The sequence below is a fragment of the Amblyomma mixtum genome, chromosome 1 (genome assembly GCF_055824585.1).
Source record: "Amblyomma mixtum isolate Tamu chromosome 1, ASM5582458v1, whole genome shotgun sequence".
Lineage (NCBI taxonomy): Eukaryota > Metazoa > Arthropoda > Arachnida > Ixodida > Ixodidae > Amblyomma > Amblyomma mixtum.
In genome coordinates, this window is record NC_143012.1 from 88308168 (window position 1) to 88378183 (window position 70016).

General features: G+C 47.3%; 1 protein-coding gene across 1 annotated transcript; it reads left to right on the forward strand.

Moving 5' to 3' along the window:
* Positions 1-2360: 2360 nt before the first annotated feature.
* On the forward strand, positions 2361-24325 carry LOC149367138 (uncharacterized). The gene is made up of 3 exons (XM_089566650.1): positions 2361-2750; positions 18566-23046; positions 23113-24325. Exons 1-3 carry the CDS (start codon positions 2361-2363, stop codon positions 24323-24325), a joined length of 6084 nt encoding a protein of 2027 aa, XP_089422776.1.
* The last annotated feature ends 45691 nt before the right edge of the window (positions 24326-70016 follow it).

A 70016-nucleotide genomic window follows, 5' to 3' on the forward strand; every position in this document is an offset into this window, starting at 1 on the left:
GACGCTGAGGGCGCGATCACAGCTGACGAGTATGTGGCGCCATCTGTCGCCGTCAAGGTAATTTGCGCATGCGCACTGGCTGCGCGCAGGCTTCCGGTACTCCGGTACCGGTAACGCTAACACGGTAAACGGTATGTTAAAGGTCCCTATTGGGGGCGTGGGGGGGGGGGGGGGTTGACGCGACTGCGTCAGTGGTCTCCTTAAGTGAACTGGAGTTTTCTTTGCATATCACTTCGAAGACACGGACACAGTCGGACAAAACACACAAGGCCTCCCTTTAACAAGTTTAATAAACGTGCTTGGGTGGTCTTGGCGTAGCGTGTCTAATTCCGGATCCAAGGGCACGGATTTGACTCCAATCCCACATTCAATTTTCTCTTTAGTGCAATTAGTTTACTTTACATTCATGCATGCCAACATGACGTTAGAGTAACGTTGCGACCTTACATTCACCAGTCATGTCATGTTTTTATCACTTTTGGAATCCGCCGCTCCACGTGTGACGTCACTACCTTTTCGACCAATCCGCATTTTCTTGCTCACCATCGGGTTCTAACGGGAGCCTTAACTTTATCTCGTTAAAACGGTTGCTGCAGCGTCAATTATCTGGCCAAGTATGTACCTAGCTGGCTGTTTCGTCTCGTTTTGCTGAGGCTGCGTTCGATTTTAAACTATTTTCAGCCAATAACTTCAAAAGCTTTATTTTTTAAAGCTTTAAAGGTCGGACCCATCCCGGAAGTAAAAAAGTTTGGGCCGAGTACAGACGGCAGAACGCTTGTCTAGAACACGTTCTGGGTGTGTTTCGGGCTGAACACGTGATATCTATTGATAACATTTGGCTAAAAATGGCATCGATGTAAGCATGTGCGGTCAAACTTATAGGATTTTGTTGTCATATTTGGACTTCATGGTCGCAGCGCCTTTGGGAGGTGCGGAACAGACAGTTCGCTCGTTCTAGACATGCATTTTGCCCTCTGTACATAAGCGTTTCCGGGGTTCGAACAACCTTTCTGGTCTGGGGACACAGTAGAGAAAGAGAGAGAGACAGAGAGAGACTGGTTGAGTGGGCCCTCATTACAGGAGCCCATTGGCATTTGCCGCCGCTCTTGCCCGGCTCTTCAGCAAAATCTGGCCTTCCGAATGTGAGCTGGACAGCGCCGCCCCCCAGTCCTCAGTTTTTGGGTTATTGACTCTTGCTATAGCCGAGTTCTTCTGGCGTGCCCATACCATATGGTACAAGTTAGTCACCTCACCGCAGAAGGCGCTATGCCGATCGTACGAATTTGGAAACACAAAGCTATATCTGACGGGATTTATATAAAGTATTCGCATAAACCTTCCTTAGAATGACCCCTTACTCCCTGTTTAGATTTCTAAGGCGAAAGCCTTTAATGGCTCATAATGTCGTCCGTTAACAAAGCGTGTCACACGCGTTTAACTCGGGAACTAGAAAAGATAGAAGAAAAACAATGGTTACTTCAGATAGATGAGGAAAAATGAACCTAGAAGGCAAGTTTCATGACTGTAGGTTAATTAGTTAATTAACTATAGGCGAAAACATCGAAATTGCGTCTAAATGGCGTGGACGCCGATACAGCCACGGGAACGGTGTGACGTCACATCCACCGGAAGTCGTTACGGCATAGTGAAAATTGTCACAGAATAGTCAGAAAAACGACGGATTTGTGTCAAATTAGATGGAAAATCTGTAATTAAGCGTAATAAAAACTTAAGATTCCCTAAAAATGTATCATTTAGATATCGATATAGTCACTGGAAAGTGCCCTCGCAATTTTTTGTGCGGTTCGGCGTATACGTTCGTTGCTAATCTCAAATGTTGGAGTAAATCCCTATAGCTTAACAGCGGTTCTGAATAGTTATGTTGCTGCGAATGTTGGGGGACCCGGAGTAATAGCGCACGGCCAGCGGCGTTCGTTTCCCACATCCACAGAGTGTTCTGGGGTCCATATGACTATGGATTTAAATTCTGTACCTCCTTTTGTTCTGAGTAAAGGAGAGAAATCCTTCCTCTGCTATAGCTACGACATGCACTCCGGGAGTGCGTAATTACACACACCCCCGCAGGTCTCGCTTGCAGCGGCGGTCACATCGAGGACAAAGAAGAAGAGGACGGCGACAGCAGCAGAGCGGCGTTCCTGCCGCAGCCGCCGTGCGATGTAAGGAACCAGGAGGCGACAAGGCACCAGGAGTCCGGGAGGCCGCGCCCCGTACCCGCGAGCCCGCCTCGCCCGGGCCCAAAACCAGCCACCAACAAGACCGAGAGTGCGAGGAAGTACAAGAACCCGTAAGAGCACTACCGCCACCGCCCCCGCCACCAACAGCAACGACCGTCATCCACCATGAAGGCCTCCAGCAAAGTGGCCAACTTCGAGAACATCAACCTCAAGGACCTGCGCATTACGCCGGCGTCGCTGCGCCTTCGCCGGGTCGTCATCGGCCTGTCGGTGGGCTACATATTCATCTTCACGCCCGTCCTGGGATACTTCATCTGGAACTACATGATGGCTGAGCCAAGCTTGGGGAACCGAGGCGTCGACGCCAGCGCCGCGGCCAAGCCGTGTGCTAACCGCCGCCTGCCGTCGCTGCATTTCTCCCTGCACAAAGGGGGTCATCGGGGAGCCGCCAACTCGTCTGCGCCGCTGCACGGAGACGCCTCGCACGAGGAAGGGCCTGCGGAGAAGCACCAGGACCACCTCGGGGACGATCTGTCCGGAGGACACGCTTCCGGGGTGAGATGGGCTCGCGTGTCGGAGCGGGGACACTTTGACCGGAGCGGTTACGATAGAGTTTTAAGGCGAAAGGCAATAATTTATTGGCTTATACTGTCGTCCGTTAGCAAAGCGTGTCACACGCGTTTAACTCGGCAACTAAAAATTATAGAAGAAAAACAACGGCTTCTTCAGATAGAGGAGGAAGAAAGTTTTAAAGCGAAAGCCTTTAATGCCTATACTGTCGTCTGCCCGTTAACAAATTGTGTCACACGGGTTTAACTCGGGAACTAAAAAAGATAGAAGAAAACCAATAGTTGCTTCAGATAGAGGAGGGAAAAATGAACCTAGGTGCCGAGTTTGATGACTGTAGAGTAATTAGTTAATTAATTTAGGCAAAAATGTGGAAATTGCGTCGAAATAGCGCTAATGTCGATATAACCTCGGGAACGGTGTGACGTCACATCCACCGGAAGTCGTCACGGCATAGTGAAAATTTTCACAGAATAGTCGGAAAGGCGTCGGATTTGTGTGAGATTAGAAGAAAAAATGTGTAATTAAGTCTTATAAAACATTTAAGATCCCCGAAAGATGTATAATTTGGGTATCGATATAGCCACGGGAACGGTATGGCGTCACATCCACCGGAAGTCGTGACGGCATAGTGTCGTCGGCTTTCTCCTTCCTCTCAACACTTTAGTTGCCAAAGTGTCCTCGCAATTTTTTGACGCCTTTAGAACTTATCAAAGAGAGCGGAAAATTGCCATTGCTCATCCGCAAGTAATGAGACTAGGACGCATTCAGTTAATGCCTAAAAACCAACACGCGCCGGATGCGAGTCGCGAGGATCTACTGGCTGCTGCACAAGCTATAGGCGGGACCAAGCTGAATGTGCCGCTGAAACATTGGGTAGCGCGAGTTGTAGCTAGACGCGGAACAGCATGCTTTCATAACGGGCGAACAGCGAAATAATAAAGGGTCAAAGACAAGACAAGCGCTGACTATAACAAATGAGTTTGAGTTCATTCTTCAATACATGCATTTGTTAGTCAGTTGATGTCTTGTATTGGTACCGTCTTTATTGCGCTGCTCACCCATCATGAATGCTTACCAACTCGCCAAAATCTCAACTTTACTCAGCATACTTGCGCCATATACCGCGTACATTATGATGCACATCTGTCTTTTATGGCGTTTAAGAAAAATGTTGATGATTGTGTGGATGATGCCGTTGTGATGGTGCAAGGGCATCTGGGGCCAAACAGCGCCATGACACACGGTATTCTTCTTCTCACGCTGGGGCCAAAGTCCCATTTCCCAAGCATTTCACCCTAAATAAGCCTAGCTCCAGGCCAGGGGAAGTTTGTACCCATCGTATCACCGGTGGGTACCAGGCGGCACTGGGGATCGAACTCCCGCACTTCCCGCGTGCGAAGCGGGGGTAAAAGCGCTAGGCAGCTTAAGTACCGGAATTCAGAGAGAATTCTCCTTTTCGATAATTGTGTAGCAACAGAGACGATCTGAGTAGCCTTGCAAGTTGATCGCTTTGTCTTAATCAGCTTGCTTTGCATAGCGGCCACATAAGTACCGAGTTTCTTACACTTCATCGCGAGATTATGTGGAACTATTATGGGGCGTTTAACTTAATATGCGTCGTAAGAATTTGGTGCTTGTTTTTAATGGCACAAAGACCCGATGCACACAGCATGAAGAGAGCTAGGTCAATGCTGGATTTACTGCTGCAATTTTTTTTGTTTGTGCATTGAAAAATATGCTTTTAACGATAAAACACTGAGCCTTTGCTCAGGTCTGGCAAATTTGATATGCGTACTTTTTGGGTAACCGGCGCAGTGAAGACAGGTGGGAGGATCAGGGTAGAGGAAAAGGAGGATAAGGAGCAGTAGTAAGAGGGGTGTTGGTCTGTGTCTAGTGGAGCAGGACGGAGCATGGAGGTTGATATTAATGAGACCCAGTCGGCTCATGACCACTGAGCTGAGACACTGCCGAAGCATTAGCACATTTCAGGTGCTGTTATGTATGACGGCTGGCTATACCCGCTTCTAATTTTTCCACGAGAAATTGTAATCATGACCAGACCACAGCAGAAATACACGCATACTGTACAACCTTTCATTGCGGGAGCTCCGCCGACTATGACATGCTATTTCAATGGCGAAGCCTGGATCAGAGGTGACAGTGAAAGTAAGAGAGCGGTACAAGTGGCTCGCGAAGACGATGACGACGACAGAATATGGATGCGTCTGTTAGCAATAGGTGGGAATATATTTCTGCCGTAGTTTCAGGCTTTTTTCGCTGGTGTGTGTAATTTTTAATTTTAAATATTTTAGGCTTTCACTCTCTTAACTCTATTATGCTCCACCACTGATAACTGCATTATGCACCACTCATGGCAATACATCATCATCAGCAGCCAGACTACGCGGACCACTCCAGAGCAAAGGCCTCTCCGATGTCTCGCGAATTAACCCTTTCCTTTGCCAACTGCGGCCACCGTATACCCTCAAATTTCTTAATCTCATCCGCCCACCTAACCTTATTCCACCCCCTGCTACGTTTGCCTTCTCTTGGAATGCACGTTAAAGAACCCCAGGCGGTCGAAAATTCCGGAGCCCTTCACTACGGCGTCCCTTATAGCCTGAGTCGCTTTGGGACATTAAACCCCAGTAAACCAAACCAAACCAAACCAATACACTCTGCTACCGTTGGACATTCATTACTCAGTTCGGGGAAGGGGCTTTGTTCCGCCCTCGGCCCCCTCCGACAAGGTGGCTGGTTGGCGCTCCTTGTGAAGCCAACAGAAGGGATGATCCCTTCGCTGGTGTCGGTGTGTCCCATGGTGGGATAAAGGCATGAACATGGGTGGCTCTCTTACTACTTCCAGCACCTCGCTACCAATTGCGAACTGCTGTTCCCTTGCTAGGCTGTTGAACATTACTTTGGTTTACTGCATGTAAATTTTTAGACCCATCGTTCTGCTCTGCCTGTCTACCTCACTAATCATGCTTTGCAGTTCATGTCCTCAGTGATTTAGCAAGGCACTGCCATCAGCGAATCGCAAATTACTCAGGTATTCTCCATTAACTCTTATCCTCAACTGTTCCCATTTCAGGCCCCGAAATACCTCCTGTAAACAGGCAGTGAATAGCATTATATTTCGCTCTTGTCGCAGCTTCTCTTGCAACTTTTGTGCGTGTTTTGCGTTGGTTACTCTGCAGTTGTCCCTCCATCAATCGCCTCATTCTGACTGCTAGCTGCGGTGGCAGACATCCGTTATGCTGTGATGGGGACCACATTTGCATACATGACATTCTGTTTTATTTTTGATTCTGATTACCTATCCAGGTTGCGTCTAGAAAATAGGTTGCTGGTGGTCAAGTTGTGACACTTCTCAAGGTCACGTCACCTCTCTCCACCAATGAATAATTTACCACCTGCCATAGTGTTCAAGTCGCTCACAATCCGATAGCCAGCCTGCCACCTGCCACATTGGGCATGTTGTGATGAGATTACATCGTCACGTGACCTCTCTTGACCTATGAGGGGAGCTCACCAGGGCACGTTGTGACAATCACATGGTGAGGTGGCCTCTCTTTACCAATCACGGTGGTCCGTCAGGACACTCTGTGATGACGTCACAAGGTCCCGTGACCTTTATCGACCAATCAGCGAATTTCGTGACACTGAATATCGGCGAGGTTTTGGCGTCAGGACAGTTCTAATGCCGTCGCAGTAAAAGAAAAAGGCCCTGAATTTTTTTTTTCTACACATTCAGACGAAAAAGAGAACCATATGTAGTTCTTCCGCTTCCCTCTGCCCTCCCCCTCTGTTCTCTCTCTCTCTCTTTGGAAGGAGGCAAATGGTGCTTGTAATTTTTTTTCGTTTTTTTTTGTTAAATAAGTGGCATCACTTCTTAAAATAACTATGCATTACTCCTGGGGCCCAATATGTGTTTAAAATAGTCATCATCACCATCGGCAGCCTAACTACCACGCACTGCAGGGCAAAGATCTCTCCTGTATCTCTCCAATTAACCCTGTCCTGTGCCAGCTGTGGCCACCTTATCCTTGCAAACTTCTTAATCTTCTGAAATCCAGGGTTTTGACAGAAACCCGTCTGATCGGCTATGTTCATGGCAGAATTTCCGCCTTCTTAATCTTCTCTACCCACCTATTTTTGTATTTATTTTTAATTTACAGATACTGCAATCCACAAGGGATTTTAGCAGGATGGGAATACAACGCAACAGTAATCAAAGGCAACACAACAAAGGGAAGGCAAAGTACACTGCCAGGTACAACAACAAACGCCATAACAATCACCATTTTTTAACACAATGCACTAACCAGCAAAATATGAACAATTAAGTTTTTTGGGCCGTCAGCAGAGACTGGCGGCAAACAAAGAAAGGGAGGGTTGAGTTACTGCAGTATTATTCAAGTTATTCAAGTCAGTTACAGTCCTGGGAAAAAAAGAATAATTAGAACAATTATTTCTTACACGGAATGGTGTCATAGTTAGCTGATGCCTCTGCCTGGTGGCATATCCGGAAGAAAATGTAATTATATCAGAGATGTTAACGTTGCAATGTCTATTTACAATTTGATACATAAACTTTAATCGGGAAACTCGATTACACTGGGTTAGTTGAGGCAAGTTGGCTGCAGAACTGACGTACAGGAGAAATTATTATAGATGAAGCGAACGCCTTTTTCGGACTTGCTGTGTTCCCCCGCTGCGCTGCCTTCGCATTACGTGCTCTGCCCTTGCAGGTTCGCTCCTCTTGATGTCAGCTTGGATACCGTTAACTTGCTTTGGTTACCTAACTCGCTTCACTCTCTTCCTGTCGGCCAACACTACACCCATTTCTCCCTATCCGTGACCCGCTGCGCTTTACCCGATTTTAATCTCGTCTTTTTCCGTTAGCCTATAAGTTTACATCCAATTGGTTCCTGCTGTAAAGATAGAACTATTACGTCATCTTCACTTCAGATGCTCATAGCCGCAGCGGCGACTCAGTGGTTACGGTGCTCGGCTGCTAACCCGGAAGACGCCGGTGCGATTTGGGCCGCGGCGGCTGAATTTCGATAGAGGCGAAATGCTAGAGGCCGGTGTGCTGTGCGATGTCAGTGCCCGTTGAAGAGACCCACAAACGGCACAAACGGCACAAACGCAGAAGATACGGAAGGTCACGGATACAAATGACGTCACGATGATGGCAGTGCCGAGAGATTTCGTGTTTTGAGACTGTTTTAGTTTACGGAATTCGGCTCCGTCATTTGCCATTTTTGCCTTTCGCAGGCTGCAACCGTTGTCTTTTTACTTCTGTTTCTTTGGTCTGGACTTCTTGTTTTGCTTCGCGAAAGCGATAGCTGAAAGCCCGCAACGAGCGTCCTACAACAGCAAAAAGTGATGCAAGTTTTCCCAACATCATCATCATCATCAGCCTGACTACGCCCACTGCAGGGCAAAGGCCTCTCCCATGTCTCTCCAGTCAACCCTGTCATTCGCCAGTTGCGGCCACTGTACCCCCGAGAACTTCTTAATCTCATCCGCCCACCTAACTTTCTCCCGCCCCCTGCTACGCTTGCCTTCTTTTGTCGTAGATCATAAATAGTGTCGATAAAAGCCATCCCATCTCTCCTCAAGTCCGCTTTTAACCCTACTCTCGTTGAACCTTCCATTTCTTGATATCACTGCTGCGTTGATCTCCTTGTAATTTTTTTCAACAAGCCTATCGTTTCATTACCCAAGCATTCTTTTTCCATAATCTGCCATAACAAGGCGTGGTGTACATTATGATAAGACTTTTTAATTAATATCTAAAACACAAAAACACTATACACAGTGGTCGTTCCCCACCTGTAAGACATAGAGGCAGTGGGTGACTGCCAGTAAGTTATATGTGAAACCGGCTGGCGGTTCTTCTAATCCCTCTGCTTCTCCAGGCCAACCTTATTAGCTGATCCTTGATGGCTCGCATTCCTGATCTATACAACACGAAAGACACCGTTAAATGCCTCTGAGCCTTCACGTGGTCTTTCCCATATTTGCTTTTCTCTATCATACTTATTATGTTCTCTCTCCAGCTTGCTGGGAGCTGTTAAGTTTTCAACACGTCACTTTAAGCAGCGCAGAAGGCATTCCTTGGTTCTTTATCAAGGAATCCTTATTGAAAAATTTGTATAAGTGTGAAGAGGCCAGCAAGTAGGATTATGGCACATTTGGTTTGGCTATATAGGATTAATGCACCGAAGTGACTCAGGCTATGAGCTTACTTCGTAGTGGAGGGCTCCGGATAATTTCGACCGCCTGTAATTTTTTAACGTGCACTGACATCGCACAGCACACTAAAATCGCGGGTTCGACCCCGGCCGTGGCGGTCCCATTTCCATGGACGCGAAATTCTAGAGGCCCGTGTACTGTGCGATGTCAGTGCACGTTAAAGAACCCCAGGTGGCCGAAATTCCCGGAGCCCTCCACTACGGCGTCTCTCATAGCCTGAGTCACTGTGGGACGTTAAACCCCCATAAACCAAACCAACCAAATTATCCGGAGCCTTCCACTACTACGTCCCTCATAGCCCAAGTCGCTATCGGATGTGAATCCTATGAAGGCAAATTATATACGCCATAATCTTATTTGCTGACCCGTCCAAACCTATGCACATTTTTCAATCGGAGTGTCTAGCGTTCCGTCCAGACGGAACATTTGCTGCTGCTGCAGTTCCGTCCAGACGGAATATTTACTGCAGCTAGAGTTCCGTCCATACAATAGAAAGCTTTAGTTTCACGTAGGTAGAAGCTTCACGTAAGTAGAGCGCTTACGTGTCACCAGTGCGCATGCGCAGAACGTGAAGTGTCTGCGTGGGTCTCACGGACGTACGTGATATTCGGATCTTTGCTTGCGGTCTTCACGTTGCTTGCGTACGAGGCGTTGGCAAGATGGCGGCGCTCTGCCCGCCCGCTTCACAACGATAACAGCTTCGTCGCTAGTCCCTCGACGTGGTATCGTGCTGTAAACTGCTGTATTTGCCTTCAGTTGGTCCATTCTTGCTCTCGCAAGAAGTTTTAGGTGAGAACTAGCTTTTGTTTTCCAGATAGAAATCCGTTTCAGCAGCTCCTAAGCCTGACGGAGAAGAGTTTGTGGTCGTCATAGCAACGAGTGTGCCGACGGTCTCGCCAGCGAGGAGGCGCTGGTCTCGCGAGACCACGCGAAGCTCAAAACCTCGCGGGATATCGCGAGACCCTCGGCACGGTCAGCGGGAAAAGCAAAACGGTGCACGTTTTGGCTCCATACGCACACGTCGTCGATATGAGTGGGACACCAGCGCGCCTTCGCTTCTCGAAAAGCGATGATGATTTAAATATGCTGCGGGACGTGAAGGAATGCAATCCGTTTGAAGGTAGCATGCAACATACAGTTCGGTGGAATGAAATCGCTCAACGTTTGTCAGAAGAAAGGGGGAATGTATTTACCGCCCGCACTGTAGCTTGGCCTGGCTCCGCTCCAAGCAGCTCGACTAAACAAAATTAATTTTCTTTATCTGTACCAGATGGAGCGGCACAACATGCTAGCGCATTTTTTAGGTTCTATGGCAGATCTACACAGTTTGCGTCCCGTACGTGTAGCTAAAACTGTACGAAGCGACACGAGCGTACGCTACGCAGACAGCTCACGTTTACGTACGTGAAGGGTCTATGTACGTAGAACTAAAACCGCCTAATGTCCGTACTTTCCATACTGTACAGAATGGGTGATTAGTACCCACATAAAGCACTTTTTGCCTCTGGAATAACCGGCTGACAAAGCTGTATCCACATGTTCTCTCTACGCATGTACACGGCACCAAAATGTCTGTCCGCATACTGCGTTTATTGCATCCTCGAAGGCATAAGTTCCGTGCATGCATGCCGGATCGGGAAAATGACACTGTTAGAAGCAGAGTGCAGAAACTCTTCGCGAAGTGATGTGAAGCCTTGTCGCTGTTTGTTCTGCAAGATGACGTAGCGAGAAAAAGACTAAGACGTACACAAACGGTCAACAAGCATTAAGCAAACGCCTCAACAAACCCAAGCCAAAACTCGTTCAATTGCCATTTCTCACTGACTGCTTGGAAAATAAAATGATGCAGCAGAATATCCTGTCACACATTAGGTGGAATAGGATTGCCACTTTTTGAAATTAACATGCAAAACTCTGCAAACAAGCTGGTTTCCCAATCTCTAACGGCAACTTTAATTCCGTCTTGACGTAACTCTTGTGGCAGATAATGCTGGACGGAACAGTATGGCGTCAGATACAGTTCCGTCTGGACGGAACCCCATCGCTACATGCAGTTCCGTCTGGACGGAACTCTAGCGCAAATTGTAGTTCCGTCTGGACGGAACTCTAGCCACAGCCTTTTTCAATATGAATGGAATTTGTCTCATTAGTATTTTCACCTTAGTTCATTGCTGTATGCAGAGGGTCCTTAATCTAACTGTGGTCTATGTTAACATAGAAAACCTCCTCGCGGCGGCGGCCTGCTTCAGTCACATACCTCTGGCGTCTTCACACTGTTTAAAAGTTTCTTCTAACCATTCGACAATAAATGGCACGGCCGCTTAATTTCCATTAAGTTACCCTCGTCATCCAGTGTATGCGCAGTGTTTCTTCCGAATCTGTGCCAAGTGCTTTCAGATGGTTCCGGAGCTTTCTGGGTACCTGCTGTTGAAACCAACTAGCTTGTCCTCCACTGCTTTCTGCCCCTCTTCTACGGTTGTTCTGCCGTCTCTTACATCCTGAAGATGTCTGTCTAATAGGGTAACATCTTCACATAGCTTGGTACGCTGCTTTGTCATTGCTTCCATTTTTTACTACGTGCCAAACTTATTACAAATGTACCTGGACTCATCCTCTTGGCTTCTAACTTTGTCCACACTCTTCGCACTTCATCCTAGTAATTTCGTGTGATATTAGACACTTTTAGCATACCGTGTTCCCGTTACCGGTACCGGAGTACCGGGAGCCCGCGCTCAGCCAAAGGGCATGCGCAAATCTCGTTGGCGTCGCCAGATGGCGCCACGTACCCGGCACATTCGCGCGTGCCTGCAGCATCGGGACCAATCAGCGCCTGCTCACCGGCGGTAGGCGGGCTCCTGGTACTCCGGTAACGGTAAAGCGGTACACGGTATGCTAAAGGTGTCTATTAATGCGAAGGCATTTCTTGCCTCATGAGTGGCGTGGACAGGATGTATCATCACGGGGTGTAGGCAGGAAGTGTGGACACAGTGTCCTCATGAACTGTCCGTCACCCAGTAAGCGCGTAACTGTGATTTCTAATGATTAGCAATTATCGAATGGAAAGCGTATGTAAAGGATTTACTAAATGAATAACCAAAATGACATGATAAATAATTTCGCTAATTATTTCTAGTAATTGACGAAATTGTCGAATCACTAGTAATTCCACCAAAATTGAGAATCGACAAATAATCGACAAAACTAATTGAATAATGTAATGGATTAATTAATCACATAATTACTCAACGTTTAATCAGTTAATAATCAATTGTTAATTACATTGATTGGCTGCTAATTATTGAAGTAATTATCACCGATTTTAATTGCATTTCTAAGTAACGTAGGAGGCAACGGAACTCGAAATGCTTTCGCATTTCCGGACGTTAGGCGACTTAAGTGCGCCTTTAATTTCATCTACCCTACACGTTTGAGGCTTGGATTGCAATTCTAAGTTGAGACCGCAATGTCACACACATAAAAAAAACACATAACCTAAACCGAGCACGTGTTGACCGCTGTGAACACCCGTTCAACCCTACCGCCGCTGGCGTGACCAAATCTTAAAGCCGCAAAATCCAAGCCCATACGCAAAGCGGAAAAACTAACTAACAAGAGAGATAACTTGTTCCTTGCACTGAAATTCTTAGCTGAGGGTCTAAAAAATACGTCTAGGAAAAACTTCTCAAATTGCTGACAATCCTGTACCCAACTACACATAACTAGGAAAAGATATTAAACGACTCAATCATTAGGTGGGTGCTACGATGTCGCATCCGATGCACTCCGTCCTGGTGGGAAGAGGAAAAATCCCCCTCGCCGAAAAACGCGAGACAACCAGGGCACGAAGAAACCACCCTCCCTGCAAGAGCGCAAACTGCAAAGTTAGCAGATTGTTATGCTGCCTGCGGAATTCAGATGAACTATTCAATGCTGGCTAAAACACGAACATAGTGGACAAAGAGCAGTGTCAGACCGCCACCGATAGGTGTCTCCATTTCATAGAAGGCATACCCTCTTTTAACATCTTCGAGGCGACCTGGAGAAATAACCGGGCTTCGAAGCGAAGCTTTCCAACTGGCATGATTAAAAAATTCAGAGTCAGCTTGTATGACATTCTCACTGGTCATCCCGTGAGGTCGACAAGCTTCGGTAAAAATACCTCACACACTGCAGCTTATTTTTGCACGGACAAATTCATTTAAGTACAGCTTCTTGCCCCGAACCATCTCCGATTTGAACTTGCTCCCAGAATCCCTTTTTCAAAACAGTAATTTTAGCATTGCATTGGAAGAACATTTCCTTGGTTGACTCATTTTGTATTTTTAATGCTGTCTTTTTTCTTCCCTTTGTTATCACCGAATGATGATGTGTATTGCATTTTCGTTTCTTGGTGTGTGATATGTTGTATGCCCCTCCTGCTTGGGCCACTTAGGCCTGCAGTATTTTGAAATAAAATAAATAAATAAATAGAGGCAGCGCAGCTTAGACTGGAGGAAGTCCACCATATACGTATAAGTATTGTTGTGAAAGTTGACCATGTCACTATCATCGCTATCATCAGCCTCATCACCTGCCCAACTACGCCCACTGCGAATCGAAAGCCTCTTCTACTTAACTCTAGTAAGCCATGCATGCTCTGCGCCAACTGCGGCCATCTAAAATTTTGTATTCTCAACAGGCCGCCTGACGCTCTTCACACTCTGCTAAGTTTTCCTCCCTTGAAATCCACTCTGGTGTCCCAACGGACCGTCAGACGCGTATCCTTTTCTTCTCGTCACGTGCTTTACACCCGGCATGTCCAAATGTTCTTGAATTCGACTGGGGTACCACTACAATAAAACTTGGGTTGGGCCTAGTTGGTACATGTTGTTATGAAGGTGTAGGTTGCGCAACCACGGGACGAACCACGAAGAAAAGACACAGAGGCAGACACAGGCGCACTAACTAACAACTGTTTACTTCTTCTTGGGAACGCATATTTATACACCTGGAAACGCATGCTCAAATGCATTCTTTAACAACAATAGTCATGCCAACACTAGGTGCGTTTGTACCCAAAGCCGCGCTGCTATCTCCTCTTGATGTTAGCCCTATCAGTTTCCTCTCCAGAGCTTGCTGGCCTGGCATCAGTTTAAGTTGAAGCCTTTTCGCATACGTCATAAGCTTTGTTGCGAAAGCAACACTACTGGAGCCCAGATCGGCTCGTCGCGTATGCTCGTGGCGGTGCGGCTACCAAACGACCTTGAGCCGCCATTGCCTAGCAACCCGAGTTGCTACCCGAGCTTACACGAGTTACTCGGGTAAGCTCGGCTAGTAACTCGAGTAAGCTCGGACGAGCGTCGTGCCATCTGCGCGAGAGGTTGCTCGGGAAGAGCAACATGGGTCGCAAAATCCCCACGGGTGGCTGGGATAGAAACAGCCACCTCCCAGTGCAGTGGCACACATCTGTTAACCGCTGCGCCACTGCGCTGGTAGTGGTGTGTCAGGACTCGCCGCCATCTATGAATCTTAAGTGATAATTACCAATTCAGCATACAATGGGCATTAACCAAATAAAGATATCATGCCACACCCCCAAGGCGGAGTTTAAGTGCCTCCTCCAATTGAAGAATGAACACCTGCTTTCGCAGGTCTACTCGGTTTAACTGTTTAACTGCGTTAAGCCCCTATCAATTTTTTCAAAGTTGCACAGACCAATTATTGCCTTCAATTGGTTACAGGGGTTGATCTGGGAACACCACGATAAGCGTCGTGTTTCTAAACGGAAAGAAATTCGAGAAATTTGACGGGATGACCCTTTTGAGACGAACCCGCGGTGAGCAACTCAGGGCCCGCTACCGAATGGCGCCGACTGCGGATGTGCACTCGCAATCGGGATTAGTGCACTGCACGGGCTCGGGCCAGCCCGAAAGCCCGGGCCCGGCCCGGCCCGCGGGCCGGGTCGGGCCGGGACATGATTTGTTTTGCCGGGCCTGGGCCGGGCCCGGGCTTGAAGTTGCGGGCCAGGGCCGGGCTCGGGCTTAAAGCTGCGGGCCCGAGCCAGGCTTGGGTCCGTGCAGAAATGGCTGGTGTCCGACTTTTCATTCACTATTGCAGGGTGAAGTTCACAACTACGGCATTGAAGCAGCGACACGGATGAGCTATGAGTTATAGCACCCGCCGAGAAAAAAACTAAGCTTTATTCATTGACTTATTTATTTCCTTATTTCCATGCCGCGGTGCAGTAAGAGTAAAATTCAACCGGCCTTAATTGGCCATTGATCGTTCGTAATCCCAAAACATACATATACGCTGTTAGAAATGCATTTGGGAAGAACATACATGTATTAGTTTATGACGCTTATAGTCTTCAAACTCATACCGTGAAATACTCAAGCCTTTTAGCTTGTCGTTTCTGCTGAAAGGTGACCAGTTCGGCTATGAGCTCAACCTGTGAGATCGTGTTCACTAAAAAAATGTCACCGTACTGATTGCTAGGCAGCTTTAATATTTATACTTCGCGGGCGGCAGAATATAACTGACTAAAATCATGGGGGGACGCAAAGTAGACTGCTACGCGTGTATGCAGCCCTTTTTATTTAGCTCTCGGAACTTCCGAGTTTATCCTTGCACACCTACACGAGATAACTGTCCAAAAGACGGGCCTGGCGAGCACTACTCTTAATCACTTCCTTCTGGGTTAAAAAGAACCAACTTTCTGGAAGCCAAACTGCGGTTTCAGAACCTTTGTCGGCCAGTTCCTTATCGGTGTAGTGGCAGTCTACTTGCTCAGATTGAGCAATATACCTCCAGTGTTACTGAGAAACGGGCCGTGCCGGGCCCGGGTTGGGCTTCATTCCGGGATCCACGGGCCGGGCCGGGCTCGCTAGAGCGATAATTTAGTGGGCTCGGGCCGGGCCCGGGCTTGAAGCCGCGGGCCTGGGCCGGGCTCGGGCTTGAGGTCTCGGGCCCGGGCTGGGCTCGGGCCTCAGATTGAGGCCCGTGCAGTGCTCTAATCGGGATAGCTTGGCTTGGCTTTAAACCGGTGGTGAAACCAATCAAACACGAAGGCCTAACGCTATACCTGTGGCCTTGTGAATAGCACTCCAGAATGCGCCATACCCGGAACGGAAACTTGATAAGCTAGTCTAGTTGTCTAATCAGAGTGTTGTACAAATTCCAGAGATGATTTTGGCGCTTCCAGTCAGAAAGCCGCCGTGCATGGCGACGTCATGAAGCGCAAAGCAAAAAAATAAGCACCAACATCTTAAAAAATTACCGACGATTACGTTACTTCCTAATGCGAAATTTGAGCGCAGCAAATAAGCTGTTTCACCTTTTCGATAGATTGAGGCAAAGAAATCGAGCAACACATGTATGCGCTATCACAGATTTTTTTTTTTTTTTTCACACGTATTCCTTTAACAAAGACTCCACTAACAGTTCTTGACAGTCATGAAGGAAGCTTTGTGGTCGGAGAAATAGACTGATATATGTTCGACTTGGTACACCAATGCTTGATTCTCAAAGACGAGATCTATACAAGTGCCTCGCGAGGTTGTCACAGCCGTGGGACGCGTTACGAGCGAGAGGAACGGGATGTTCTCCCGCATAAGTGTTAGGAAATTGCTGTTTGTCTTTATGTCAACATTAAAGTCCCCCACTACTAACATCGGTGTGGATCGATGGACGGTTAATGCGAGTTGCAGGAAGTGCACGACGTCTTTCGTGAGTGCGGTAGGGGCGAAGTAGGCAGCTACTACCAGCAAGCCGTTGGGCAACTTTGCGGCGCACAGTTCGGCAACTTCATGTGACGTGCCAAACATTTCCACTGGTATTGCAGAGAGACCTGTGCGCAAGTAAATAGCGACTCCCACCGCTCTGTTGTGGTCTCTGCGAGCACCACAGCAGTATAGGAAATCTATGATTTCGAGAGGCTCTTCGGGATCCATCCAGGTTTCAGCAAAGCAAAGTACAGAGGAATGGCGCAGAATGTGATCGTGGTGTACGTCCTTGGCATGTGCGGCAAGGGAGCGTACGTTAAGAATGTGGTTGTGAATGATGAATCAAGTGCTGCCAGCGAATGACGCGTCCATTGGCTGTCTGCGTGTGTTACTGATGTGTGGTTAACATGTTAAGCTTCGCCTGTAAGAGTGGAACGCGACAGCGTCTTGCAACGCTGCCAGGGAGTCCACAGAACGCCATCGCCAATTCGGCTGTACGCCTTGCTGGACGGTAAATTTATTTTTTGAGGAAAGGAAATGTATCTCTCTCGCATATCTGGGTGGACACCTGCACCTCGCCGTAAGGGAAAGGGGTAAGGTGGGAGTGAACGAAGACGCCGTATTAGCTAGACGCGCCTTTGTTCATTCCAAACCATTCAGCTGGCATTACGGAGTGGCTAGCGTGCTCGTATCGCACTCCGGAGACCCTGGTTCGATTCCCCAACTCGACCAATTTCGTTCTCGGTTTTATTGATTTATGCGGTCTAACTAGAAAGGTTAATTAGGCTATTTCATATTTATATTCTTGTATTTGTATCCATCGTGTTCTGTCATTAACCTGTCAATTGTTGGAACTGTCTAGGATGTTCGACACAACGTATATGAAACGAGCAACGTCTTACTGAGTGGGGAAGTGCGTGGTGGTGGAGGGAACGCGGCTTCGTACTTATCTGTTTTTTTTCAGCAGCGTCTCCTTCCTTGGACGCTGTTGTCGCTGCGGCGCGCGTCTTTCTTTTCTTTTCTTTTCTTCTGACCTCTTCATTCTCGTTTATATTAATTAGGCTAATTGATTAATTAAGCAATTAACTAAACTCAGTCCAACTTAGTTGCAGCATCACTATACGATCCCTTTGATTGGTTGCATGGTTACTAGCCAAAGTACAATTGGCCCCATTTGAAATTCGCGCACTGTGACGTCACGACCATTTCGACCAATTGAAAAGCGTTACATTGGGGGCGGAGCTGGTTACGAGGCCGACGCCGACGCCGACGCGAAACCCAGGAACGGACGCCAAAGAGCTGCGCTCTAAAATGCATGGTCACATGGCTGAGGACCACCTAATGACATAATCCCCAAGTGCCCGTGCTAAAGAACTGCTATTTCTTGGACATAGCATACTACATTTCCAGCCGCATCACGCGATTGTGTGTCTCTGTGTCTTTTCTTTGTGGTTCGTCCCGTGTTTGTGAAACAAAGACCTTCACAACATCACGTGATTGTTTCCCGCCCACCAAACGGGAGCAGTAAGAAAATCCTATTAGCAGATACAGCGGTGTGGAAAAAAAAAATTTTGTTGCTGGTTGACTGATGGCGCATCGTCACTTCTACTGGGGCCATTCTTGTTTCACCCGCGCAGGGTTCACGGTACAGCCTAACTTGTCACGCAGAAATCCTGGCCATGGAAATATACGTGATTTTCTATGTACTTTCGGAAAGTTTGTTTCCCCTAGAACTTCGCGTGTTAAAACATCCCCACGCGCGTAAGCTTCAGCGCGTGTTGACAGAGTGCTGGCCATTAAAACAGGCCTTTCCTTTTATTTCTCGCGCAGGCCAACTCGAGCGGAGGCACTCACTCGGCTTCCGCGGTCGTCGCGCGTCAACAAGCCGCCGAGAAGGAGACTCCGGGTTATCGGATGCCGCCGCAAGCTGCGCTAATCCGCGCGAAGGTCAGCGGCGACAGCGGGCGCGTTCCCGCGGAAGGACCACCGCTTCGGCGTCTAATGCAGCCACGTCAGCAGCAGCAGCAGAAAGAGCCGGGTAAACAGCCAGAAGAAGCCGGCAGCGGTCAAGTCGAGCCCCGTAGCACGAGCCGGAGGGATTATCCGCCGGCGCCGCTGCCAGCCGGGATTAACCAGCTGCCCGTGAGAATCGGACTCCAGGAAATGGCAGCCCCGGACGGCCGGGAGGATGAAAGCGCGCTCGACGTAGTTCGTGGAAGGCTACGGTCCGGAGCTGGAACGGGTGACGAGGAAAGTGGTGCAGGGGTGCTCGATTCCGGCGGCCACGTAAATGACGGCAGAAGTGGACTCTTATCCGGTGTAGGCAATGCTGGAGTTCCGCTGTTGGCCCGGGAGGAGGCAGACGCTAATAATGGTGAGGAAGAAATGGACTTCCAACATGGCGTCTTTGGCCGTAATGTCAGAAAAGGGAAGCTTCAACAGACAGCTACAGACGAATCATCTGACCAGGAAGGGAGTGGCCAAGTAGTGAACGTCAGTATCGATAAGGCAACCCTGAAGAACTCGAAATCGAGGCTACGCCCGCATTCTCTATCGAACCGGCATAGAAAAGACGAGACAGGCGCGTTCTCCGAAGTAGAAAGTAGCAAGGAGCTGGATCCCTATGCTGATAGGGTAAAGCTAACAGCTTCCGACCAGGACGGCCGAGACGGCAAGCTTAAGCTTCCGGCGGAAATTCAAAACAGAACGGCAGCAGAGCTTTGGCGCTTGCGCTCGGAAAAGCTCAAGCTCAAGCTTAGAAAGCAGCTAAAAATGGCAAAGCAGCTGAAGGACTCTAAGTCAAGGCGAGTTGTCGTCAACAGCGGCAGTGTCCGAAATGAGCCCAGCGAGAAAGCAAGCGGAGTGGACATTGGCTTGCAGAAGGAGCTGGTCCAGTTGACGTCAGCAAAGAAATGGAGCCTAAAACAAGTTCCGTCGATGTCGGGCCGTGGAGTACGGACTAACCGAAAATACGGTGGTTCAGTTGTGCCTTCTGAGCAAAACAGTGACGAGCAGAGAATGATTAAAGGAATGCCTTCGTCGAACAAGGAGCACAACGAAGTCCTCTCGTTCGCCGAGTTCTTCAAGAACCACCTCTCTCCAAAGCAACGGCATTACATGGTTCTTGACGGCCTTCAGAATTCCCGCGGACGCAGGCTCATGATCGACTACACAGGGAAGATGAAAGCGAAGGAGGCTCTCGTCGAAGGCTTCGATGCAGGAGGATGGCCCGAAAAGCCCGAAGAAGCACCGCCCACTAAGTACACGCTGGATCCCTTCCACCCTTACATAGCGAGACGAGGTGCTGGCTGGGACTTCTATAACCCTCTCAAGCCGGCTACAGAGCGCAATAACGCTAGAGAGCTTGCCGAACAGGAATTCTACTCACCGGAACAACCGTCCCTCGGTGTGCGAAGGCGACTTTCCCGGCGGTTTTGGGCTGCTCCAGCCGCCACATCTGCGCCGTTCTTCCAGTTGAATGAAACTTCGATAACAGCATCTCAGCGCGGAAAGAGCGACAGCGAAGCGATGTCCCCAAGGAACAACGCTCCAGGACGTGCTCGGGTTGCCAGACTCCACCCGCCAGTCTCCGCTGTGATCCGGAACGCTGTTCCCAGCTTCAAGACATGGCCTGAGGGCAACATCGAGGAGACTCCTCGGAACAACCCGTCGCTTACGATGCTTGGCCACTACGAGGTGTCAAACCAGACTGTTGACGGCGGTTCCCAAGGGATAGCTGCTCCCGTTGGACAAGCTGCGAACACGTGGGGGCGTTCGAGGGGGATCGGCGCTGATAACAGTCTTCAGAGCTATAGGTCCGTCGACCCACTCGAAACAGAACGTCGGAATTCAAGCGGACCAACGTGGGCTTCCAATCAAACGGACGACGAAGAATATCCATTTGGGAGGCTGAGTCGCGATGAAGCACCTCGTAGCAAGGTTTCTCCGTCGGATGTCGGCACCCCGGTCAATCTTACCGCGACAGCTGCGGACAAAAGCGCCACTCAGACAGGCACTTACCGCAAAGGCACAGACTCACATCCTGAAGCCACGGGTGAGGGCAAGAAAGGAATCTCGAGAACTGAAACCGCCACAAACGATGCTGCTATGAAGGGGCTTGGAGGAAGCGCTCCAAAACCAAGCGGGGAAGTTCCGCAAAACAACGAGCCCGACATAGCTTCCCGTGAAGTAGGATCGCACAAAATACCAGGAAACTCAGTTATCGCTCCGTCTATCAAGCGTGCTACAGTTCAGAAGCTTGAAGGAAACGGCAACGCAGAAGCTCCATTGCCTGCAGACAATTCAGTAGCTGACAAAAACAAAAGCTCTGCTACTGATCCGAGAAACACCAGTGGGCGAGTGGCAGTCAACAGCACAGGTACAGAAAGCCCAGGAGTTAGAGGACTCATGAACGTGGAGCCGATTCCCATCGAGAGCCCAGAGTTTAATTTAAGCGCTGAAGTCAATGCCGCCAATGTAACTTCACCTGACGCGACTACTGACTTGGTTTCCCCGCAGACTGGGGCCTGGAACTATGATGACATCGTGCCTGAAGAAGACCGCAACGTGCTTTTATCGACTTTGCATCGTGAACATAACGGGAATGCGACCCGCTTCAGAGAAGAGTTTAGAGCAAATACTTCGTCCACCGGTCTGCCATCGTCGCGACTCAAGGAAACATCAAATTCGACGCAAAATTTCGAGCCCGAGGCAATGGATCTAACACCACCAAAGGTAGGCTTGGCGAACCCAATGAAAGGGGATCTTACGCGTTCTCGTCGTGGTATGCCCAGACCAGGGCCTCCCCAATCTCCAGCACCAGCAACTAACTTGTCAAAGGACGAAAAAGACAATGATTTTGACGACATCCATAATGCTGAAGACACTTACCTCCGAATCGACGTCAGGACTGTCAAGAAATTGGAAGTGCCAACGGAACCGTCGAATGTGGACATTGGGATACAAAATAAGGTTCCCAGGTTAGATCGGTCAACGGCAAGTGTTCCTGTGGCATCGGATGAAGTAGCGCCCAGAGGCGTCATAAAAATTTCGAATGGAAAACGCATTTCGTCTTCAGATGGCGTGACGAAGAAACAGTCAAGCTCCCAGTCTTCTTTTAAAAAAGAGGAGCCAATGCTCCAGACACATGCCCCTCTTCGGTACCCCAAAGTGACGAACACATCTGACATCCCTCTGGAAAAAAAGTCTGGGTACACTCGTAATTCCTCCCCTCTAATTACGGAGTCCACTGCCTCTTGGAGCGACAGGGCTGCACTGAAAATGGCGGACACATCGCCAGCGGACCATACCAGTCATGTTTCGAAATCTTCACGATCTGCAGAGAAGAGTCCGGAAGATGAGCCAAAGGAGAAGCCAAATCCGCTCTTTATACACACAGACGCGACAAGGGAAACACACCCTCCTGGTGCTTTCGGTTCTCGAGATGTGTCCATTGCAGTACCGAAGCTGCGCTCGGAGCATCCGGAAAGCCCCCCTGGTCAGAACATGACAGTTGGGTTTGCAAACGGTGTAACTATTGAGATCCTGACGAAAAACAAAGGTTCAGAAAAAGTTTTCGACGTCAGCAATAGACATCAGGAGAAACAATCTACAGTGCATGGTGTACCATTTGTAAGGATCGCTGCGAAAAACGCCAGTCACACAACCTCCAGAGATCGCCATTCTAGTCCATCATTTAGTAAAAGGGCGCTGGTTGAGGAAGTGACGGCCTCTACGCCCCCGTCCCCGAGCAGTGAGACCATGGCGAAGAAACATACTCAAAGCACTGTTCCTGTCCCAAGGTCTACGGTGCGGCCTGTACCTTTCGTTAGAATTGCAGTCAAAAACTCTAGTCGCACAACAGATCACGTTCCCAGTCTAGGGTCCAACAAAAAGGCACTAGTCGAGGAAGTAACGACATTTTCACCTCTGTCCCATACCAGTGGCACCGTACCGTGGGAGAATACTCAAAGCACAGGTCCAACGGGAAAGCCTGTTCCAGAAGACAAGAGCCACTCGGCATTGCCAGACCATTTCACCGAGCCTCCCTCACCTATCGAGGATAAGAAAAATCTATTTTTTAGAGAGGCACGTACAACCAAAGGCAAAACGTCTGCAAGCCAGACAACCAGTGTGCGAAAATATTCCTTAGGCATCGGCGCGTCAGGACGGCATGCAGTCGATGAAAACAGCCCCTCTTCAACCACCAGCGCAAATATCTCTGTGGGCATCCATATTCGTGAAAGAAAACGTGAAGATGGAAAGGCTCTAAAGAGCACTACCCTGGTTCTGGAGACAACAAGCGCACAAAAGCTTCCTGGTGCGACTGCCCCCAAGCAAACCACCGCGAAATCGAGCAGTCGCACACAACCAGACAGGAAGACTGCGACTTCGACAATGGCCACCGCCAACAAGCGCAGGTTCATCAAAGAAGAAATGCCAACGTCAGATATAAGAACTGTGGAAAGAAAGCGAACAAGTAAGAAAACGGCCTCGACGAGCACGCCACCATCAACGGCCTCTGCAGCAAAAGGGGAACCCATCGACTTTACGAGTGGAGCTGTGAAACACCCAAAGCGCTCAGAGAGAGAGGAAATCGGAAACCATGAAAGTGTTTCCGCAAGTAAACCTGGAACGCCAAGCAGTAATGCAGCCGCTTCGAAAAGCCACTCGACGTCTTTGTCGTCAACTAGCAACATTCCACAAAAGGGTCGAAACTTAGTTACATTCGGTTATACCGCCAAGCCATCGAAACCCGTCATTTCTGCCAGTGAGCCTTCCGAGAATGATAGGGGCACAGGAATAAGTACAATGCGCGTACCTAAAGAAAACAAAACGAAAACGTTCGTCTCCAAGAGCGGCACTTCTTCGCCCAGTAGACCTTCGCTTGCAAAGTCAGTTTCCACTGCAAGCAACTCCTTGCCGCCATCCAGTGACACATCGACACCCGACTTGGGCTTCGGCGACGACATGCTCGGCAGGCTGGGCGATGTGAACAAGGTGCCTAACTCAACTTTTGGCGCGAAAAAGCCGAAAGAACAGGGGGTCCCAGAAACATTCGTACCAGATAAACAGCCCGTCCCAGGATGGACAGTAGCCAAACCGCATATAGAGGTTGTCCCGCTGACGACAGTAAAGGAAGAGACTGCACCCAAGTCATCCAGGCCAGCTGTACCGCAGGAACCACAATCGCAACCTCAGGAAACCACCGCAGCGACAACCGAACCGACGGCCGTGGTGTTCGACGTCAATGACGACGACGAAGAGGACGAGGCGCGACTTCACTTTCCTATGATGAAGATCAGGCGACGACCCAGCACCACACGCCGGAGGCCGGCCATCATGGACCTGTTCGGCCGGGGCCTCCTCACTAGCTCTCGGCCGACGACGCTGCGATCCGTGCTGCAGCACCACATCGCCGTGAGACGGGGTCGCCCCGAGCGCGACCCGACCTTCCGACCCCGACTGCAGCACGACATCGCGCTGAAACGCCGCCACCACCGCAGCCAGCGGCCGAAGCCGTACCACATGACCCTGTATCACGACGAACCCGTGCAGGCTGTTCGCATCCCAGTCAAGAGGATGGGCTGACCTGGGCTCTGCTTTATACCTCCCACTGGTGCCACCCGATCAGGATACCGCTATTAATTGGCCCTTAATTATTCACGTATACCACAAATTTAGTCGCTCAGGTGCGCTGGGTCTGTCGGTTGGTCTCGGCTTGGGTGCACTGTTTACATTTGTAATCTGACTCTAACATTGTCTCCAAGTTCCTCTCCACTACCTACTCTTCTGCTGGCAAAACGTGAGCAAGAAAAAGAAATTGATCGTGGTTACTGCTACTGGAAACCAGTTATTGCGGCCGAACCAATAACATAGTGTTGTGTATGTTTGGCAGTCTGCTAGCGCCATTGCTATTGCAATGGGGTTGTTCAGAATGCAGCTACTTGCGAGCACAACCTTTGCAATATCTCTGCAGTGGTGACTTAACATATTGGCTTTTAGGAAGAGGAAAAAAAATCCCGGACGTCTTTTATTCATGTACCAATGCACCTCACTCGGTTCCAAATTAATGTATTAACTCGTTGGTTCTGTACGGCACGGCTGGTAGGCGGGCGGCTGTGCTGCGTGAAGATGCTAGGTGTGGTGCTTTACTTGTATTTTAAACACGTGAAGCCATCTCAAGCAGCCAAGAATGAACAAGGACTCTGTTTTGGAAGTGATCAGTGATGTCTGCGTATTGGCTGTGACTGTGCACCGCAACTGCTATTGTGCTCGGTCAACAGCAGCGCTGCGTAGTGAAAAGAGCTCTAAACATCGCTAAGCAAGCAGTTTCGACTATCGTGTCTCCAGAAGACCAAGAGGTGAGACCTGAAGAAAATTCGCCTTGAAGATGAAGCTGCAGCTTTGTTTCACCTGTGTTCACCCCACCTTACTCGGACACTCTCATGTTTTCGAACGTTTTCATTTCATAGTTTCGGTTTTGTTTTAGCTTGAGTGAAAACCAAAAACAATCTGTGTGTTAGACAATGAGGTAGGAAGCGACGTGTATGGAGCTTTGAGAGTATTGTAGTTGACCATCACTGGCTTTTTTTTTTGTGCTTAAAGTCAACCCTTTCATCGTTTCTTTTCCCTAGAGGACTCGTAGTTCTTAGAAATTACATCAAAAGACTTGTAGCATTCATATCGCTGTTTGTAAATGCAACTGAGACCTGCTTGCTTGACGGCGTGAGTAGTAGTGCAGGGCCCTCATTACTCAAAATGAATGCTGATGGGTCTAAGTTTTAGTCGAGCAATAAACACTTTTGCCTGCTTATTTTCCAGCCTCCTTCAGATATTTCTTAAAATAGTCAAGTCATTCATCAGGGTCCCTTTTCAGCATACCACGGAGTGAACGACTTCCGAACAAAATAGGTAAACGGGAGGCCTACCTAGGCAAGCTTTCAGCCCCAGCTTTGCATACCGCAGTTTCAGTGGATGGACAGTTATGAGAGCCCTATACTTGCAAACTACACTCGGAAGGCTCCATGGGCAACCCATAGAGGGTGGCAGATCAAAAGGCATGACGTTAAAGCGCCGAGCCGCATACCACTGCTTGTGTACTTTCCCCAACCGTCGTGGTGCAGTCAGCAGAGTAAATTTAGAACAGGGTGCGACGGTTTATTTGCGGGCCACTTGTTATGAAAAAGTTCGGAGTTGTCAAGGCCAGATAGACGCATAGCTATTTTTCATTCCATCTCGGTTGCCACGTGCTGAATGTACAGTACTAAAGTACCCGCATATTTGAAACCAAGGCAGAGGAAAAGGCCCGTATACCACGTTTGCAGAAAAGAAGCACCCCTGTCTAGACTGGTTTACGGCATGTATTCATGCCCTATAAAGTCTGTTATGAGTCTCTTATAAAGGACAATGTTAATTGGAGAGGCGAGGAAGAGGCCTTTTCCCAGCCGTGGGCGTAGTCAGGCTGATGATGATGATGAAAGTCTGTACGGGTCTTCGCCGGCGATCTCTCGAAATCTTGGGTCTTAAGTAGCCTAACATCGCGTGTCTTGGGCCAGACTTTGCATTTTGGCGTTGCCCGCCTGTGTGTTTCAGTACAGACTTTTTTTCTCGTCCCGTCTCTTTAGTATACAGTTGGACAGAGGAAACGTACGACTTTATTTATTTATTTATTTATTTATTTATTTATTTATTTATTTATTTATTTATTTATTTATTTATTTGTGATACCCTCAGGGTACAGAGTACATTTTAAAGGGGAAGGGCAGTTGATAACAAGAAAAGTAAACAAAGCACAATTCATACAAAACTATAGAACAACTGAGGCAGGATAAAAAGAAGTGAGCAAAATTAACACGGAACAGATTAATAAAATAGTTTAAGAACAATACTAGTACGTGGAGAACACAACACTACAATAAAATACAAAAGCGATCATTATGTAATCAGAGTGGTAACTATTCTTCTAAATTGAGTTGAATCAGTGATGCTAGTTAATGATGCGGGTAGGGAATTCCATTCTTTAGAGGTTAGCGGAAAAGATGATTGCGCACATGTCACTGTGTTACAATTAGGCACTGTGACCTTGTGTTGATGATCACGACGGTGAGTGGAAGGGACAGGGGCGGAAAGAACGCATGGATGGATGGATGGATATGGATGGATGGATGGATGGATGGATGGATGGATGGATGGATGGATGGATGGATGGATGGATGGATGGATGGATGGATGGATGGATGGATGGATGGATGGATGGATGGATGGATGGATGGATGGATGGATGGATGGATGGATGGATGGATGGATGGATGGATGGATGTATAGGAGCGCCCCCTTTGAAACTGGGGGGGGGGGGGGAAGGGGGGGGCAATTGCCACCATGCTAAGCTTTTCTTCCTTCGCAGCGCCCCCATGTAGCATGCCTGACGATAATTGTATTTTTTACGATCTTTTCTTCCTGTGGCTAGGGCACATAACTGTGGCGTGTCAAGGCAAAAAGATCGAGGCCACATTTACTTTGTCGGAGAGGAGAACCCCGGCAACTAAAGAGCGTTTCAAACAGTTAATAGCCGACTGTAAATTGAGAGGCGCACTCGAAACGCGAATAATCCTATATGGGAGTGAAACGAGTGTAAGCAGTCCTCTAGCGCACATTCTTTTATAAAAGGGAGTGTGTTAGAGCACACCGTACTCCCTGTCTACTCCTTCTGTACAGTTTCAGAGGTAAAACACTGTAACTATAAAAAAAAAACAAGGGGCACAAACTTTTGAAAATGTACAAGTGTACCTGGACACAGTCTCTATCTGGTGCTCTAAATGGCGAATGACCCTTAATGAAACTAAATGCAAAGTGACGCGCTTCTCACGCCGTAAAATGGATAATAATCCAGTCTATTTTATTAACAATACATCTTTAAAACCAGTTACATAGTTTAAATATCTTCGTGTGTATCTAACCCCAAACCTCACTTGGAATGATCATGTCAGCCACATTGTCGCCAACGCCAATCGCATGCTGGGATGCCTAAAAAGAAATTTTTCTCTTGCTTCTTCTTCTGTCAAACTAACACTCTATAAATCTTTGGTGCGTGCTAAGGTAGAATATGCTTCTTCAATTTGGGACCCGCAAACTAAATCATTGATAACAGCTCTTGAAGCTGTACAAAATCGAGCAGCCCGTTTTATTTTTTCGGACTACAATCGTTCATATAGCGTGGCACTCATGGAAAATGCATTGTCATTACCACCCCTTGAGACGCGCAGAAATGTGTCACGACTGAGCCTTTTTTTTAAATTTTTCACATGAACGAATACCTAAAAAAAGCACTGTTCATTCCACCTACCTGCATTTCATCACGCGTTGATCATCCCCACAGGGTCGGCATCCCACTTTGCCGCACTACTGCTTGCTTGGCATCTTTCATTCCCAGGACGTCATCGGAGTGGAACTGCCTACCTGCAGCCTTACTTACTACTAACAACACTGAAGAATTCAAAAAACGGTTGCGGGATCATTTTGTAGTGGACTAGATAAAATGGTAGTTTCATTTATTTTCACGTTGCTACCCTATATATAGCGATTTCGCCAAATTTAAACATGCATTTTCGTTATTTCTGCCGCTTACTGTTGCTATGTTGTTATTGCTTTGTATTATAGCTTGTGTTATGAGTATTTCTAAATGACCTTATGCCTTAACACTACCTTGTATAGTTTTGCTTCTCAAACCTGAGAGTTTTTTTGCACTTCATACTTTTTTGCACTGTTGTTTACTTTGTATTCTCTTCACTTCGAAATCTTGTGTAATGATGCTGCTAAATACACGCGTTAGCTATAGTTTTAAATAACCCGTCGTGTATATCATTCTGTACGAATTTGTAACCACTCACTGCCTTCTCTAATGCCCTCCAAACGCCATGAAGGAACCTGAAATAAATAAGTAAAATGAATAAATAAATAAACAATTTGTACGCAGGGTTACCAGCATTGCAGTAATCGGTGGCAGATGCACATGGTACATCTATATTACAAGGTACCTGTCACTCCACTTTCCCTTTAAACACGCAGAATTCAGATTTTGCGACTATGCCAAGAAGAAAGGAAACTAACTTTTTAGCGGAAGACTTTTTTTTCGCCGCACTTTTTCTCTAGGTCAGGGCTCATTTTCGCCATCCATTTCGAGCGCTAAAAAAAAATTGCGTTTTCAAATACCACGCTGTTCTTAAAACCGAATGAAGCAATGCGAGAAAATCCCCCGCCTCCACGAAAAGACGCCCTTCGAAGGCATACGGCGCGCTTAGGAAACTTACGCGAGCCGCCTCGAACTGGAAGCTATCTCGTTCTTGCATAATCTAGCTCAGCCCGTGACGAAATGCCGAGAAGTCTTCGGCTCGTACTTATCGGTCCTTCAGGGAGCTCTCTTAGAGGTGCCCTAAATTTGGCAGATGTATAGCTCCATTTACCAGACACGAAATGGCTTACTACGCAGACGACAGCGTAATCTTCAAGGCCGACTGCTTGTACTTTTCTTTCTTTTTGCCTTGTATCCTCGCGCAATCTATTAGCCAGCGCCTTAACGCCGTGCGAACTCGGCTACTCAGATTGGCCTGCCGCTCAACAACCTTGCGAGCCGGACGGCTAATTTCGCAGGCGATGGCTTCATTCACCGGAAAGCAGACGAGTCGTTGCGCGCAGCAGACGGTGCTTAGCTTCATAGACGAGTCATCTTTTTTTTTTTATTTATCTCAGTTCTTTCGCTGAATAATCTATTAGCCCGAGAGCGAATCCACGATGGCTTTTCGCGATTGCGTTCATCCCACACCCATAGCGTGCCACTGCTGAGTTTGGTAACACGCACGGGCTCCATTGACCGAGAGCGCGATGCTTCTACGCGGATGACTTCGGAAGCTATATATGGCCAGGGAAGCCTATTTACAAATCCTCGCGCGTACAGCACGCCACTTAACTGACGCAACCACCAATAAGGTGGCGTATAAAACTTGTATGAACACATCAATGCCGTAGAGTAGTAATAGTAGTAGTATAAAACTTTATGCCGGAAAATGGTACGGGGTTTAGGGGTTGGGGTCTTCAGCAGCAGGTGGTGTTCCTAGGTACATGATCCCATTGGTTCTTGCTGCATCCCCGGCCCACTCAACCAGCGCAATCTGATCTTGGGGGTCGGAGCTGGACAGAAGCTCCTCCCACTGCTCGACTGACGGGTTTGTAACTATCGGGCTCGCCCGACAGCCCCATGTGGAGTGGTAGAGGGTGGCTATCTCTCCGCACCACACCCATTCTGGAGTGTATTGCGTAGGCCAAATCTTACTGTATATCTACCGACTTGGGTACGAGTTTGTTTGTAGCCGTCTCCATGTAGTTGCCTGAAGTCTTGTGTCTTTCGAGCGACGGCAAGGGGGAAATCAACACTACTTCGAACAGCTACGGAGCGCTCACCATGTTTTGGAAGTTCATCATCATCATCATCATCAGCCTGACTACGTCTACTGCAGGGCAAAGGCCTCTCCTATGTCTCTCCAATTAACCCTGTCCTTCGCCAGCCGCGGCCACCGTATTCCCGCAAACTTCTTAATCTCATCCACCCACCTAATTTTCTGCCGCCCCCTGCTACGCTTGCCTTCTCTTGTAATCCACTCCGTCACCCTTAAGGACCAGCGGTTATCTTGCCTTCGCATTACATGCCCTGCCCAAGCCATTTTCTTCCTCTTTATTTCAACTAGGATATCATTAACACGCGTTTGTTCTTTCACCCACTCCGCCCGCTTTCGATCTCTTAAGTCACACCTATCATTTTTCTTTCCATAGCTCGCTGCGTTGTCCGTAACTTAAGCTGAACCCTCTTTGTTAGCCTCCACGTTTCTGCTCCATAGGTGAGTTCCGGTAAGATACAGCTGTTGTATACTTTTCTCTTGAGGGATATTGGTAAACTGCCATTCATGATCTGAGAGAACCTGCCATATGCGCTCCACCCCATTCTTATTCTTCTAGCTATTTCCCTCTCATGATCCGGAGCAGCTGCCACTACCTGCCCTAAATAGACATACTCTCTTACTACTTCCAGCACCTCGCTACCAATTGCGAACTGCTGTTCCCTTGCTAGGCTGTTGAACATTACTTTGGTTTTATGCATGTTAATTCTTAGCCCCACCGATCTGCTCTGCCTGTCTAACCGATTGATCATGCTTTGCAGTTCTTGTCCTGAGTGGCTTAGCAAGGCAACGTCATCAGCGAATCGCAAATTACTCAGGTAGTAGTAGTAGTATAAAACTTTATCCCGCAAAATGGGAGGCGGTTTCGGGGTTTGGGTCTTGAGCAGCAGGTGGTGTTCCTAGGTACAGGATCCCATTGGTTCTTGCTGCCTCCTCGGCCCGCTCAACCAGCGCAAGCTGACCTTGCGGGTCGGAGCTGGACAGAAGCTCCTCCCACTGCTCGACTGGCGGGTTTGTAATTTCGGGCTTGCCCGGCAGCCCCATGTGGAGTGGTAGAGGGTGGCTATCTCTCCGCACCACACCTATTCTGGAGTGTATTGCGTAGGCCAAATCTTACTGTATATCTAGCGACTTGGGTACGAGTTTGTTTGTAGCCATGTAGTTGCCTGAAGTCTTTTGTCTTTCGAGCGACGGCAAGGGGGAAACCAACACTACTCCAAACAGCTACGGCGAGCTCACCATGTTTTAAGGCGGAAGCCTTTAATGCCTCATCGTTGTAAGCAGGAGCTGTCGACAGAAATGTAACGCTTTTCAATTGGTCGAAAGGGTCGTGACGTCACAGTGCGCGAATTTCAAACGGGGCCAATTATACTTTGGCTACTAACCAAGCAACCAATTAGAGGGATCGTATAGTGATGCTCCAAGAAAGTTTGACTGAGTTTAGTTAATTGCTTACTGAACCAATTATTCGAATTAACCTTTCTAGTCAGACCAGATAAATAAAACCGAGTAAGAAATTGGCCGAGCTTAGGAATCGAACCCCGGTCTCCGGAGTGCGAGTCGAGCACGCTACCACTCCGCCATGCCAGCTCGATGGTTTGGAATGAACAAAGATGCGTCTAATGAATACGGTGTACTCCCATCTTCCTCCCTTCCGGTTACGGCGAGGTTTAGGTGTCCACCGGGATATCAGAGACAGATACATTTCCTTTCCTCAGAAACCAATTTACCAACGAGCAAGGCGTATTTGTCTGTGTTTCAGATTGGTCCAAATTGTCGTCACTGGGCGAATTTTGACGGGTGTCCACCGAAATATGTGAGACAGTTACTGCGCAACTTCCTTTCCTCAAATACAATTTTCGACTAGTGTCTACTGAGATATGAGAGACAGTTTATGCGTAATTTCCTTTCCTGAAATACAATTTTCATTTTCTTAATTACGGCCTCTCTTCTTTCACTCACACTTCCTCCCTTCCTGTATGGTGCGGCTCAGGTGTCCACCGAGATGACAGAGAACTACAGTCCCATTTCCTTTCTTCAAAAAGCGTTGCGTTCAAAGGGCAGCGCTGCTACACGCTGTCGCGTTCCACTCCTAAAGGCGAAGCTTAAGCGTCATTAATTGGCAGTTAATTAATGCACCAACAAAATGTGCAGTGAACAATCGCGTAGCAGAATGCAGCTCTCAGGCTTTCGCCTTTCACCACTTTAGCCGCTAAAGTTCCTCGTAATTTTGGAAGTTAGGACGCCGTAAGTTCCGTAGAGAGTTGGTGGACTTTACAGCAAGTAAAAGTGCTGCCTTTCAGCCACTTTTAACTCGATAGCGTTAACGGCCCCGTAAGCAGAAAACCTGGCATGGGAATTGTCGTCGTTGTAGGCGTGGTGGGCGATAAACAAGGTGGTGTGAGAAGCAACCTAAGTGGGTAAGCTAGGTCACATGACCTTGTGGGGCCGCCATAACCTGCCAAACTAACAAACTAACCACACTGGTGGGTAGCAGTTAATCAGTGGCTGATCGCGCAAGGTTCCTCGAGAAGATCAACTTCGGTCACACACGACCTACCGTGACAGCACCTGCCGTCGCAGAGCAGTGGATTGCGAAAGGGGTGGTATGAGGAGTCCCAATGATATATTAATCTAAAGTTGGGAATGACCAGTTCCGCATATATGGGCATTAACTTATCAACGCTATAGCATCATATCCTTAAGGCAGAACTTGTGTCGCTCCAATTTTTGTAGCGAAAGCTACACTGGCCTACCCTCAGCGATTTCGCCGGTGCCTGAAAGGGAGTGTCGCAAGCCCGTCGCAACCGGTTTCGCCACATATGCACCGCGCGTGATGTCCCAGCTGCGCCGCCCGTGACGTCACAGGTGCGCTGAAACCGCCGCCAACGTCGCTGCCGGCTCCTCAGTCACGCCACAGGTGCGCAGTGCGCATGCGCGCGCCGCTGAATGTGTACGGGAGGCAATGCGCTCGGTCATGAGACGCTCGCCATGGAAGAAGGGGAGGAGTCTTCGGCCGCCGCTCTTCCTTTTCGCGACCCCTGGGAAAACCGGTTTTCTGGGCTGTGCGGAGAAGGTCCAGGGAGCTTCATCCCCAACTCTTTCCTGTGCTACGACCACAGCCCAATATGGCGGCGCCCATGGACCTCTTTGAAAAAGCCAATAGGCAGCACTGGCCGGATCCCGGAGTCGTCGCTCGGTACTGAGCGGGCAAGCAGAGGAAGAAGCGAGCAGCCGAGACGCCCGAAGAGAGCGAAGAACGGCTAGCCAAGCGTAGACGCTGGCGTTCAAACACGAATGCTTTCGCATTTCTCGGGTGCAGCAGACTGCAGTTCTCTACAATTTTTTTTTTCTCAACCGAGCTCATTGTTTTAACCCTTTAAGCGCTTGTTTTAAGCTTATTACGAAAGTGATGACAAGAACAATTTATTCTAATTTAATTTTAGTTATCCGTCCGTAATGAAACACACCTAGAAGAAATTGAGCTAGGCAGTCATAACTGTTATCTTCGTAAGTTTAGATCTTATCGTTATCTAAAGCCGCCATTTTTAGGCAGCTAATCAGAATTAGTTGACTCTTGCGAGCCTAGTTAGACGAAATTTCACAATTCTCAAGCAAAAAATTTTCAGAAAGTGTATGCAGTTTGAACCCGCATAATGAATGGAAGAAATGGGTCTGTCTATCTGCATCGTATATGCAGCTTGTAAGCCGAAAATTGGGCTTTCTTTTTTAGAGCGCAGCTCTTTGGCGTCCGTTCCTGGGTTTCGCGTCGTCGTCGGCGTCGGCATCGGCCTCGTAACCAGCTCCGCCCCCAATGTCACGCTTTTCAATTGGTCGAAATGCTCGTGACGTCACAGTGCGCGAATTTCAAATGGGGCCAATTGTACTTTGGCTAGTAACCATGCAACCAATCAAAGGGATCGTATAGTGATGCTGCAACTAAGTTGGACTGAGTTTAGTTAATTGCTTAATAAATCAATTAGCCTAATTAATATAGAGGAGAATGAAGAGGTCAGAAGAAAAGAAAAGAAAAGAAAAGACGCGCGCCGCAGCGACAACAGCGTCCGCGGAAGGAGACGCTGCTGAAAAAAAAAACAGATAAGTACGAAGCCGCGTTCCCTCCCCCACCACGCACTTCCCCACTCAGTAAGACGTTGCTCGTTTCATATACGTTGTGTCGAACATCCTAGACAGTTCCAACAATTGTCAGGTTAATGACAGAACACGATGGATAGAAATACAATAATATAAATATGAAATAGCCTAATTAACCTTTCTAGTTAGACCGCATAAATCAATAAAACCGAGAACGAAATTGGTCGAGTTGAGGAATCGAACCAGGGTCTCCGGAGTGCGATACGAGCACGCTAGCCGCTCCGTAATGCCAGCTGAATGGTTTGGAATGAACAAAGGCGCGTCTAGCTAATACCGCGTCTTCGTTCACTCCCATCTTCCCCCTTTCCCTTACGGCGAGGTGCAGGTGTCCACCCAGATATGCGAGAGAGATACATTGCCTTTCCTCAAAAAATAAATTTACCGTCCAGCAAGGCGTACAGCTGAATTGGCGATGGCGTTCTGTGGACTCCCTGGCAGCGTTGCAAGACGCTGTCGCGTTCCACTCTTACAGGCGAAGCTTAACATGTTAACCACATATCAGTAACACACGCACACAGCCAATGGACGCGTCATTCGCTGGCAGCACTTGATTCATCATTCACAACCACATTCTTAACGTACGCTCCCTTGCCGCACATGCCAAGGACGTACACCACGATCACATTCTGCGCCATTCCTCTGTACTTTGCTTTGCTGAAACCTGGATGGATCCCGAAGAGCCTCTCGAAATCATAGATTTCCTATACTGCTGTGGTGCTCGCAGAGACCACAACAGAGCGGCGGGAGTCGCTATCTACTTGCGCACAGGTCTCTCTGCAATACCAGTCGAAATGTTTGGCACGTCACATGAAGTTGGCGAACTGTGCGCCGCAAAGTTGCCCAACGGCTTGCTGGTAGTAGCTGCCTACTTCGCCCCTACCGCACTCACGAAAGACGTCGTGCACTTCCTGCAACTCGCATTAACCGTCCATCGATCCACACCGATGTTAGTAGTGGGGGACTTTAATGTTGACATAAAGACAAACAGCAATTTCCTAACACTTATGCGGGAGAACATCCCGTTCCTCTCGCTCGTAACGCGTCCCACGGCTGTGACAACCTCGCGAGGCACTTGTATAGATCTCGTCTTTGAGAATCAAGCATTGGTGTACCAAGTCGAACATATATCAGTCTATTTCTCCGACCACAAAGCTTCCTTCATGACTGTCAAGAACTGTTAGTGGAATCTTTGTTAAAGGAATACGTGTGAAAAATAAAGAAAAAACTCTGTGATAGCGCATACATGTGTTGCTCGATTTCTTTGCCTCAATCTATCGAAAAGGTGAAACAGCTTATTTGCTGCGCTCAAATTTCGCATTAGGAAGTAACGTAATCGTCGGTAATTTTTTTAGAGTCTAATGCTGGCAGCTCTTCTGAGCGAAGTGCGTTTTACAGAACACGAACTCAGCTAGACATTATCTAACTGCAATATTACTTATAATTTACTGGCCGCGGCTGTCGAATTTCGATGGAGGCGAAATTCTAGAGGCTCGTGTACTGTGCGATGTCAGTGCACGTCAAAGGACCCCAGGTGGTGGAAATTTCCGGAGCCCTTCACTACGGCGTCCCTCATAGCCTGAGTCGGTGTAGGACGTTAAACCCCATAAACCAAACCAAACTTTTAATTTACTGCCCGAAACTTCTTCGACTGTGCTTCAGAGCTTGTCTTATGCTCTAAGTGAGCTCTATAATATTTACCATCCGGCGACTGGGCGGCCGCACGCTGTACTGACCCCGACTTGTAGATACGCAACCAGGAAAGGACTTAGTTTCTTTTTTCTTTCTCCTTCATGTCTGCTTGTGCATCTTTAATGCGACCGGATACCGCTCCGAGGTGAGCCCTTCCACTGCGCGCTCCCGATCTCGCTAATGGCGCGCGAAAAATAGCGGCCGCCGGTGCTACGGCCCGTATATATAGCCCCAAATTGCCGGCTCGTGAAGGGTGCGGCCGTCCATTCACTGGCAACACCAAGGAGCCTCGTGACGTCAAGGGCAGCGGCGCCAACAGTTTGGGCGTTCGTCTGATCCCACGACGACCGGTTAACGACCGGCTGTAGTTTGATATAGTGTGGTCTGCTCCCCGTGACGCAGAGGTGCGCTGGTGACGTCATTTGATAAAGAAACCATGGGAGGAACGAGCACAGACTAAACGACGCCCCGGTTAACTGGATGATAGATCAATGTGCTCGTAGTTCGGAGCACGGATTGGCGAAAAGAAAGGCGCGGATTTACGACCGAGGTGAACTATTTCGGCAATCAGCCTTACTGCGAAGGCCTGTAACTGCCGTATTTGTTTGTTTGTTTGTTTGTTTGTTTGTTCGTACATACTGCAGCCCCTACAAGGGCTATCGTAGGATTGCCGCACAGTGTGTTATAATTCAAAAATTATGGAGGCCAATGAAAGGTTCACTGAAGAGGAATCTGAACTCGTCTTTTTGTCGCGGGAACTGACGGAGTTTCGTAGTACGCCTTATTGACGAACTTTTGCGGGCATCTTTTTAGGGGAGCCAGTGGTTTGCAGGTAGGCCTCGGCCACGCAGTCCGACTGGGCCTGGCATCAGGGGCACTTGTCAGAAAAAAAAAGAAAGGAAGTTGTGGTTTGCCTACTGATGTCACTTCTAATACTCACCCAGAGAAGCCGAGGACCAGGCCAGGTGAAAATTTGCACCCATTAGAGAATCAGTAGGTACTATCGCGCTCAATATTACTTGCAACCTCAAGCAGCGTGGCCGGAGCGCTCCCCGGAAGCATGGTGGAGCCGACAAGCGACGCGCTTGAAAACTAAAGGGAAAGGATTTTGCTGTTCCACCACTCAGTCTTATCCCCTGCGGTCTTGGCAGTACCATGGCCTTATCGCATCGCCGGCGCTTGCGTGACGAATGCAAGGCGCATGTCACGGTTGATTTTGTTTCATTCCTTTCGCTTTCACCTGTCATGCCCGACAAACCCGTGGCCCAAATCGCTCTTCAATCACAGTATGACTGGAGCGGTTTTGACCATTTGAAATCACGCCTGTGCAAGGCTAGACGCGCCGGCGCCTGTGAGAATCAACCAGCTCAGATTTCGTTGAGCAGACGACGCGGGGGATGCGCCTGGCTGCTGGAACAGCAGAATCCTTTCCCACTTAGTTTTCAGGCGCGCCGCTTGTCGGCCCCACCATGCTTCCGAAAACGTTGCGGCCACACGCTCGCGGGTTGCAAGTAATATTGAGCGCGATAGTACCTCCCGGCCACTGGGAATCGAACCCCGAACCTCCCACATGCGCGGTAAGTACTCAAACTACTGGGCCACCGGTGTGATATAACTGAGTACTCAGGTAACAACAATTTGAATTTATGTGAAAGCCGCCGAGGTTTAAGAACATTTAGGGGATGAAGCGATCGGTGCTGTCAGAGAGGCCTTCACGCTACCGCGGACTCAAAACCTCGGCTCTCGTTGTTGATTGCGCCGTAATTACAAATCTATGACGTTAAGATTACCGATATTCTTTCTATGGTATACGTGGCGCTGCCTTGAAACTAACTGAATTGTACCTTGCTAATCGCATGCAGTCTGTATCAATAAATAATGATTCCTCTTCACTAGAAGTTACAATGTTTGGTGTTCCCCAGGGTAGTATTTAGGGTCCATATCTTTTCAATATCTATATAAATGATATTGTCAACATTGATAATGACATGAAATTCATAATTTATGCATATGACACCAGCCTCTTCTTTGAAGGTAATGATTACGAAATGCTTGTCAATCACGCGAGCAGTACTTTAAGCAAACTTGATGACTTGTGTTCCTGCAATGGTTTGCTACCCAATACACAAAAAACTAAAGCAATCGTTTTCCGTGCTAAAGGCAGAGACATGGCTTCTAATTATTTCCTGCATATAAATGGTGTACCTATTGAAATTGTCAGGAAATTTAAAACCTTATGCGTTATTTTTTCAGAGTGCATGCTATGGGACTCTCACACGAATCATATTATAACAAACATAGCTCGCACTATAGGAATATTATATAAAAATTCAGACTTACTTCCAGTTAGCACAAGACTGCTAATTCATCATTCATTGTTTTTATCGCGCATAAACTACTGTTTTTTTAGTATGGGGCACCACAACATGAACAAACGTTAGGAAACTGGCAGCAGTGCAGAATAAAGTAATCAGGATTATAACAAATTCCCCACCAGATTGCTCAGTAGATACCTTACTCAAGAGATGGAATCTAATTAACATGAAGAACATGCATAACTATCGCCTTTGCAAAAACTTATGAGATGGAAAGAAACAAAACAATAACCTGCTAATTACTCTAGCAAACTTGCAAACAAGTAAGCATTATTATAGACATCCTGAGTACTGGGCAGTGCAACGTAGCCGCACTAATTATGGAGACCAAAATCTGCGACACACATTACTGATTATCTTAAATTACTTTTTCTAAAAGGGCATTGACGTGACACGTATTTCCAGCACAAAGTTCAGAGATTTATTCCTTTAGTATGCATCCAGAAGTCATTCACAGAAAGTTCACGTAAGCAATTGTTCTAATAACTGATGTAATACGTGTTCGACACCTTCTATGAAACAAGTTTTTCTAATTAGATTTTTTTCCCTTAAAGTCATCCATTCTACGTTTATTTATTCATCGCCAATGTTCTGGATGATCGATACTTCAAGCCATGTTGAACAGGACTGTCTATGCAGCACTGTATGTAACAACATTTCATGAAAGTTGTGGTACATGATGAATTGTATACATATGCTTTCTGTGCGCTCTGCTGTTCCGATTGTAACCATGGGGGGTGGGAGCTTGTCGAGCTGCTGTTCAGCAGCTTTTTTATCTCACTTCCCTATGTTTTGTAAAACAAAAGCATAAAATAAACTGCATTTGTATTTGTATAATACGCATGAAGGGGAATGTTAACACAGGCTTGCATGCAAAGACAACCTGTTCCGTCCTTTCAGAGAGTCTTCAATGCGGGAAGGACGAGCGGTGTCCCGACCTCTGCGCGTCTAAATTTGGTACAGCGGAACATGTACGAGTCAAAGGACTGCTCTTTGCATGTCTACAGATATTACTCGTGCAAGTTCACAATGTTCAGAACACTGCAACTCTAGTGGCGTTCTGTAGAGACCTCCATTCACGCCTATACCCTTATCTACAACTCCCGTGCAGGTCTGTAAGTCTACGAGGCCTTATCCATTCTTGGCGCATCCGTATCGCACCCCGATGCTTCCGAAAATACCCCTCCAGGGTCTTAAATGCCTCTGCCTATGCTTTGAGCTCTTGCATACAACCGAAAAGACGCACACTCCGATAGAGCCACAGCTCAAAGTGACAAGGCTATGTATCGTAACTCTTTTTTGAGACATCCGGCCCCTCCCTATACCGTTTCTACACTTTTTTTTTTTCCTCGAGCGCCGCTTGCTGAAACGTGTCAGCGAACGCGGTTGTTGCTGGGTTATTTATGACATTTCGTCGTCTGCGCGTCGAGTCCGGGCTGGGTGTTTTATCGGCTTTCACAATGCCCGCTCTCGTCGGCGTCAACGTCAGTCGCTCGGGTGACGCACGGCGTGGAAAGACAGAAACAACAAAAGCAAAAAGAAAAAAAGAGAAAAACTGCCAGGCTGGTGATACGAGTCGTGGTCACGTGGGCTTGCATCACAGAGGGATCTACAGAGCCGTCTGCACGGGTACTCCGCGAGTGAAACACACAGAACACCGAGAAAAGGGGCGAGAAAAAAAATTCCCCTCGCGGTTTGTCGTCAGTGGCGGTATCACTGACGTCACGCGGGCGGGATTCGTCAATCCTAGTGTAATGAGCATCGGTGCAAACTTCAACTCGCCACATGCAGGCGGTAGAACGAACGACACGCGTCTAGAATCCGTGGCTTCACTCTTAAAGTCGCAAGACAACGCCCGAGCTATGAGACAAGAAAAAATTCAGCGGGTACTTTGGCTCTCAGAAGTGCTGCAAGGCGAAAGCCTTTCCTGGCGCACGATTTGTTTTTTTTCTGTATTTTGGTTTCATATTTTTTATTTTTGTTTCTTTTCTTATTTTTATTTTTTTCTTTAATTTCATTTATGACAGCCATGCATTCACTAGATGCGCCTTTATTCATGCTGAAACCCTGAGCTTCCGTGGCGGACAGCATTAAAATTAAAGCATTAAGATTAAAATTCACGCCAATTGCACAGCGGCTCTAGTCTCGAGAGCCTCTCCAGAGGCTCCGCAGCGGCTTTCTGGATGGACAGAAACCAGTTCATGCTTTCCCCAAAGTAAGCTCGGGCAGGTTTTGCGTCTTTGTCACAATGGTAGCCTGCCATTCTGGAGCGCCATATACAATGGAAACCTATCAGCATTATTAAGTCAAACGGTGCCTCATCCTCATTTTCTACAGGTAAGTACCTGACCACGACAGTGCCGTGTGTATGTACATAGCGTGTGGTGTGTTTTGTTGACTGTTTGTTTTGTTGCATGTTATGTGTCAAAGCCAGGCAACAAAGAAAAGAAAAAGCCTTCGTGGTGGAGTGGTGGCGTCTCCACTTCAAACACCAAAGGCCCTGGTTCGATTCCCAGCCTCGACACAGGTTTTTCTTCTTTCTTAAGTAGTGACGCTGAAACGCGGACACACTTGCTAACATAACTTGGTCACGACAGTATGAGGCATTAAATGCTTTCATCTTTAAACAGAGCGTGTTCTGGAAAGTTTATCTCCCTAACGTAATATGAAAGACATTTTATTACAATTTGCAGCGAAGGAAAACAAAAGTAGTGAGTAGGCACATTTACAAAAACGGCAATTTGGGCTAGATGTTGGGCTAGCGCTTGTACTGCGTCGTGCTTCTGCCGTGTTTGTCTTTGTAGGCGCTATTGTTTCCTTTCTTAAGAGAAGACACAAAAAAAGTAAGCGTTTGAGGGTCAAAACACCACTGCAATCTAACTGACAGGCGCAAGTTCTCTTTGCATGTCATGTTTTTCAAAGCTATTTTCCTTCTTTTTTTTTGTCTCGGCAATTGTTATCTGCTAGTGTTATTTAGACTGCTTTGCTTTTAATCTTGTACTACGCTTGCGCTATTCTGTATAAGTTTGAATCTTGCCTTTTGAATTTGCTTTTACGTATTTTGTGTACTTGGACCCGAACAAGCCGTTGGCTATAGGTACAAAAAGTGTATTGAATTTCGCGTAAAAGAAATTTTAAATAAATTGTATTGAATTGAAGCATCATTATCACTTTAATTTTCAACGAAGAGGGTAGGTTTTATGCTCTAATGTCGAAGTGAAAACGGGCAAACTGCTAACTCCGATATTCTGCTGCGAACGGCGCTGAATTACTGAATTAAGAAAGCTTACAAGAACAGCGTTTGTTCTCAAGTAGAGTTCACTTTTTTAAATGAGTGACTAATGTAGCAGGCAGAAAAGCAAACAAATTTCAAAAGCGTTGTGAAGAACATCAAGACAAAGGAGTAAGTAAAAAAAAAACATTTATTACCATAAACTGAATGCATCTTTCTTGACAATGCTCGCAATTGTCAAAGACTGAAAGGCTTTAACGCGAGCTGCTGCGTAGGGTGAATTCTGAACGGCAGGAAAACGGGGCTATACCAGTAGGCTCACACAACTATGCGGGAGTTGCATGCGAGTTTCTAAACTTTAATTTCGAAACTTTGAGTGCGAACACTTCCAAAAGGCATCACCTATACCGACGACACTCAGGATTGTTCGGCGGGGTTAGGAAGGATTTAACATTACACTCCATCTGTCTCTCAGATATACTACGACACCTAGTCGGTTAGAGGAACTCGTTAATACGCTTCCCACTGACACGCATACGTTGCCTTCACTAGGACAGTTCTTCCCGCAACAAAGCCGAACCAATCACTGCCGCATGCTCGTTCCCCAGAGCTTAGCTGTCGCTTTGATGCGTCCCATGCTTTGTCCATTTTGATTCCTTCCCCAACACATCCCCCGTTTCCGTCACATTTCCCATTTCCCTTCAACGTTAACGATCACCGACCGACGTCGCAAAAACCGTTCCGTTCACCAGCGCCGACTAACGCACGATTTCCCCCTTCCTTTTCTAGCGAACCTTATTTTTCAACCCCTCCGATTCGGCATCATTCGTTTTTTAAACGCACTCACACACGCTGAGCCCCCCCCCCCCCCTTCCATTCGCTGACGCTCGCATCAGCACGCACGCGCATACACCGGCTCCTCATCCCCCCAACGCGTCCGTGCGAGAGCAAAGGTCAAAGGTCAAGTTTATCATCGTCGTCTTCTCTCGGGCATCATCAGGGACTCCACGAGCGGGCTTAACGTAGTGGAGTGGAGGCTGAGAGCTCTACGACGGCCGAGTAGGCTTGTTACTCGGAACTGTAGCGCCCGCTCCTTGCGACGCTTTACTCATCTACTATTTACTTCCCCCGCAGCACTCAGTCGCATTTGGTGCAGTCCCCACTGCTGGAACGGCAGCGCGACGCGACGGCCTATAGCATTACTTCGCAGACGGTAGGAAAAGGTCAGAGCGCTCCTTCGGAGACTCGAGGAACTTTCGAAAACACCGCGGTCGTCTGCATTCCGCTTCACCCTAATCTATGTCGTTATTTTTGTTTACTGAGCAAATATGCTCGTCGCCCCCCCCCCCCCCCCCCCCCCCCCCCCCCTCTCTTTCTCCTTTTTTTTTTTTCGCGAAGCGAGCTACCGTTTTGTGCAATAGAGTCTACAGACATTCAGTTGACCCGGTTTCTTCGTAAAAAATGAACGCGCTGTTTACTTTCGAGAGAATGTCAAATGAGCTTTCCGCTCGAGAGAAAGGCGCTGCTCTTTCGAACTTGCTCACAACGTAGAACTTTCGGTGCCAGCTCTGCAGGGAACAAAAACAAAAGGAAAACGCGCAGATATACAGGTATGCATGCATGAGCCTTTGTTGTTTCGCTATACGGTACGCAAGCGAAGCTATTGGTTGCTAGAAATTTCTTCCCTATTTTTGTGTTTCTTTTTTGTTTACAAGAAAAATTGCAGGGGACACTTAAGCTCCGCATTAAGGGTATGACGCGATAGGGCAATGGGTTAATTCCCATATATGCAGAATAGGTCATTCTGTACTTTACATTCATAGATTCCTGGGAGTCCTCATACCCCTCCTGGCACAGTGGTGCAGCGGTTAACCGATGCGCCACTGCCCTGCGATGGCAGGTGCTCCCAGCGGTGGACCTCGTGCTGCCCAGGTCACTCTTCTTTAGTGACCAATCATTAATTTAACTGTTGGTAAAATGTTTAGGGGAATCCCCCAAGGTGGAGTACATTTGTAATAAGGGAGTAATTACTCATTGACATCCACCCAAGCGCAGCCATACGGCTACAAAGGAAAGCTACACAGCTTTCTCAGAAACTTCGGAGTTAAAGAAAAATTCGTCCTGCTCCGGGGTTCGAACTCGGGACCACCGCTTCACCGGAGCAGTCGCTCTACCAATTGAGCTAGCCGGTACAGCAAGCTTATGGTAGCCGTGTGGCTGCGCTCGGGTGGATGTCAATGAGTAATTACTACCTTGTTGTTAATTTAACTGCCGCCGGCCACGGTGGGCAGTTTGCTCACTATCCGGTGGGCAGGTTGTGATGACGCCACAAGGTCACGTGACCTAAGTGGCCTACCTGCCTCCTATAGGTTGCTCTCTGGGCGCCACCTGCCAGAGTCATGCGCGTGATATTTCCCTCACAACGCCAACAACGCCGACGCCCACATCGGATTTTCTGGAAAACGGGACCCTTAACGCTGACGCGTTCAAAAAGGGGCTTCTGAAAAGCGGGCTCTCCACCACCTTCCTTCGCAGCTATCGTTACTCCGTCGTCGAGGTTTTCCATTCGGGACGTAAACGCGGGCGCTTGTTGCAGAGTGTACACGCTTGCCCATACAGCGAGTACGCTGAAGAGCACAGCCTCCTGTTGGTAGGAGGAAATCGGCAAGTAGCGCAACCCTACTTTCCCTCAAGGAAGGATTAGCGGTTTGTGGATTCTTCCGTGTCAAGAGTGCACAGGAGGTACCGGGTAACGCCGGGGGGGTGGAAAGCTCCGAGGTGGTATCAACCTCCTGTGGTCCTTAAGGGTAACGGAGTGGTTTCCAAGAAAAGGCAAGCGTAGCAGGGGGCGGCAGAGAGTTAGGTGGGCGGATGAGATTAAGAAGTGTGCGGGAATATGGTGACCGCGGCTGGCGAAGGACGGGGTTAATTGGAGAGACATGGGAGAGGCCTTTGCCCTGCAGTGGGCGTAGTCAGGCTGATGATGATGATGATGATGATGATGATGATCAACTTCCTGGGGCTTTAAACGTGCGCTAGAAATTTCAGTACACACGAGCGCTTATGCACTTCAACAGCATTGAAATGCAGAAGCTGTTGAGCGGTATAAACTCAGTTTTTCACTACGAGCCGTGATGATGGAACTCTCGAAATGAGGCTCAAAGGCGCAGTGCCGCAACCAGTGAACGACCGAACCTATGGACGAGGGCGAGGTGTTAAAAAACTTCTGAAAAAAAAGAAGAATTAGAAAATTGGTTTGCATGCCGTATACTGCCACATAAAAAGATCAGAGAGGCTTCTATTTCGTGTAGTTGATGCACATAGGCTGATGATGATGACGAAGAGGATGATACAGTTATGTCTATATGGGCAACGACTCGAAGCTAGGCATGGACAGAGTCATAAGAAACATGCAGAGGCTGCGGGTGCTTGAAATTAAGGGACTGTAAACACCAAATTTTTGCTTGTGTGCTTTCTTCTTTCAAACGATGCGCTAGACATTCGCATACATGGACCACCATGTGATATTCATGTAGGACCGCTAAATATTTTATAATTGAATTTCTTCTTGACGCTTTTTCGGTTTCATCAGTCGAACGATGACTTTGACGCGTAGTTGGTGTTTAGATCACATGAGGCATAACGAATCGGCTATACAATTGCTGACAGGTCATTCTTTGCCATTCCAGGTCTTGGAAGAGGCTATGCAGTAGTGAATTAAAAGTACATATCTGTAATTATATTACAGTTTTTCTAACGGACCACGTGACCAAAACATCAAATTGTCGTCACAGTCGTCGATCAATCAATGAAACCGAAACTGCATGACAGAAGAAATTCAATTATAAATTACTTAGCGGTTGTAGGCAAATACCATGCGGTAATCCATGTATTCTAATGTCGAACGCATCGTCTGACAGAAGAAAACGCGCAATAAAATTAGGTGTCCTTAAGGCGTGAGTTGGTCAGTCGCCACATTGCGGGCTCGATCTCTAAGGGCCCCTTTGTCTTCGACGGGCTTTCTAGCCTTCTGCAGCCTGTACGCTGGGTGCAGAGCACACAATGGCCTCGGCTGCGCAGGTAGCTCTTAGCTCGTGATCATTTCCTCTGTCAAACTATGCTTCGGTTTTCTCCATGCAAGGTCCCCACCAACACAACAAACCTAAAAGGGGACGTCTTACGAGAGTTCTTCAATGCCCTTACGGAAGGATTACAAGGACATTGGTCTAAAACAAACTGAAGGTGTGCGTTCACTTGATTGGCTACCTAGACTGGAATATAGTAATCATTGTAATGTCTCTTTCAAGACCGACTATCGACTATTGAAAGTTTTGATTTGCTCTTGGAAAAAGAGATCCCTGCCCAGACTCTGCCGAAATTCAGCGGCAGTTTCCAGCAGTCAGTACGGCAGGCGTATGCTGAACTGAGTCTTACACATGTGCCGTCTTCGCCAAAAGTAACCAGACAACGGGGTTTGGTTTGGAACCCTCGGTTGGAGTACAACCGCTCAAGACCAAAAAGGTCTCGAAAGGTGAGAACAAGCGTTCTTCTGACCATATGCAGAGTTAGAGCTTAAAGGGAAACTGCATAGTCTTTAGAAATCAACGAGCTTAAGAGGTTCCAATGTGTGAAACTTGCAGGTAAAGCATGAGAAGACTTTTTGGGCTAGCATTTAAAACAGTGAAGTAATCGCCGATTAATATCCGGACGCCTTTCAAGCTTCTCCGCAGCGCACAGGGCCAAGTGGGGGCACATGATGACGTCATCGAAGGTATCGGTACATTTCTGATGCACAAAGGCATGTTTTGAAGGAAAAAAACCAACGCCACGGAAGGAAAACCCTGCCGAGAGTTGTTTGGCAGCGTCTAACGAGTCGGGGTTGGGTGTGGATGAAAACAGCGGTAATTTGAAATCATACCTTCCGTGACGTCACGCTGTGTTTCTCTACACTCCTCTGGTGCATTGAGAAGAAGCGGAAAATTCAATCGTCGATTACGTCACTATTTTAAATGCTAGTGCAAAAACGCTTGGCATGCTTTACCTATAGTCTATATAGATGTGAATCATTGAATATCGTGAAATTGTCAAAAAAGCGCTGCAGTTGTCCTTTAAAGGGCGCGATGAGAACTAGCCATACAAAAAAAAATTGTGACAAAATAGCGTAATCTCCAGATGTACGTTGAAGCAAAAAATTACCGCTAAATGGACACACTTAATCACTGATCACGTGCGACAGAGTGAAAACAAACTCTTAACAGAAAGGGGTAAAAAAATACCGACGATTACGTTACTTCCTAATGCGAAATTTGAGCGCAGCAGATAAGCTGTTTCACCTTTTCGATAGATTGAGGCAAAGAAATCGAGCAACACATGTATGCGCTATCACAGAATTTTTTTTTTATTTTTCACACGTATTCCTTTAACAAAGACTCCACTAACAGTTCTTGACAGTCATGAAGGAAGCTTTGTGGTCGGAGAAATAGACTGATATATGTTCGACTTGGTACACCAATGCTTGATTCTCAAAGACGAGATCTATACAAGTGCCTCGCGAGGTTGTCACAGCCGTGGGACGCGTTACGAGCGAGAGGAACGGGATGTTCTCCCGCATAAGTGTTAGGAAATTGCTGTTTGTCTTTATGTCAACATTAAAGTCCCCCACTACTAACATCGGTGTGGATCGATGGACCGTTAATGCGAGTTGCAGGAAGTGCACGACGTCTTTCGTGAGTGCGGTAGGGGCGAAGTAGGCAGCTACTACCAGCAAGCCGTTGGGCAACTTTGCGGCGCACAGTTCGCCAACTTCATGTGACGTGCCAAACATTTCGACTGGTATTGCAGAGAGACCTGTGCTCAAGTAGATAGCGACTCCCGCCGCTCTGTTGTGGTCTCTGCGAGCACCACAGCAGTATAGGAAATCTATGATTTCGAGAGGCTCTTCGGGGTCCATCCAGGTTTCAGCAAAGCAAAGTACAGAGGAGTGGCGCAGAATGTGATCGTGGTGTACGTCCTTGGCATGTGCGGCAAGGGAGCGTACGTTAAGAATGTGGTTGTGAATAATGAATCAAGTGCTGCCAGCGAATGACGCGTCCATTGGCTGTCTGCGTGTGTTACTGATGTGTGGTTAACATGTTAAGCTTCGCCTGTAAGAGTGCAACGCGACAGCGTCTTGCAACGCTGCCGGGGAGTCCACAGAACGCCATCGCCAATCGGCTGTACGCCTTGCTGGACGGTAAATTTATTTTTTGAGGAAAGGAAATGTATCTCTCTCGCATATCTGGGTGAACACCTGCACCTCGCCGTAAGGGAAAGGGGGAAGATGGGAGTGAACGAAGACGCCGTATTAGCTAGACGCGCCTTTGTTCATTCCAAACCATTCAGCTGGCATTACGGAGTGGCTAGCGTGCTCGTATCGCACTCCGTTCCTGGTTCGATTCCCCAACTCGACCAATTTCGTTCTCGGTTTTATTGATTTATGCGGTCTAACTAGAAAGGTTAATTAGGCTATTTCATATTTATATTCTTGTATTTCTATCCATTGTGTTCTGTCATTAACCTGTCAATTGTTGGAACTGTCTAGGATGTTCGACACAACGTATATGAAACGAGCAACGTCTTACTGAGTGGGGAAGTGCGTGGTGGTGGAGGGAACGCGGCTTCGTACTTATCTGTTTTTTTTTTCAGCAGCGTCTCCTTCCGCGGACGCTGTTGTCGCTGCGGCGCGCGTCTTTCTTTTCTTTTCTTCTGACCTCTTCATTCTCCTCTATATTAATTAGGCTAATTGATTAATTAAGCAATTAACTAAACTCAGTCCAACTTAGTTGCAGCATCACTATACGATCCCTTTGATTGGTTGCATGGTTACTAGCCAAAGTACAATTGGTCCCATTTGAAATTCGCGCACTGTGACGTCACGAGCATTTCGACCAATTGAAAAGCGTGACATTGGGGGCGGAGCTGGTTACGAGGCCGACGCCGACGCCGACGCCGACGCCGACGCGAAACCCAGGAACGGACGCCAAAGAGCTGCGCTCTAAAAAGGTGCAAGCTGCCCTCTAGCGTAATATAGGCGTACTCGTGTTTAGTGTGCAGCAACTACCTTATAGACACCCATGCCATAGACACCCGGAGTAAGGCGTAGTAAGGAGTAGGTAAACCGTAGTGTTACGTACGCCTATAGTCACCTTTGCGTGCGTTGGCTGACGGTTCAACTCCCAACCAGTGGTTGGCGTAAGTTCTGACTGACAGTTGTCTGCTCGATCTGACGCAGATTCAAACGAAGTTAGTCCCGCAGAAGCCGAGCGCCGTAACCACTGCGATTTGATCTAATTGAACATGCAAATTAATTAATTGTGAAATCGAAATGTCAATTGTCGCTGTGAGGGAATACAGTTTGTCAACACAAATAGGTCGCACAATCGAAGTGTCGTTGCTAACGCTGCCCCCTCCGCATATTGATTGTCTGTCGCTTTTTTTTTTCTCGAGGGCTGTAAACGCTCACCTTTTCTCTTCTACTGGCCCGCCGTAGCACAATCCCTGCAAGCGCGGTTGACATGTACAGCCTTTGTCAAAAGTTTAGAGCCCAAGGGGTTTGCTTCTGGGCCACATTACTTTGCTCGTAATGCGTCCTCAGCGTCCCAAGTCTCCTGAAGGTAAGAAGATTTTTGGTCCTGCTCCCTCCGATGCGTAGGAATTCCATTAGTGCTACAGAAGCGCCACAATATAGTGCTTAGAAGCAAACGCACTGGGCTCTAAACTTTTGACAAAGGCTGTACACCCTGAATGAGATATTTGACACTTTTAGCAATATCATAACACTTTTAGCAATACCAGGAAAAAACAGCCATATAACTATGACTACAGTATCAATGATTCAACGCTTTCAAGGGTCTCTGAACATAAATACCTAAGGTTAACTTTAACTTCGGACCTAAGATGGGACGCGCACATCGCCAATGTTACATCTGCTGCCTTGCGAAAGCTGTTCTTCCATAGAAGATGCTTACGTTTGGCCCCTCAAAATACCAAGCTTTTTGCCTACACTACCCTCGTAAGGCCAATCTTGGAATACGCAAGCACTGTTTGGTTCCCGCATTCTATCACTAACATCACTCGGCTTGAGAGAGTGCAATGAAAAGCTTTAAGGTTCATTCATAACAAATACAAACCCTCTGACTCCCCTCCCGATCTTGCAGCATCATCTGGCCTTCCATCACTATTATCTAGGGCAAAAGAATCCCGCTTGAAGTTTTTATGTCAATTATTACACAACACCTACAGTATAGACGTGTCTAAATATGCATCCTTCTCACAGTCACGGCAATCCCGGCACAAGCATGCGCACACGCTGACGGAATACTCATGCCGAACGAACTCACTCAAGCATTCTTTCTTTCCTTTAGCCATCAGCGAATGGAATCAGCTCGATCCATCGATTACCATGTCGGACTCACTATCTTCCTTCACCTCAAGATTAGTAGAATGTAACAAAAATCAGTAAAATATCAATGGTCCTACATTTTACCAGATACTGCCCAACAGCTACTTATTGACATTTCTTGACATGTTATTTTTAAGAATGATTGCATGCCTATTGCCACCCGTTACCTTCTTTTTCGCTTTCTTCTAGTTTCTATTGTAAAATACTTCAAATACTAGCATGCTTGCTGGAATGAACGACTCCTGCTGTACTTGATTTCTTTTTGTTTCAGTTCTGAATTTTCAAGGTATTGTTTGCTAACCTGCCTACTAGCAGTTATATAACACTTATGTAAGAGTTCTCATTTTTGTTGATCTGCTTGTAATTTATCTGTATTGTACTCTATATTGTACTGATGCCCACCTGCTGCGGTCTCTTACTGAGACTGGCAGTATTGTAAATAATAATAATAATAAATATACCGTGTTACGGTTACCGTTACCGAAGTACAGGATGCCCGCCCACCGCCAGTTCACGCACGCTTATTGGTTCTGATGCGGCATACGTGCGCGCAGCTGCCTGGTACCTGGCGCCATCTGGCGCTGTCTAGGCGATTTGCGCATGCGCACTGATGGCGCGTGGGCTCCCGGTATTGCGGCAACGATGACGCAAACACGGTACACAGTATGCTAAAGGTGTCTATTGATCGCCTTCGCTTTCTTCGCAACCACCTCCCCATCTTTCTTTCGTTCTCGTTCATACACACGTTCAGAGTCAGAGTAACAGACGACAACAATTTGCCCTCAAGCCAACCTCTCCGCCCTTCCCGCAGTAAAGAACCTCCTCGCTAGCGGCAATATCGTTTTGGAGACGCTCCATACAATGTAAAATTTCTTATAAAGTGAATTCATCGCTCTTCATAAAGCCGGTTTCTTATACAGGGTTTACTATAAAAGGAGAGATCCGTCCTTCGGCCAATGGCCCGATGAGTACACGTGCGTTCCTCATCGTGTGAGTGCTCTAGGAAGCGTGTATTGAGGGCGACGGCTCAGAAAACGGGCCGCGACGTACGACGGAGCGAATTGATTCGCTCTACGGCTTCAAGAGAGCGCTTACGCTTATCAACTAGGACAAGGACCCTCGAGGAGGAGGGGGCGGCGTTTGGAAACGCCGAAAAAGCACGGCACTCGTGGAAAGCAAGGCGTACACACTCTACTCTGCACTCGTTCAAGACGCTCGAGGAAAACAGCTTTGATTGAGGCACTCGAGAGAACTCGACGAGGAGGCAGCGAGTGCAAAGAAAGGCCGCTTGTGTCCTAAAGAGGGAGCAGGTTTTTAAATAGATTTTTGTTTCTTTTTTAGTAGTCAGGTTACTCGACGACGACCAGCTTGAAGTGCCTAGTGACACGTCGCCGGGCTGGTGTTACCTGCGATCAGATTGTTTACAAAAAAAGAAAAAAAAAGCACTTGAGAGCAACTCGGAGAGCTATGCTGTAAGATATAGTTAAACAGTACAAATGGTGCCCATCAAAGAAAATGTATTTTCGTTATTGTGTGCGTGCGTATGTTTTTGTTCATGGATCGGTCTTGTATCGGGCCTTAGGAAGCTCTTCTGTATGTCCATTATTAAGCCCTATTTTGTCATGTTTTAATCCTTTTTATCTGCCATGCATACATGTACAAAACGATTCCAGGAGGTCTTGATCATGCTAAAGGAACTGGCTTCCAAGCCGACCTGTGTTTTAAGCGTTGAAGCTGAGCTACTAAGGCTGTACGTGTTGATGGGATGAAGTGATTTTGCCAAACTCTCTTGGAGGCGAATGAGCCGTCGCGGAGGCTCAGTGGTTATAGCGCTCGGCGGCTGACCCGAAAGACGCGGGTTCGATCCCGGCCGCGGCGGTCGAATTTCGACGGAGGCAAAATTCTAGAGGCCCGTGTGCTGTGCGATGTGAGGGCACGTTAAAGAACCCCAGGTGGTCGAAATTTCCGGAGCACTTCACTACGGCGTCCCCTCATAGCCCGAGTCGCTTTGGGACGTTAAACCCCAATAAACAAATAAACCAACCAACATTTATCATCCTCTGTTTTCTCCAGTGTAAGTGCACGTTAAAGAACCCATATGTGGTCGAAATTTCCGGAGCCCTTCACTACGGCGTCCTTCATAGCCCGAGTCGCTTTGGGACGTTAAACCCCAATAAACCAATAAACCAACCAACCTTTATCATCCTCTGTTTTCGCCAGTGTAAGTGCACGTTAAAGAATCCATATGTGGTTGAAATTTCCGGAGCCCTTCACTACGGCGTCCCTGATAGCCCGAGTCGCTTTGGGACGTTAAACCCCAATAAACCAATAAACCAACCAACGTTTATCATCCTCTGTTTTCTCCAGTGTAAATGCACGTTAAAGAACCCATATGTGGTCGAAATTTCCGGAGCCCTTCACTACGGTGTCCCTCATAGCCCGAGTCGCTTTGGGACGTTAAACACCCATAAACCAACCCTCTCGGAGGTGAAATCATTATGCGGCAATGTTATTCTTTCCCCGTGACTGTTTGCAAACGGCATGGACGCTGAGTGACGCTCTCTAGTAGTGACGCAAAGTTGTCCATTGGATGGAGTATCCGTCTGTGAACATGTAATTTTTATCTCGCCCCATTAATGACATCAATCGGTGCTTTACTCCAAAACTGAACCGAGGAAATAATTGTACCTTTTAACAAGGGAAAGCTTTGGGCCAGTTTGTCTGACATGCTGAAGAAGAGGAAAAACCGCGAACTTAGACGAGACTTAAGGACGAGAAGAAGACAGGACGAGGGGTATCTAGCAACTGAAGTTTATTGGGAAAAACCGTTGCTGCAACATACCTTTTTCGCAGTAAACTTCAGTTGCTAGTTACCGCTCGTCCTGTCATCTTCTCGTCCTCACGCCTCGTCTCAGTTCGCAGTTTTTCCTCCTCTTCAACTTGTACCTTTTACTTCGTCGCGAAAACTCCTATATAATGGTTCTGCCGCGCAATGTCTTTCACTGAACAAGTCTACCTCACTAGCAATGTATTCATGGCCGGGCATGAAAAAAATACCGACGTTCCAGCCCTGCAATTCAGTACAGAATACCACCTCCTTCTGTAATAGCTGCCCTTAAGCTTGTACTACAGTCTACAATTACTCACTTGCTGCACAGATAGCGTGAGAAAACTTATTAAGGTAGGCCCCTTTGTTTTTTATAAGTTATTTAAAAAACTGATTGATTAATTAGCATCTCCTACGCAATAGTAGGGTGAGCTATGACACTGCAGGATTGTAAAGTTACGGAACCCGCTGCTGAATGGAAATACGAGGCAAGTTTTGGCAACAAGTGGTCGTCTCCAGCTGCATCACTAGTGTTGCCAGTAGTAGATATAACTGGCCGCACTGGAACTAGGTGAATTTTCTAAATTTAGTGCACTGAGGGCTTTTATTTATTTATTTATTTATTTATTTATTTATTTATTTATTTATTTATTTATTTATTTATTCACAGATACCTGCAGCACCCGAAGGCATTATGGCAGAAAGGGGAGGGGGGCGTGCAACGAAACCAAGCACTATAAGTGCTATAGTGAGGTCATGACACATTCAAACACACGGAACAGCTGTAAAATACAGCAAAATCAGGCACACACACGCGTACATTAATGATACAGAGTTGAGATTAAGTGATTCAGTGAATAAGAGCACGAATAAAAGCACGAAACGCTTCAACAGATGTGCAGTCAACGACGTTTTTGGGGAGTTTGTTCCAAACTGATATGACATGCGGAAAGAAAGAGTTCTGACAAATGTTTGTTCGACATTTGATTTCATCATCATCATCATCATCAGCCTGACTACACCCACTGCAGGGCAAAGGCCTCTCCCATGTCTCTCCAATTAACCCTGTCCTTTGCTAGTTGCCGCCACTGTATCCCCGCAAACTTCTTAATCTCATCCGCCCATCTAACTTTCTGCCGTCCCCTGCTACGTTTGCTTTCTCTTGGAATCCACTCCGTTACCCTTAAGGACCAGCGGTTATCTTGCCTTCGCATTACATGCCCTGCCCAAGCCCACTTCTTCCTCTTGATTTCAACTAGGATGTCATTAACCCGCGTTTGTTCCCTCACCCACTCCGCCCTCTTCCGATCTCTTAACGTTACACCTATCATTTTCCTTTCCATAGCTCGCTGCGTTGTTCTTAACTTAAGCTAAACCCTCTTTGTTAGCCTCCACGTTTCTGCCCCATAGGTGAGTACCGGTAGGATACAGCTGTTATATACTTTTCTCTTCATGGATATTGGTAAGCTACCATTCATGACCTGAGAGAACCTGCCATACGCGCTCCACCCCATTCTTATTCTTCTAGTTATTTCCCTCTCATGATCCGGATCTGCGGTCACTACCTGCCCTAAGTAGACATATTCTCTTACTACTTCCAGCACCTCGCTACCAATGGCGAACTGCTGTTCCCTTGCTAGGCTGTTGAACATTACTTTGGTTTTCTGCATGTTAATTCTTAGCCCCACCGTTCTGCTCTGCCTGTCTAACTGATTGATCATACTTTGCAGTTCTTGTCCTGAGTGGCTTAGCAAGGCAATGTCATCAGCGAGTCGCAAATTACTCAGGTATTCTCCATTAACTCTTATCCCCAACTCTTCCCATTCCAGTCCCCGGAATACCTCCTGTAAGCAGGCAGTGAAGAGCACTGGCGAGATCGTGTCTCCCTGCCTGACACCTTTCCGTATTGGAATTTTATTGCTGACTTTATGGAGAACTATAGTAGCTGTGCAATCGTTATAAATATCTTCCAATATTTTCACATAGCACTCTTCCACTTTTTGATTTCACGCACCTTAAAAGCATGATCACAACGTGCAGATACAAATTGTGGCTGCTGAACATACAGAGTTTTGTCAATCCCAGTTTTGCTGAAATAGATGCGATAGAACATTTCTAGTTTACTGCGCATGCGTCTATTACTGATAAGTTCCCAACCAAGAGGTTCCTTTATTGCCGTAACGCTGTATCGAAAGTCGTAATCATTGGCCACAAAACGGGCTGCACGGTTCTGTACGCGTTCTAAACCATCCGATGACGTAATTATATATTCACTGAATTCAGAGAATGCGAGCCGTGTGCCGGTAGCGGTGTTTGTGAAGAAAAGTAATGTTGTCGCTTATACTCTTTCTGGGGCTTATGTCATCTCCTCGCACCATTCAGCAAACAACACATGTTCTCGCCTTGAGGTCCAGCAAATCACTGCGCTCATAAATGCTGGGCAAATCACAAAATTTGTCGAATATTGAAGGCCCACACTTGACACTACGCATGTCGCTAAACAAAATACAGCTTTATTTGGCATCTATTCTGCCTTGCAACCTGACCTCGGCGCAGGGTAGGCTCGACATCGCCGAACTCGGACTCGGTGAACGTTTTGTATATAAACTTTTGAACTCTAGCATTTGAAAACGCTCGGCTTCTTGAGGGTTCAAATTCGTTTGAAGGCTAATCCTCGTCGGTCTCTAGTCTACAGAGAACTGAACTGCAAATGTCTATGCTGCCCTTTTCAAATGCGCTTTACGTGTGCAAGAGATTTTATTACGCAGTCGGTCATCTTCCGAAGGGTCGGACACCGTTATTTGGAAGTTCACCCTTACAAACAATTTCTTTAGACACTCTATTGTCCATAGACTTCTGTCTATAAAGTCTATAGGCTCTCTATACACAAATCCCAGAAAACATTCTATAGGCAGTACAAATTCTACCGACAGCCTATATAGAATCAATAGATTTAAGGCCACAGTTTTAGTAGACTGTGAACAGACAAAAGGAAATATCTATAGGATGGCAACATAGTCTATAAAAAGTCTACAGACTATCTACAGGCAATTTTTATAAGTGGAGTTCGTCTTATACACCAATTAATCGATACTGGCATTGACGACTTAAGGGCTATGACGTTGCTGCTCTGTGAGTGAAAGCTCAAAGGTTGAATTCCATTCTACGGCGGCTCCATTTTGATGGAGGCAAAATGCAGAAATAACTCTTGTACTGAGGCCATCCACTATTATGCGTTGTGGTTCCCCTACACCAATTGTGTAAAATTTCCAGTGCACATTAAATTTTTCAGATGTTAACTGTGCCTATCGTTGAAACCTCTGAAATCACCGTAAAATATGTATCGCTATGCACGCCAAGCTATTGAACGCATAACGAATGGAATTCGAATCAGCTGGGAAGCCAGAATAGATCTTCGAAAATCAGATGCCACAAAAAGTAACAAGCGTTCAACCGTGCGCAGGGGACGATTTTACTTTAACGCGACATCATGCAGTTCGGCATAAAGGAAGAATCATTTCATCATCCGCTCAGTTGCGTCACTTCCTCTCTTCTCAAGGCTTCGGTTTACCGTTTACTTCACATCGCCTTCCGGGGGGGAAGATGCCAGAAAAGCAAAACAGAGAAAGTTGTAGCGCTGAACAACGCTAAAAGCTGCCTATTACGGAAAAGAGTTCCAACGTTACTACGGTACTCATACGATAGGGCTGGCGACGAGAGACGAACAATGTCACGTGTGTGAGAGGTCTCCAGCCCTGGCCTTTCTTACTTATGCACAGATAGACAGAAAGGGATGGGGGGAGAGGGGAGGTTGGGGGGGGGGGGGGGGGGGCTTGCGGGATCTCGTCGCCTATGCTTCCTGACGCCTTCTCCTCATTTCATGAAGTGACCAAGCATTGCCAGATATATCTACTTGCTCCGTCTTACAGCTATTCCGACGACGGCAAAGACGACGACAAAAAGGAAAAATAAGAACATATCATTTCCTGCACCCTGACCTTTTTCATGGCCGCTTCCCGCCGTCGCCTTCTATTGCAACTGCTTATTATTTCGTTCGTGCAACCTCTTCTTGCTTTTTTTTTCTTTGTCGTCTGTTCCCTATTCCGCCGACTGCGAAAGAGCGGGCCGAACCGGATACCATCTAATAAGCTTGCCCCACATAAAAGGGGACGGGGTCTAGAGGGAGCCACCGTCCACGTGGGGGTATATAGCGAGCAGAAAGGAAAAAAAAAGGGGGGGGGGGGGATCGTTACGAGGGAACCGTTTCCTTTTTCTAGCCCGCCTCGGCCGTCTGTGCTGCCCTACCTCGATAAAAGCATGCAGTGATTTGAAAAGTACAGATCCCCTGCGACGCGAGCCCATTTATTGGTCCAATCCCCAAAGCTATAATTCTTAGACGTGTCTGCAGGAACGGCTGCTGACTGGGCGATCACGTTATCCACCTGCACACACCTGTCGCTAAAAATCAGCCAATCGTGATTCGCCTTCACCTTAAATTGGCCCCTGATTGGTGCACGACGAGCCTCCGTAACCTCCAGCAGGCTGCACAGTTTTATTGAATACACGAGTTGCAATTTGTCTGCGCGTTTGCGTGCGTCGCTCGCATCTTCCTCTGTTTCCATTTGTATGTGCGCATTCTTTGTCCTATTGGTTATGCCGCGATTGCGTAATAAGAGCAGCTCCGTAAGCTATGATGCCGTCAGCGACGGAGCGGTGCCGGCATACCCAACAAAAAGAAAAAAAAAATGATAAGATGGGTGAACGAAAAGGAACTTTTTTTTTTCCGATTCTCCTTCGGATTCCTTGCTTCTTTCATTCCATCTATCTCTCTGCCTGCGTGGGAGTTTTCTCATTTGCGGCGAGGGGGGGGGGGGGGGGAAGGGATTTCGCGATGCCTTTTGTATGTACGCACGTTCGCGTGGCTTCCGACGGCTCGAAAGTCCGCGCGTGGGCACCTGAACGTTCTCGGATTCCGGCGAAGTTTTTGCGCTGCTGTAAACTGAGCGGGGACCGAGATTAAAGCTTGTCAAAGCATACGAATCACAAAGATATGAATCGAGACTTAGGGTGTGTCGAACGGCATCAAAACGTAAAAAAAAACTACAAAAAAAGAGAAAGGGCTTGCGACTCTAAATGAATGGAAGGTGACGCACATATTGGTCGGCTTTTTATTGTCTTTTTTTTGTTGCGTATGCTGGCAACACTCCGTCGCTGACGGCATCACAGCTTACGGAGATGCTCTTATTACGCAATCACGGCGCAACCAAGAGGACAATGAATGCGCACATGCGAATGGAAACTGAGACGTTGATGCGAGCGGTGCACGCAAACACTTTCTAGTTTAGTTTAGTTTAGTTTAGTTAGAACTAAACTAAATGATTTCTTACATCAAGTTTTGATTCTTCGAAACGGTGCTTTCTCACGCGTATGCTAATGTGGTGCGCGGTAGTTCCCCTTTCTCGGCAAGTGCGTACGTTGTCTTCGTCTCTTCTATCGTCCATGTAATAGATTGAGTGTGATTTAAATCGCGTTTGTTAATATAGAGGTAGAAACAAACGGAAGGGAAATCAAGCCCATGCGGAGTTTTTCAAGTCTTTTTTACTATTTCCCCCCCTTGACCATGATATAACTTCGCGCCTCCTTCTCTGTCGAATGTTCAAGAGCAGATCGTATGCTTTAAACAAAATGGCAAGCAATGCAGTAATTTCCACTCTTTGTTATGATCCTTTCTTTTAAAAGGCAGGACTTATTATGCAATAAGGTATAAAAAAATATGTCATATAATATCATACAGATATGATACAACTGTGATCAACGTTATAGATTTTCATCAAATCGTTGGATATTTTATGGTAATTTCGACATTTGTATGAGAAAACCTGTAGGAGGGTATTACATTATAGATATTTTTTCACTTGGGTATAATTAATATCATAGAATTTATTTATTTATTTATTTATTTATTTTTACCCTCAGGCCCGTACAGGCATTGCAGAGCGACTGGACAGAAAAACTTAGAGCAAAAAACGTTAGCGAAAAAAAGGGGTACTTAAAAGAATAATCCTCTATATATTACTTAGCTAAAACAACAAATACATTAGCGCTGAACAAAACTGTCAGAGTTTATAGAACACCAGCCAAAGCTTTGCGAAAGTTATTTATTTCAGTAATGGATACAATTTCATCAGGACGATCGTTTCATTCCTAAGAAGTACGGGGAACAAATGAGCGTAAGAAAGAAACTGCCTTGCATAAGGGGGTGGTAACTTTGTGGGGATGATGAATGCGGCCGGATATGTAATAGGGTCTATGAAAGAAATGATTGGTTTGGTTTGTTTATTAGGGTCTAACGTCCCAAAGCGACTCAGGCTATGAGGGATGCCGTAGTGAAGGGCTCCGGAAATTTCGACCACTGGGGTTCTTTAACGTGCACTGATATCGTACAGTACACGGACCCCTAGAATTTCGTCTCCATCGAAATTCGGTCGCCGCGGCCGGGATCGAACCCGCGTCCTTCGGGTGAGCAGCCGAGCGCCGTAACCAATGAGCAACCGCGGTGGGTGAAATAAATGATTGTGTAGGCTGGAATGATAATATAACTTGTCAGCAGGGTTCGCCAACAAATCTTTCGTGGCGAAGCCAATGACTGAGGAGATTCTGACCAGTTTGCGACTTTTCTGCAATAAATAAAGAGGCTGCTCTTCGCTGCCATTCCATCATTGCATTGTGTCTTGCACGCTGAAGACATCTCCATCTGGGCAACGACAGGTTGAGTGGGTGAACAAGAACATACTGTACAACTAAGCGTGCATACCATCAAAGATTTATTAAACATGGTGGGAATGTCCGCCACGCCCGAAAAGGCAGTACATCGACATTATTAATGGCCCACACAGGCAATCCGAAACAATCTGAAGACTAACCAACCTATACATGTCCGGCCAACTCAATCGACGCTGACCTTCCACACCAATTCTGGGGCGGATCTCGATCAAGACAGAACGGACACAACATGGGTCAGCAAAACAACGTCCCAATGCAAGGTCCTATTAACAGAATTACCTGTCTTTAGTAGGGTACAAGGAAAAAAAAAAATGAGCCGACGCTCAGGCAGCGATAGACTATCGAGCGTCAACACACCTCACATAGGTCGCCGGTTCGAAGCCCTGCCACGAGCTAGGCTCTAACTTGACTAGTAAGTTTATGCTGCACGAAACGCGGAATCGTATGCCACCACCGCGAACAATCTGCGACAAACGGTTGTGCCGCCCTGTTCATGTGAAGATTCGTAAAGACGTGGAATTGAGGGTGCATTGGTCGCCGTTTCGAACCTGCCCGAAACGCTGAATAGTATGACACTATCCAAAAAACTCCGCGGCAAACGGTTGGCTCAAAAATTTTATACGGATGTCGGGACTAGCTGACCCGACTTTGACGCCTGCCGGGCACGAATACATATGCCGGATCGCCATAGTTTATTTTCTATTTGTGTTGCTCGGGCATCACGCTGCCGCCTGTTATTACTACATTCCAGAATGCAATCACATCGGCTACCGTGGCAACCACTGGGCTACGATTTGCCTTATAAAGCAAACCGCTGAGACCCGAAACGCGAGAAGTAGAGCTTAATGCTCTAAAAATGCCTGTCACTTGGCTACAGTGTTACCTTCGTGGCTCGTAGTCTATTTTAACGAGATGCGGTAAGGACCTTTCCTTCCCAAATATTTTAGATGCAGTTCTGGTGCACCCTCTCAACAGCTGATAGAGATAGCGCCTGCTATCCGTATTGTTTTTGTTATATTGTTTATTTATACCGTATCTGTCCCAGTTTCTGTGGTCTTCTTTCATCATCATCGTCAGCCTGACTACGCCCACTGCTGGGCAAAGGCCTCTCCCATGTCTCTCCAATTAACTCTGTCCTTCGCCAGCCGCGGCCACCGTATTCCCGCAAATTTCTTAATCTCATCCGCCCACCTAATTTTCTGCCGCCCCCTGCTACGCTTGCCTTCTCTTGGAATCCACTCCGTTACCCTTGATGACCAGCGGTTATCTTGCCTTCGAATTACATGCCCTGCCCAAGCCCACTTCATCCTCTTGATTTCAACTAGGATATCATTAACGCGCGTTTGTACTCTCACCCACTCCGCCCGCTTCCGATCTCTTAACGTTACACCTATCATTTTTCTTTCCATAGCTCGCTGCGTTGTCCTTAACTTAAGCTGAACCCTCTTTGTTAGCCCCCACGTTTCTGCCCCATAGGTGAGTACCGGTATGATACACCTGTTGTATACGTACTTTTCTCTTGAAAAAACTCCCAGTCGCAAACACGCAGTTTTTGGTTGTATATTAATGTATTAACCCATTATCATATAGAACACAAAAATAGCTGAGGCACCTATCTAGTCCCTTCTCGAAGGGAATTATACATTCACGGCATATCTTGTTTTCAAATAACTAAGTTTTAAGCTAAAAGTCAAATTCGCTGAGAAGTGTTTCACTCTGACAACATTTTCTGAGCAATTTATTTCATAGGCACCAGCTGTATAGTCCTCGTCCAATTCTTGCGCTCCTCTGCGAAACGTTTAGCTTCCCAGACTTGTTTGTGAGATGCTGTGGTGTTGAGTCAGCAAAATAAGCACGGCGTCGGCCCACTGCTCAAAGCCCGCGGATACGGCCTCAGGTTAGCCCAAAGTCATCTAGTTGCCATCGCTGAATAATGCGTTGTAGTACAGCACTTAATGTTCCCATCATTATATTGTCTCCAGTCCTGCGAAAAATTTTTCGGTTAATTAATGCTCTCCGAGAAGTTTTTAGGTAAGCTTAACTAAGAGAAACTTTCAGTTGCGGTGATGGAACTGTGTTGTACAAAAGCAGGTAGAACTTTGCCTTCGCAGAACGATTAGTGTTTGTGTGTGCGTGCGTGTGTGTGTGTTTGTGTGTGTGTGCGCGCGCGGGTGTGTGTGTGCTTGTGTGCGTGTGTGTTTATGTGTGTTTGTGCGTGCGCGTGCGCGCATGTTTGTGTGTGTTTGTATGTGTTTGTGTGTGTGTGTGTGTGTGTGTGTGTGTGTGTGTGTGTGTGCGTGCGCGCGCGTGTGTGCGTGTGTGTGTATGTGTGTGTGTATGTGTGCGTCGAAATCGTTCTTTGGGGGAAAATATATCGCGCACTAGGAAGGGCGATACCGAAAAAGGCGCAGAAAAGAATCTGCATTAAAAACTGTGACAAAAAGGAACAATTATATTTTGCGGAATTTTCGCTTACTATGTTTCATTAAAATATTCAGTTTTAAGACTTCCGCTCACCGTCATTATCTACGTCACGGCATTCCTACAGACCAGTGATAGTTCAGCGACACTAAACCCCACATAGCGTAATGATTGTCATCATCTCTTCGTAGCTCTTTGATGTTTAGAACTGTTTGAACGCTTCGGGATGATCAGAGAGAGTTTCTTTGCAGTAGCGATCTGGTCGGAAGAGAAAGGCTTCGCATCGAATCAATATGCGGCAGCGGCGTATGACGGCGGCACTTAATCTTCCGACACATGCGCCCGAGGGCCATGTCATTTTCAGCCCACTCCGGAAAGACGACGAAAGCGAATAGCGCCGACAAAGCATGTGGCACGGTCGAGGAGAAGAAGACAATTTTATTCAGTTACAGCAATGACTGTGGCGGAGTTAATACAACGCTGGGAGCTCCGCGATATAAAGCGCAAAATGAGCCGCTCGAGGGCTTATTTGATGACATTAAATTACTAAGAAGGTGTTGAAACAATCTGCAAGAATAGAAAAAGCACGGAAACCTTTAATCGATCCAAGAAATAAGGCCACAAGATGAGGTCCTGGGGAAATATTTGGTCTGGCCAGCGAAACTTATTCTTCGCCCCCTATGGTGCAGAAAGCGAAAGCAAAGGAACAGTAGACACTGCAGAGAGGGGCGATATGGTGAACAGCATTAAGCGAAAATAATTAACGAAATGGAAATAAGAGACACCTTCACTTATTCAATCGAGCAACATTATCGATTGTTCATTAACTTTTCCCGCTGCCGCTGGCTATTTCTTTTGGGGAACTCTATTTTTTCTCTAGAAAATTTACGAAGGTTTCAAGCGGCCTCAAGCGGTTTCAAGTAGCGGCCAAACCAAAATCCTGGGGTGGCCGCTGCTTGAAACGAGAAGAAAATACCTGCGCTTGTCGTTATTTTATAATATCCTTAAGTCTAGAACAGACGTCGTTAAACATAGATATCTAAAGGAACCGACATACGTATCTGCACGAACAAACCATTCCCGAAAAGTGCGTGAATATGTTTGCCGAATACAGCTTCGTCCCTAAGACAATACATGAGTGGAATGGTTCGCCTGCAGAAATTGTTGCCGGGACCCCTTCGTCTTTTATCCAGGATCTGAAAAATATTCTTTTTTAATGGGTTTTAGCATTTCTTTTAACTTCTCATACCTGTGTTTCCACTTACCACGATACAGTGTCATTAAGTGATGCAAATAAAAAGACAACTACGTGTATACGTATCGTTTTATATTTCACTGCTTGTTTCACGCTTTTCAATTTGCTGCTGAATTTGTATTATACCATCTGTGCACTCATATTGTTTTTTTTTTCTTTCCCCCCTACACTAATGCCCGCAAGGGCGCTTTCGGTATGTAAATAAATAAATAAATAAATAAATAAATAAATAAATAAATAAATAAATAAATAAATAAATAAATAAATAAATAAATAAATAAATAAATAAATAAATAAATAAATAAATAAATAAATAAAAGCAATTAGCATAGTCTCCAATGCAAAACACAAAAGGTGATTGTTTGGGGTCATGCACGGATTTTAAGTACAAAGTGTGAGAATGGTGGGAAAGTGTACGACTGGAACACCAGAGTTTGTCCAATGTAGCGTACTCGAGGGATCAGGAAATCGATATTGTTTATTTTGAAGACGCACAGGACCCCGGAAACAAAAAAAATGGTATTAATTACAGGAATCACTACTTTGTCAAATATTATTTACTGCATGCGCTTCTTGACATGAAAATGCACCATATTTAAGATAAAAAGAACGCTAAGTTTGTCTGAAACCACCACCCCCTGCCCCCCCCCCCCCAAAAAAAAACAAAAAAAACAAACAAACGAACACTGCTAGCTGCTGTTCACAACAGAAAAAGCTCTCAGTTAACAGTGTACACAGTTGTCCACGATGTGCAGTAAAGTATTACGTTTGATTTTATTACCACGTGAAAGTGAGCTGTAATAGCGTTTTAAGGCGCAATCAATGAACTGGCTCTGTTACTGCACGTCACGCAGGTGTTTTTGCATCTACCCTCTATCGGAATCCAGCCACTGCTGTCGGTATTCGAACCAGCTACCTCAGGACTATAATTAGCGACCCAGCACCAAATGCACTGAGCCAATATAAGGCAAGGGCTCTCTGAGTTGATCTTATCTGCCTTCTAATAAGCGGCCAATAACTTAGCAACTTACAGTTTAGCCTAAAAAATTGGAAACTTTCACCAAAGTGTCCCTGAGAATGGGAGCGCTAACTCCTTGTGCGAAAGGCTCAACCAAAATTCGAAATTGAACCAAATGTTGCCTTCGCTTTCGCCTACTCATTTATTGGAACATTAGCTTCGTAACGCTGTAAATTGCAAAAACGTTGTACGCCATTAGTATCAATAGCGGAACAAATAGTGTAAAATAGCTAAAACTGCATTCAAGAGAATTTTATTGGACCCCATGGTTACACGATAAGGGACCACAGTCCCTCAAAAAATACAAGAGTACAGTTCGCGACTAGTGTCGCTCGATTACGGAAAAGCGATCACTCAAGACACGACGGCGACTCCTGTCGCCCTGCAAACAAGTCATTTACTGCACGTAATAATGTCCACGGTGTCCATAATGTCCGGATGCCGCGGGGGAAGCACGCTCCCTAACTAAATAAGAAACGCGCAACAACACCGCGCTCTGCACACACTCAATAAGGCAGGAGCCGTACGGTCACGCGGCCCCTGTCGACGGCGATGAAGCGAGTGCTCCAACGCCAAAGGAACTCTTCCTCGGGAAGCATCACTCGGTCCAGGCACGCCTGTTGGAAGAGGCCCGCCCGAACCCGCGGGAGCAGGGGGAGCAATGCTCGCTGCGGTCGGCCCTGTAGAGACGCGACGCCACGCTTGCGCCACAACACAAAAGCGCCCACACAAAGGAGCAGGCGCACAAAACAGTCGCGCGGCCTAGTGCGCTCGTCGAGAGTTACAAAAAACATGCGGGACAAAAGTCTCCAAAAAGTGTGCGCCACGACGCACTCCAACATGACGTGCTCGAGGGTCTCGGTCGCACCGCACTGGGGACACCGCGAAGAAGGAGCGATACCCCACGCGGCGATGCGGACCCCCGTCGGAAGGGCACTCCAGCCTCGCAGCCAGCCGAAGTCGCGGACGTCTGGTGGTAACGTGTGTGACGTCAAGTCCCGCCACCGTACCCGCCTGCTCCGCTGTAGCTGGTCGGGTGTAGCCTCCTGAATTGCCAGGAGCTCGCAAACGCGGGAGGCCTGCGTCTCAGAGACGTCGACCTCGGGCAGGGTGGCGGTGAGGGACTCGGCCGTCCGGCAGACATACCGGAAGAACCCCGGCTGCTGTTCGGCTGAAGGACCTGTGCAATTACCAAAAAAGAGCCGCCGCGAAGTCCCGAGAAGGTAGGCGAGGAGCCCTCTCTCCGGGTAGTCGGTGGCGTTGACTAGGTCGCGGACGCCTCGAACAGCAAAGACGCTGCACATAGTGCGCAGGTTGGGCAGGCTAAACCCACCCATGCGCGTGGGAAGACGGAGGAGCGCGCGAGCGACGGACTTTGTCTTTCCCGCCCAGAAAAAACTGCCACGTAGTGTGGCCAAACGACGCGTAAAAGTGCGCGGCGGGCAAGCGACGCGAGCGATGTAAAAGAGCGACGCGCACACGGACGATCTTATCACGAACGCGCGCTCTGACAGCGAGAGATGGAAATTCGCTGCCACTGCCAGACGTCGCTCTGCGGTCGCTCTCAGCTCGGACTTCGTTTCTCGGGCCACCTCCCCTGAGGAGAGGAACACGAAACCTAACACCTTTACCGCCGATACCCACTCTACGTCGCCCAGCAGGTCCGACGAAAAGGAGCCAAAGCGCAAAGCTTTGCTCTTGCCCCTGTTAAGCAGGGCACCAGACAGCTCGCTATAACTCGAGAAAAGCCGTAAACACGTTACGTAGCTGTCCTCGTCCCGCAGATACATGGACACGTCGCCAATACTCGACAATGTAAAAGTAACCACCCGAGGTGTCCACACATGTAGGGAAGTTCGGGTGAACTCAGTTTACTGCGTAATAGCGGCTATAGTTAGGTCAATGTATTTTTTTTGTGTGTGTATGCGCGAAGCGTTATAAAGAATTCGGGACCATTCTGAGAAACAGCCACACTTCAATGACAAAAGTCGCTTTTTTGTAGCGAAAGCTACATTAGCCACGTACTTGCGATTTCGCTGTGGCGGTGCTCCGAGGAGGCACCGAGAGCGACCTTGAGCCGTTGCCTAGCAACCGCCGCAGCTGGCGGACGGCGCGCGCACGCCGCGCGCACGCCGCGCCATCTAACATTACGTGACACCGCGCGCCTCGCCGCAGAGCCGCCGCCGCAGTTTGGTATGACGTCACACCGCTTGCCTCGTCGTTGTGCTCGCCTCCGCTCGCTTCGCCAGCTGTGTCTTTCGCTACGTATATCCTGGCATAGCCGAGCTAAGCCATTGCCAATTTTTTTTTTGCGCTATGTATCCTCAGAATGGTTGCCTAAAGTTATGAGCATGATTTAGGTTCGAGATGATGATGTCCGTGCACGTCAGAGGTAGTGCCGTTTCGATGCCTCAAAGAACATAAGTTCAAAAAAACGTTCAAATTTTAAGTACTACTCGTTTATGGAAGCACCAAAAATTTCGGGCATTTTCAGGCGGCAAAAACACATTTCCTGAAGAACCAAGTCCAGCTTTTTTCAGCATCGCTTTTAACGGTCGGCAACTGTGGATTATTGTGAGGTACAGTTATGAACATATTGGTGGGTACCGTCCAGCCTTCCGATGCGTAACGAAATCTTGTTTTAAAGTTTGTTCTGACCTCACACCGAATAGTCAAGACTGCCATGGGAAACCCATCGGGTGCGTTTCTGGCAATACTATAGATAACTTTACAAACGTGTGTCCCGAGGGGGCGCGTGCGGTTATATCGATTGTTATGATGCATTCTAAAGATATGCGAAAAATTGCGTTCATAACTAGCTGTTCGTTAAAAAATCGATTGTCTAAATTTTCTGGACATTCGATATGATACATCTGAAAATAATTTTTTTTCCCACTTGCAAATAGAACAGGACATACTCTTTCCACTGGCCAAGGCCTTTTTTTCGGAACAAGCAGAAGCAATTGTCAGAAATTACATTTTAAAAACACGGTTACCTCATGTCTATGCGTAGGGTCGTAAAGAGATGTCTCCACGTAAACTACAGTCCAGCGGTCTAACACCGCGCTACACATATAAAGAGATCCTCACATCTTCACTTAACAAAAGACGCGGGTTCGATCCCGGTCGCGGCGGCGGAATTTCTTTGGAGGAGAAATTCTAGAGGCCCGTGTACTGTGCGATGTCAGTGCACGTTAAAGAACCCCAAGTGGTTGAAATTTCCGGAGCCCTTCACTACGGCGTCTCTCATAGCATGAGTCGCTTTGGGACGTTAAACCCCATAAACCAAACCAAACCAAACATCTTCACTTGAGAATTCACCTTGTACCAGCTGCTTCAAAATTTGAGTTCGGACGCTACCTAGAAATCCTCAATTGAGGAATGCTGATTGTCCATGACCATCGAATTACTTGATTCCATTAGGTCAATAAATGATGGCTCTTTTAAGCCAGTGTACGCCGCTTTTGAATTCTGAACGAACTAAAATTGAATTTCGGTCCTCCGACGAACTTGTGGACTTCAGGCTTTGCTAACATGCGTTCGCGCTTAAACCTTACTAACTTTTTGTAGGAAATCATTACGCAGTGTAGGCTAAAGCCACGAAAACAAATCGAAAACAGGCTTAGCCTTGGCGCCTTCGGGAAGAATACAACGGCATATGAATTGCGTACATAATTTGTTTTTGTTTTTCTGAAAACTACGAGATGGAACCATGTTTTATTCTTATTGGTGACTCAAGCAGAGAACTTGTAATCTCACCTGCTGCAGAAATCATCATCATCATCAGCCTGACTAAGCCCACTGCAGGGCAAAGGCCTCTCCCATGTCTCTCCAATTAACCCTGTCCTTCGCCAGCTGCGCCCACCGTACCCCAGCACACTTCTTAATCTCATCCGCCCACCTAACCTTCTGCCACCCCCCGCTACGCTTGCCTTCTCTTGGAATCCAATCTGTTGCCTTTAAGGACCAGCGGTTATCTTGCCTTCTCATTACATGCCCTCCCCAAGCTCACTTCTTCCTCTTTATTTCGACCAGGATGTCATTGACCCGCGTTTGTTCCCTCACCCACTCCGCCAGTTTCCGATCTCTTAACGTTAATAGGGAACCTTAACTAGCACAATTCTTCAAGTGTCAACCGATGAACCTTGAATGAGTGCAGTCAGATCACGCAGTCAGATCAATTTATCCGTCTATAGCTCTGATAGTTCGAATAATGTAAGCTAGTGAACGTGTTTAGGGATGGAGAAAATAAATAACCGAGTAGCCGAGTAGTTATTGTAATGAGTAGCCGAAGCGCGAAAAATTCCACTTCGCAAATGACCAGTGGAACACTGCAGATGAATTACATTCACTTTCGACAAACGGCAAAGACAATCGAATTTTTTGCTGCCAATACACCAGCCAGAGCCAGTTCAATTTCCCGTAACCCAATTACAGCCGATCTGCTACCATCGCCGGGGTAGTGTCAATAAAGCGAATTGTTTTTCGCAATTCCACCGATCTTTTTTTTTTTCGCAATCCATGAGTCGGCGCAGTACAGGAGGCAGGATTTGAGCCGGATTACACGGCGGGCTACAACGGCAGAATTACTCTCCTCTCGCTGAGAAAAAGCCGAGCGCGAGACGACGAGTTAATCCCCGCGGGCGCCGTCCAGGCCGCTAAAGATTGAAGCGGACAAATTGACTCCACTAAGCCAGAGCACGGGTGCGAGCCCGACCGTCGTCGTCTTCGTCGCGGCTTGCAAAAATATTTGCTTAAGCGATCCTCCGTCTTGCCTAATAGCCCGAAGAACATGGGCGGCGGGGCAGTGAACCTTGTGCGCGACACGCTTTTGCATTGTGTGCTTGCGAGATGCTTTGTTCCCGTCTGGCTCGATCGAAGAAAGCTGTGGGCGCGCGACAGAAGAAAGTGATCGGTAGTTTCTTACTAATCCTTTCTTGTCTCATTTTGTAGAAGTCTAGATTAAAATGGCTAACTGTTTCTCATGTCACTCGATTCTACTGCTTGCCTGAGTAGCATGTACGGCTGGTAGGCTATGATGGCATGCCAACATATGTAGATGGCGCTGATGGCATGCATAAGACGGACACCGTCTGGTTGGGTGCAGTATTCTTCACAGTGGTGTTAGGTAGTGCGTGTGCTTGTAGTGTGTAACGTTCGCTAGGAAATTATGAATTTAGGCAGAAATAGAACATTCCCTTATGTGCAAGAGATGCTGGATTCGCATCTAGGCTCTGCCATGTTGTTCTTGTTGGTGTGACTGAGAGAAGGATGAAAAGGAAAGTGCACGGGCCTGCCGACTGGCTCGAGCCGAGGCACCACCGCTGCCACGTGCAGACAGAGGAGAGTTAGAAGATCAGAGGAAAAAGTAAAAGAACAGAAAAGATTCGCGTCGCAGCAACCGCCACAAACATCTGAAAGACTAAAGAACACAACAGGGTTCTCCTGGAATAGGAACCGAGCCGGATGTGGCAGGTAGCGGGTTCGATTTCCGGTGCCATCGTAAATGTCCGCTGAAGACCAAAGCCGAGTGCGCATGAAGTTGAAACTAGGGCGTGTGTGACAGGTAGTGGGTTCGAATCATTGTGCCACTATAAATAAGCATGGGTTCAAAGGACAAAAACAGAGACGTGCACTG

Coding starts and splice junctions, on each gene's coding strand:
- LOC149367138 (XM_089566650.1), top strand. CDS start 2,361: ATGAAGGCCTCCAGCAAAGTGGCCAACTTCGAGAACATCAACCTCAAG. Junction 2,751..18,565: donor CCGGAGGACACGCTTCCGGG/GTGAGATGGGCT, acceptor TTTCTCGCGCAG/GCCAACTCGAGCGGAGGCAC. Junction 23,047..23,112: donor GAGACAACAAGCGCACAAAA/GCTTCCTGGTGC, acceptor ACAACCAGACAG/GAAGACTGCGACTTCGACAA.